This window comes from Panthera pardus, unplaced genomic scaffold, assembly GCF_024362965.1.
Source record: "Panthera pardus isolate Hobbes unplaced genomic scaffold, ASM2436296v1 HiC_scaffold_2, whole genome shotgun sequence".
Taxonomy (NCBI): Eukaryota; Metazoa; Chordata; class Mammalia; order Carnivora; family Felidae; genus Panthera; species Panthera pardus.
Genome location: NW_026526765.1, coordinates 50564926 through 50637014, shown reverse-complemented (window position 1 = coordinate 50637014; position 72089 = coordinate 50564926). Strand labels below are relative to the sequence as shown.

Below are 72089 nucleotides of genomic sequence, written 5' to 3'. Positions count from 1 at the left end.
ACAAGCCTGTAGGTAGAGGTGTTCCCACTGCCAAGAAAACACAAATGCAGCCACAGGGTGTGAAAAGGGCCAGAAAGGCAGCCACCTCCTACTTTTTCTCACTCTCTTTTTTTTGGTCCTTTGTCTCTGTTGCACTCTACTTCTGGGGAGGCAATGTCATATAGTATAAGAATGTCAAAGAGACAGCATGTGTGCCACTGGACATCCTCCCTCACCCCTCACAGATGTGACATTACTGCCACATTGCAGCACTCTCTCCACCCAGTCGGGAGACCGCCCGATATTCTTCTAAGGCCTTCTGGCAGCAACTCCCGACCAATGCATGCAGGCACAGTACACACGGCATATTTCATTCCTGGTGTTGTGACTAACAGCATGTACTTTCGACTCAGTCAAACCTAGATTACAGTCCCAGCTCTGACTCTGTGGCCATGACCATGTTACTTTTTTTTTTAAGTTTATTTATTTTGAGAGAAAGGGAGAGAAAGAGAGAGAGAGAGGAGAGAGAGAGGATCCCAAGCTGGCTCCACACTGTCAGCACAGAGCCCAAAGCCTGATGTGGGGCTCGAACCCATGACCTGTGAGATTATGACCTGAGCTGAAACCAAGAGTCAGACACAATAGACTGAGCCACCCAGGCACCTCCATGACCATGTTATTTAACCAGTCTGAGCTTTAGCTTACTTTTCAGCAAAATGAAGATTATCATCTTTCTTTCCCAGGATGATCATTAATTGAGGATAAGAAATGACTGCACAGCTCTGGGCTCCTCACCTGGCACACTGAGGGCCCTTCCTAAAAGGTATCCATCCCTCCCATGTCCCTAACATTTTTTGAGGATAACTAGCATTACTCTGTATCACTCTGCTAAGAGCTGGGACCCCGGGAGTGGGCAAGTAAGGTAAGCTTCCTGATCTCACGGCACATTCTAGGGGAGAGAGCCATTTTTGGTAAATAATTATTTATCAAATAATTTCAGTTTGTGGTAAGTGGCCTGAAAAAAAAGGGCTTTGTGATGAGATAAAAAGCACCAGGATGGGGTGGGGAGCAACATGGGGGCGTCTCAGACACTACAGAAAGTTTCATCCCTCTCAAGTGCCGGCCCTTGAATCTCTGGCAGAGGAAAAAACAAATGGAAATGGGCCAGAGTGGTGTTTTGAAGCACTGTGATGGTAAAGGAGGCAGGTTATTCATAGTACTTCTGCCCTCTGACCCTCTCCGGTTTGATTGGCTCTGTCCCCAGGATGAGAGAAGTAGAACACTCAGAGCTGTATTCATGTGTTCTGATGAGGCCCCTTTTAAGTCCCGACTAATCTGCTACAATCAGCCTGCAATCTGCAGCACAGACCCAACCACCCCAGCAAATCAGCCCTGGACCCCTGGGAACCCATGCTGGCACACTGGCCCCTTCCTGTCTCATCCTCCCCCTTCCTCTGCTCCCAGTCCCACAACTTCTTCTCTCCACTTCCTCCTCCCCTCCTCCCTCCACCTCCCCATGCCTGGGGTACAGAGCCCATGGAAGCCTGGGGTGGGGGCCAAAGAATTACCTGCTGAGTGACCAGATTGCATTCCCTGGGTATGGGCTCAGCAGCCAGAGACAGAAACAAAAATCAATGGCCGGGGAAGGGACATTTCTAGAGAGGTGTAAGTCTGGGCTCCTCCAAAGGGCGACCCTAAGAATATATGTGCATTCAAAGGGAGACAGACCCAGATAATTCTCATCTGCTTGTACATGATACTTGACAAACCATTTTCATAACATTTATCTTTCCAGCAACCTTCCAAGGTATTAGGCAGGGGGAGGAAACAAGCTCAGGGGTCCTAAGAGTTTTGCCCAGGGCTGCTCAGCTGGGGAATGGAAGAACCAGGGCTAAGATCTGGGTTTTTTTTTTAACACTCCCTCCCAACTCTCTACCCCCCCATATCCAGAGTGTGCCCCCTCTGCATCAGTCAGAGCTCTGCAGAGAAACAGAAGCAATAGGATATATATACAGTGAGAGAGAGAGATTTATTTTAAGGAACAGTTCACACAGTTGTGGGGGCTGGCAAGTCTGAAATTTGCAGGGCAGGCCAGCAGGCTGAAAAATCCAGGTAGGAGTTGATGTCGCAGACTTGAGTCTGAAAACCACAAGGCAGCCCAGTACAGCTTGGAAACTGGGACAGGATCTCTGTGTTACAGTCTTGAGACAGAATTCCTTCTTTTCTGGAAAACTTCAGTGTTTGCTCTTAAAACTTCGGTGGATTATGTGAGGCCCAACTACATTATGGAGAGTAAGTAGTCTGCTTTACGTAAAGTCACCTGATTATAAATGTTAATCACATCTACAAAGTACCTTCACTGCAGCAACATCTAGGCTAGTGTTTGACCAGATAATTAAGCGCTTCTGTCTAGCCATGTTGAAAATTAACCATCACACCATCTTTGGTACATTTTCATGCATCATCCCACTTAATCTTCACAATAACCCATGAGGAGGCTGCTGACATGATGCCCATTTTACAGATGAGGAAACTGAGGCTCAAAGAGCTAAAGTAACTTTTCCAGTCTCTCCTGTGGCTCAGGTGGCTGAGCCAGGAGGCAGCCTCTCACTACAGAGACTTCTCCAGGTCCAAATTCTATGGCTGGAAGGCAGCAATTTATCCCTAAAATTCAGGTAACTATAAAGTCATGAGACTGGTGTTTAGCATAAACATACCAGAATTTGCACAAAATCTAGTGATCTTAAAAGGCATTTTAAGCATTGATTGAATATATACAGATGATTCCTTTTTTATTTTATTTTTTAAAATTTACATGCAAATTAGTTAGCATATAGTGCCACAATGATTTCAGGAGTAGATTCCTTAGTGCCCCTTACCCATTTAGCCCATCCCCCCTCCCACAACCCCTCCGGTAACCCTCAGTTTGTTCTCCATTATTTATGAGTCTCTTCTGTTTTGTCCCCCTCCCTGTTTTATATTATTTTTGTTTCCCTTCCCTTATGTCCATCTATTTTATCTCTTAAAGTCCTCAGATAAGTGAAGTCATATGATTTTTGTCTTTCTCTGACTGACTGATTTCACTCAGCATAATACCCTCCAGTTCCATCCACAGAGTTGCAAATGGCAAGATTTCATTCTTTTTGATTGCCAAGTAATACTCCATTATATATATATATATATATATATATATATATATATATATATGGCACATCTTCTTTATCCATTCATCCATTGATGGACATTTGGGCTCTTTCCGTACTTTGGCTATCGTTGATAGTGCCACTATAAACATGGGGGTGCATGTGTCCCTTCGAAACAGCACACCTGTATCCCATGGATAAATGCCTAGTAGTGCAATTGCTGGGTCATAGGGTAGTTCTGTTTTTAGTTTTTTGAGGAACCTCCATACTGTTTTCCAGAGTGGCTGCACCAGCTTACATTCCCACCAACGATGCAAAAGAGATCCTCTTTCTTCGCATCCTCACCAACATCTGTTGCTGCCTGAGTTGTTAATGTTCGCCATTCTGACAGGGGTGAGGTGGTATCTCATTGTGGTTTTGATTTGTATTTCCCTGATGATGAGTGATGTTGAGCATTTTTTCATGTGTCGGTTGGCCAACAGATGATTCTTTGAGCCTTCTTCAAAACATTTAAGGCCCTCCAGACTCTCCAGAAGGAAAACTGGGTGAATGGGGGATTCAAAAGGGGCTTTTAACTATTTATCCTATTATATAATATATATTACATATTATTATATATTAAATTTGGAATTTTATTTGAATTATATATATCTTTGAAATTTGACCAATGTGAACGTGTTGGTTATGAAATTAATGAAAGTAGAAACAGATAACTAAGACAAAACATTTAAAAAGATCTTACAAGGATCTCAGTCTCATGATTGCACTTTGCTCTGGACACAGAAAAAAGATGAGGCAGACAGTCATGCTAGCCAACCTGTTCATCAACACTTGGCACTCAGGGACTCTAGCTTCTTCCAAAATCAGAACCACTCTCAAAGAATGAGGATTTGCCACCAGTGAGGATGTTCAAAGAATTTGCTTTAGGCTCTGAAAACAATTCCAAGAGGAGTCTGAAAATCCTTTTGAGAAAAAGCAGTATCATTGAGGAGAGTATACATCACCCCCAAGGTGAGACTTTGAAGGAGAAGAATTCACTGGACTATGTAAGTTCAAGGTCCATTTTTTTCCCCTTCCCTTCCTTTCCTTTTTTTTCCCCCCCTAATTTGTCACAGTACAGTCTTCAAGTACCTAATCAACTATCACATGAAAAGATTAGACCAGACCAGGCATTGCAAAATCAAAACGCTTCCCAGTGCAGGCAGGTAGCATAAACATAGGAAGCTCCCAGGAAGTATATCAGGAGTTGTGGGGACCACAGGAAAAAGACCCTGCCTGATCACCTGAAGCACCCGCACAACTTTATTCAAAACATCGTGTTGGGCAATGATCTTGTCTCAGGTCAGATATGGCTATAGTCTAACATTTTGCCTCTGCTGAATTAAGCTTTCTCTTTATGGATAAAAGAGAACTGAAGCCAGCACAGAGTTAGGAGGAAGACTTCAGGTCACTGGAAGGACTGATAAGCTTAATAATGGAAGTCCATCAACAATGAAATGGTTAGTTACAGGAGGAATGAGTTTCCTGTTGCTGGAAGGTATTCGAGGATACTAGTTGATTTTATGCTGGGTAGGTGGTTGACAGAGTTTCAAGCATTCAGTGATCACTGCGGAATTGATGATCTGGAAATTTCTTTCCTACCTAGAGATTTGATGGGTATGTGACTGATGAATGACAGATTCAGGGGAATATTCACATCTAACCAATGTTATGTTCACAGCCCTCTCTCTCTGCTCCCTACTTCCCCCTCAGTTTCCAATGACCAGAAGTGCTTCTTGACATAGATTTTTTTATATATTTGTAAAAGGGAAACAAAAGACCTTTCTTCTCTCTTTTTCTTGTCTTCCCTAATCCTTCCTTCCTTCCTTCCTTCCTTCCTTCCTTCCTTCCTTCCTTTCTCTCTTATCTTTCTTTCTTTCTTTCTTTCTTTCTTTCTTTCCTTCCTCCTTTCCTCCCTCCTTTCTTTCTTTCTTTCTTTCTTTCTTTCTTTCTTTCTTTCTCCCTTCCTTCTTCCCTCCCTTCTTTCTTTCTTTCTTTCTTTCTTTCTTTCTTTCTTTCTTTCTCTCAGTCCTCTTCTTCTGCTAATATCCCCCCCAATTTCTCTAGGACACTATTCTGTCAGGTGGTTCTGATGAATCTCTACTTCCTACCCCAATATTGGACCATGTGACCCAGGCCTGTTCAATTGCTGGAATTTTATCCCTAGGCTACAGTGATTGATTCAGGCATATGATGGCCCAATCAGAGTGAATACAGGGACATGTAGCTTCAGGAAGACAACCCCTTTTTCCACTAGACATCAACGTGGAGGACACAGAAATGGAGATGCTGCAGCCATTTTGCCACAATGTTTGGCCTGAGAATGAAGATTACCTGGAGGCCAGAGGAACTAAGAAATGGAGAGAGGCTGGGTCTGAAGCCTCTAGATCAACCTTTCTCTGGCTTTTTCTGTTATGTAAGATAATTCCTTATTTTGCTAAAGTCTTGAGTTGGGTTTTCTGTCATTTATCACCAAAATAGTTCTAATGAATACATTTGCCAGTAACAATATGTTCCTTTGGGTTTGAGAATAGAGAGAATTCTCAATCTGCCAAAATTCCCCATGAAAATGCAAATATTTTTGGGAAGGAGACTGATATAATGGGCAGAATCTAGGCCTTATAAAGATGGCAGGAATCTCAGAAATCTCCTTTCAGAAGTCCCCAATGATTTTCAAGTTTTCTTTCAGCAACAGAACACTTTTCAAAGAAAATCATACACAGAATCCTAATATTATAAATATATCTTTTCTTGCCCATTCTACACTGGTTGTACAACAGGGGTGCCACTAGGCCTTTGCACATGCTATTTCCACTACCTAAAGCTGTTTCTACTTCCCATTTCCCCCTCCTCACCCTCAGCCAGTTTACTAAACAAACTCAACTTCTGGATAATTCCCTTTAAATAAATGGTACTTGCGTTGAGATGCCGTCTCTGAAGTTCGGGGTTTAGTGCCCTGCTAATATACTCCCACATGACCTTATACTCCTCACCAGAGCACCTATAACACACTGAGCTACAATCCCTCACATCTTTAACTGCCTGCCCACCTGGAAGTTGGCTCTGAAGGTAGAGATCAGATCTTAAGCACTTCTCTATATAATGTATATCATGCACATGAGAATTTGTTGAATGAATGCGTGCATGGATGAATGGATGAATGAGATCTTGTGCCCCCACAGTTTAACCTCCATGCAGAGATTGGGTTATAGAAGACAGAATTAATAGCAGTCTTCCCTACTTGCCTACAAACTATTCTTCCCCACCAGGCTTTCTCTGTTTCTAAAAATTCTACTTCAGCATTTTGTTTCTTTGTGTTAAAGGACAGCAGTCGCTTCTCTGAGGGCAAGCATGACATCTTGGGTCATCTTTGGGTGCATGACATCAAATCCCACTGAGATATAAGCCTCATGAAAGCAGGCCTTTGTTTCCTCTGTTTTGTACGGTGAACAGTGCCTGGTAGGTAACAGGTCTCCAGGAACATTCGTCAAATAAATAAATGGATCAGACGGCACTCCTGCTGCAACAGAATTTAGAAGGTAGACCATTCAGTGATTTCCAAAGGACTGTATTCTGAGGGACTAATATTTTGAGAAAAGAAGAGTCTGTGTCCAAATAAGTATGCGATCCTCTGTGTGCGATCTCCCAGTTTTAATGACTCACAATGCATGTTAAAGATTAAATAATCCCAGTGGTGAAGATGCCCATTTAAGTTTCTTCAACCCAGAGGTTTCTAAATTTATTTGACCAGAACAATTGATGTTTATTTTGATGTCTTTAGTGTAATGCCCCTTGACCTCCCACGGAACTGGTGTTTTAAGGAGCGCACTTTGGGAAACGTTACCCTAGAACAATTTGCAAATTTTTCAGTGGAATTATAATGGTTTACATCTGTACAAAAGTTTTCTATTTCAAGTGCTGGCTTTGCCACTATCTCCTTTAAGCCTCCGAAAACGCCAAGAGATCAATAAGATAGTCTTCCTATTTTGGAGATAAGAAAATCGAGGTCCAGACGGGTTAAGGGATTTACTCAAGGCCACACAGCTAGTTAGTGACAGAGATGAGAAGCGAATCCAAGTCTCATATTTATCCAGTTATCATTAATTAACACCTTAGCAGGCATCTGTCCAATCTTTTTCCATAACCAGGAAAGCAAGTTGAAAGCAGCATCTTTCTCAAAGAAATCTGAAATAGATCATTTTGGCTTGGGGGAGACAGAAATATTGAAGATGAGAATTATTGCTAAGAATTTGGATGGATCTTCCTCCTTGTTAAAAACTTCAAAAGATTAAGGGTGACCCCAGGTCTCCTGCTTGTCTTTACTGTCTGTCACATGCATTCTTCAAGCCCAGAGGTGGCACATTCATGGCACAATTGTCATCACGGCCCCTCCCTTGACCAAGACAGACATGGCTCAATCACTACCAACCACCGAGGCCCGGCATGGCCTGAGATTTCCTGAATCAAGGACTTCAGGCAGCCACTATTGACAGAGCAGAGCCGGCCCAAAGTTGAAGTCTGTTTGAGGGTTTTGCTTCTTCCTTCTACATAGTTCCCTTGGGCTAATGGGGTTTATAAATGTACTCCTTAAGTGTCGACTAAGGTTTCCTTTTTACTTGCCTGGAGGAGACATCTTTCAGACTTCAAAGAATTGGTGCTTATTTTTATAAGAATTCAGTGATACATATATATAAGTGAAAGAGCTTTGGAAACAAAGAATTAGACTACTAAAAGCATTATTATTGTGATTATTGCTCTTTTTCATCTGTCTAGACTAGAGACAGCATGCTTTATCTTCCTACTTTCTCTTTCTAATTTTGGCCCATTTGTTCTAACTATTGGTTGCTCCGTCCCAAATGACCTAAATAATTTTTAAAAATCAACACTAAATTGAGCTTTACTTTAAATCGGCCATAGATACTCTAATAATTATAAACATTTTATTTAGAGTAAAGTGTAACTTAAGACACAAGTTGAGAGCAAGCAGCACCCAGTTTAATTCCAACTATCATTGGATTTGGTACCTCCTTTAGACCCGGGCAAGAGGGCCCCTGCCCAGGTACCCACACTTCAGAAAGACCCATCTGGTCTCTTCTCCGACTATACCTCTCTCCGTGGAGTGAGGGCTCCTGGGGGCCAAGGACTCCTATCCAGCACCTGCAGTCACCTCTTTCACACTAACTACCAAGCAGCCCAGGATTTCCTTTCTACGTGACCCTGAGCTCACTTCTGGGACCATGCAGCTCTCTTCCCTGGAACCTACTCTTCTGAGAGGGTAGACATAGAGCTTGGGGGTGGTGCTGGGTGTGCCCCCACCTGCACTCAAGGCCCCTTGTTGTGTGAAATGGAGCTGAGACTGGAAGACAAGGAGGGGTGGCCAGGTCAGACTCTCCCTGCCCTGCAGTGGTCTATGGGAGACTCTAAACCTGGTCTTCCAGAACATCATAAAGATCTATTTATTAAGGTAGGAGGACAGAATATATTTTATTTCATAGTTTTCTGGCTTGGTTTATATATTTTCAATATTCGTACATATGTAAGTGGGCCTCCATTTGTAACTACTCTTACTTTGAGCCCCGCAGATCTTAGATGTGGACCTGATTGGATCCTGTTGGCTCTTTTAGTTCTCAAAACAGCCTTACCTGATGTTTTTGTATGTGGTCTGTCATTCAAGGTCAATCTGACATATAATCCTAACTCTGGAGGAAACATGCAGCGATGGCTCTGTCTCTACACTGCATTTAAAAAGGCATTCATTTATTTACTGAACACCCAGAAGGTTCTTCAGCTTTTATGAGGGAGTTAAAATCTACCAGATGGTTTATCTTCTTTTCAATCAGATTATATAACATAGGTAGCAATGCTTGTAAACTGTAAAGTGTTATTCAAATATAAGCCATTTTTATCTCTGTTTTTCAGGGGGGAAAAAAAGCATCTTACAGAGAGGATGGGCTGTGATTTCCTTCATCACGGTATGACTGAGGTTGTCAGAGATCTCATTTGTGATTCTAATGAGAAGCAGGGAAATGAATGACTTTTCAAATGCCCTAGTTTTCCCATGGCCTTTTCATAAATGTGTATTTGGGGTCCCTATCACTGAAAATACATACCTGCATAAGGTAAATTATTTTCATTTCACATCCCTCAGGAGGACGTGTAGAAAGCCACAAGCAATACCAGCAAATGCATGGCCTTTGTATATTTCCACCTTTCCAGATTGTCTCCAAACATCTGAGCAGGTGCTCAATTTTCCCTGAAGCCTGGAAGCATATCAAGGCTGAGGAGCCCTCATCACGGCCAAGCAAATCAATCAAAACTGACTGAGAGCCCACATGACTGTCCAGGAGGCAGCAGACATAGTGGCTTAGGAGAGCCCAGGGTGAAAGGATAGAACTTCACTCAAGAGCTGTTTCCCAGTTATCCAGGCAGTGAGGCATAGGAACAATAGAAACCCAGAGAGCTCCCAAAGTTTATTCCAGTCTACAGCTCCTGCCCCTTTCTTCCTCTATACCCTTTTAACTCAGGCATTGACAAGTAGGCCGTGGACTTGAGAAATTGCGATTCTCAGAACCAATTGATGTCTATTTATCTCTTAGGGCTCTTGGTTGGCAGAGATTTACTGTTCTGTATATTTTGGCTTAGCAGCTACTATGTGCCAGGTTCTGTCCTGAGTCCTGAGAATAGTGATGAGTAAGATGAATAAGGTCCCTGCTTTCCTGGAATATATTTAATAAGTTTTTTACTCTTTAAAGTGTGGCCTTTTTGAGATGTCTTTCCTAAACCTTCACTTCACTCCTAACTTACCCGCCACCACCAAAAAAATTTTTTGACATGCACCAGGCAATAAAGTAAAAATGAAAACAAAATAAGTCACGTTATAAGTACTATCAAAGAATTAGACCAGGTGGTATAATAAGACTGGAGGGGGCACATGATTAGTCTAGCTGGCCAGAGAAGGCTTACCTGTTACACTGAGTTCAATGTAACATTGAGCTGACACCCTCTGGGTGGGGGCCCTTGCAGAGTGGCCAAGTCCTGGCTACCCTCCACTGTGACTACTCAGCTTATGGGAAACACTTTTCTCCTGTCCCACAAATGACACAAGGATCATTGCTCGCACTGCTACTGTGTCTCCTGGCACCACTGTGATGAGCAGTTCCAGCCAGCCCTTGGCCTTCAGAGTCTTCTGGGCAGAGTCTTCTATGCACCCCCAATACTGCCACATATTCATTCTTGGGGTTCTCTTGTATGCTTGGAAGTAGTAGAGGCTGTTGGGGGTAGTTTTTAGTACTTCCTACTCCTAAGACATCCCTTCATTAAATCCCACGTTCTTAAATTGCTGATCTTCCTCCTACAGACACTGGGGTAAATGGCAGGCAGGAGGGAACCATTTTGCTGACTCTCAGTAGCTCTCCATGAATGGGTCTGGTGTCTAGCACCTTTTTCTCCCCCAGAAGCCATGGGTACTTATCACTCATTGCCCTCAACTCTGGGGACTCAGTTAAGCCTCTGAGAATACAATGAAAGTCAATATAACCTCCTGGTACATTCGTTTATAAGCTTAAAAGCACTCAACTTCAGGGGCACCTGTGTGGCTAAAGTTGGCTGAGCACCCTACCCTTGAATTTGGCTCAGGTCATGAGCCCAGCATCATGGGATCAAACCCCACGTTGGGCTCCGCTCAGAGTGAACCTGCTTGAGATTCTCTCTCTCTCTCTCTCTCTCTCTCTCTCTCCCTCTGCCCCCTCCCCTACTTGTGCACTCTCTCTCTTTCTCAAATAAATAAACTTAAAAAAATAAATAAAAGCATTCAATTTTATTCCATCAATTGTATTTAAGAAGTAATAGGATCTCTTATCTTTTGTGGGAGAGGTGACTTCTCATAAAGACAAGCTGGTAGTCACCTTTCAGCAGGAAGTGATTCAGTCCTTCCTCGGGTCTCTGACTGGCCATCTCAGCAGGAAAGAAAGCCATCTTCCATTAGTGCTATCTGTTCCGGGCTTGGGAGGGGGAGTTGAGGCAAAAGTACCATGTATTTCCAATCCCTGGACTAGGGTCTTATATTTGTAAAGGTCTTATATAGAAAGAGCCTCAGTAAATGCTAACCTCCCGTGGACTATAATGAACTCCCTTCCAGACTAGCATGAGAACATGAACCACTCCATCACTGTATATTTTTCTGCATCATTCACATTAATGAGATTTGCTTAAATTAGACGAATATAAATGTGCATATATTTTCAGCCTTTCTCCAGAGGAAATGTGTTTGGGGGCACTTTATCTGCAGAATTGGATATAATCCAACTGGATTATATCCAATTCTGGGCCTTGCCAGATATTTACTTAAGGAAAATTGAAAACGATTCTGTGTTATATAAACTTTTCAATGAGCTTGACATTCCTTTACAACTAGGAAGGTTACCACTGCCTACTGTCCCGTGAATATACACCATCGCCTGGACCTGGGGCCACATGGCCAATGAGAGCATCCAACCAATCCGAGTTTGGCACCAACCTGGCTACCTGCCAAGCACAGACACCTAGTGATGGTTATTCACACCAGCGCTCCAAAATGAGGACTTATCTCTGGTCCTTGTGAGTGGAATACTTAATAAGGCACATAAACTCATTTAAAAAGGTGACTCACCCTGGTTAATGACCAACAATAAAATAATACAGTTATAACCCATTGTGGAAATGTCTACAAGAGGAAAGAACTTGACAAGGGCAGAACGTTATAATCATATTATGCAAATAGAAAAAAAAATGGCTTTCTTTGACAGAATTAAGCTTGTCTTATGCCTGTCTTTTGTCTAGGTCTAGCTAGCCCCAGAGAGGTCTGTGAGCCCTAGGGTGAGGGGAAAGATGTGTGTATTCATTCAGTTATTTCCTACCTGGCAACAAAGTGAAAGTGTCATTTGAAGTTGAGACAATGTTGAAAAATCCTAAGTAATCGTAGGATATCCTGCTCACTGTCAGAAGGGGAAGTCCCCTTAAGATCCTGTGGGCTATCCCCCACACACATTGAAATCCAAAAAGGTGAAGTGACTTCTTCAAGGCCACATGACTAGTTGATGACAAAGTAGGACCAGCATTCTGGGTCCCAGACTCCTCGTCAAGTGCTCCTTCCCAGACCCCAGTCAACACTCTTTTGATGGAAGCCCAGGTCCTAACATTTTCCACTTCTTTCAATTTCTTGCTAAAAAAAAAAGATGTTCTTCTAAGTTAGTACAAGAGTCCTGAAATATCTCATCACCTCTCTGGTGATAGGTTACTGGATTTGTACCACGGCTACGGCTTTCCAAAAGGATCTGCTTCTGGACATGTGCTCTGCCACTGCTTCTGGGAGGTCTGCCGCTGCTTCTGAGAGACGCTCAAGACAGCATCACCAAGAGCCATATGCTGAAGGAGGGTGAGGCCTCCTCTCAGGACTTCACTCCCAGAATTCCAGCCTCTGTTATTTCAGACCCACTTACTGTTTTGTAAATACTTCTTTTCCAGAATGGAAAAAGAAACAGCTTCTCTACAGCATAATAAAAGAAGCAACCCCTGAATTAATCAAATTAATGGGGAAGAAAATCAATAAAGGTAATTATCACAAATAAACTCAAGGAAATAAACAACTTATTTACTGAATTATTCACTTTGCCACTAGGTGCTTTGACTTCAAAGAAGTGTAATTTAAAGGAGATACGGGCTGTTCAAATGAGACCAGACTAGACAGGAATGGACATAAAGATGTATAAAAACAAGAGAGCCCAATGTGGGGCATTGAAAACAGGCACACTCATACATACTCCAAGAGTAGTCTTAAACTAACCCAACTTTTCAGAAAAGTAATTCGGCAATATGTATCAAGAGACTTAAAAATGCTCAGGGTCTTTCAAGTGGAAATTCCATTTCTAGGGAATTTCTCTTATGAACATAATCAGAGAGAAGCTCAGAGATTTTGTAGAATAAAGTTCAATAGTTTTATATTACAAAGAAAAAAGGTGGGGGGAAAGGAAAGAACATACATATCTAATAATAGGAGGGTAGTGGATATTGCTGGGGCTTTTCTACCAGCCAAATCCTAGTGGCCTTCCTGTTTGGGGGAAGGCCCCAGCAGGTAAGTCTTGATGGAGTCAGGGCTCCACTTCTCACTACAAAATGTGTCTCCTTGTAGGTAGGGTGGGACACATTTCCTGGCCTTGGCCAACAAGAGGCTTCTTCTCAGAACCCTGAAACCTAAGTAAGTACAAAAATGCTAAGGACAGATTGTTTCTGTGGTCAATCCTAAATAGAGTGCACACTGCTGAGTCTATCTTGATTTCTGCCCTTTTTCTTAGCCTATTTTTCTAGCTCTTCCATAGATTCTATGGCTACCAAGTATTGTTCCAGTAAATTCTTCTTCCATTTAATTTAGCCAGGGTTGGCTTTGTGGCTTGGAAACGAAAACTGTGCCAGACACAAGGAGAGTGATCAAATACATTATGAAACATCTTTTCAATATATTACTATTCATCTATCAAAATCCATGTTTTCAAAACATATTTAAAAGCATGGAAAAGCCAACATTGAATGATACATAGACATTATGATCACAGTTCTATAAATCTACAGACATCTATATAATCATTATTATGATATTTATATATCTACCTCTCTGTATGTGTATGGGAAAAAATACTGGAAGAAAATACACATAAATGCTAACAGTTCTTTTATCTGAGAAGAAAAATTACAGGTGATATAGGATGCTTCCTCAACCACCCAAGCTATTTTATCTTCAGAACTGGCTTGTCACCTCCTCCAGAAAGACTTCACCAGTGTGCTTTAGGCCCCCTCCTTTGAGCTTTGAGAGTGCGTAATACATCCTTGTATCATAACACCGAATTGTAATTGCCTCTTTAATCTACCTGTCTTCCTGACCATTTTTTATTGCCTACTCTCTATCCCTTATGCTCACATGGTGCCTGATCGTGGTAAAAATTCAATAAAATTTGCAAGTAGATGCATGCAAGAATTATTGTTATAAGGAAAAATGATGTGTTTTTTTTTTTTAAAGGCTAGAAACAGAAGATATTCGGGTGAGAAGTAAAGAGAGACAGAAAACTATTACTTTCTAATGAGTAAATTACATGTGACAGCGAATTGACTATTTTGGACCCAGTGAAACAGACAGATGTTGTGTTGTCTAGTGTATTAGATTGGTGTAGACAGATAAACCATGGCTTTTTCTTGGTCTAAATCACTGTGATAACTGCCTCCCCTCTCCATTGTCACTTTGCTCCCAGAGATATTGCCTGTTTATCTAGCGGCTTCTGTCCTCTGAGTGTATCTTCTGAGATTACCATCAGCTAAATATTGCATTGTCTTTGGCCGATTTTCCTACATTGTAACTCCCCACCACATTTTCACTGCTTTTCTAGTTCCAGACAAGCTACAGACTGTTAATTTACCCTTGCCTCTGCCTTGCCCAAGGAAATTGAAAATAACTTTAATTTCCTAGTTGAGGGTTATGATGCTTTGTGTGGTTCAGAGAAAAAGAATAATTATTGTTTGATGGAATTAGGGAATATGAGGAGAGTTTCTGAAGTTAGTGAAGTTACACAGTAATTGGTCACTTGTCCACATATTTAGAAGTTGCTCCAGAAAACAGAGGTTTTGTCAACATCTGAGGTCTGTTTGAGACCTGGCCTCAATCTGTCAATTACTCCAGTAACCATATGCATAGACATCAGCTCTGAATTTTGAATTCCATCAAAAGCTCTCAGATGGCCTCGGAGACGCTATTGAGACCATTCTTGTAGTTACCTGTCTGACCACACAAAATGAAAGAAAAACTTCCTTTGGGGCCAATCAACCATCTCTGGAAGGACAATAAACAAGGCTACTGTCAGAATTTCAGAGACCTGAGCCTGAGAATCCAGAAGAAAAGGAGGAGCAGAGAAGTCTTTGTTGGTAGGTGAGACCACCTGTAGGAATTTAATGGAAGTTTGGGCATTTGGACTTGCTCAGTGCAGTCCTAGGATGAGCCTATGTGATGGGACTGGAGGAGGCAGAACAAATTGTTATTTCTCAGGGAGGAAAAAACAAACAGTAATTTTTGGCAGCTTGGATTTTTTGTTGTTGTCGTTGCTGTTCTGTCTTTGAGAGTTGTTTTTATTGTAAACATACATAAAGCTAGCAATAGAATAGTCAACAAGAATTTATTGTATACGTACTGTGTGATACAAACTGGGCTCCACATGTCAGTGAACATAAAAGAAATAGCCTACATGCACACAAATGTCTGTGTATCTTGTCTTTTATTTTTACCTCGTTGTAATCATTACACACATATAAATGTTTTCTTTTGACTCCACATTATTATGTCTCACACTTTCCCACGTTTCTGCATGGTCTTCTTGGTAAAAAGTTAATTCTGACAGAGGTGGCTGGGTGGCTCAGTCGGTAAGCATCCGACTTCGGCTCAGGCCATGATCTCATGGTTTGTGAGTTCAAGCCCCACATCGGGCTCTGTGTGGGCAGCTCAGAGCCTGGAGCCCGTTTCTGATTCTGTGTCTCCCTCTGTCTCTGCTCCTCCCCCACTCATACTCTGTCTCTCTCTCAAAAATAAACATTAAAAAAAAATTTTTTTTAATTTAATTCTGACAAGGGACCATTCCCCTTCTGTAGGATAAATTGCTGAGCTAGCAAACAGGATCAAGGAAAACACTTGTGTGACATGTAACTTTTTTTCCTCCCGTTGTAATTGTTTCCTGGGATAAATCCTCAGTGTGAGATTCTTCAGTCCCTGAAGAAGGCAAATGCAGTGGGTGTATACACCATGCTTCATTTCTAGGACACTGGAATGCTTCACTGTATCACATGTACCACTGTTTCTGGGTGCCATCACTGCCTCAGAATCCTTCTTAACACAATACTCCAAGCAGCCTCTACCATTCAGCCTTGGAGATACAATGGGGGGTGGGGGGGGGGGGGAATGCCACTTTCATTAGCTTCCCCTTCCTAAGAAATTAGCAGATTTTCCTTTTAGCTGACCCAATCTTCCCTGTGGTTTCTTACTCACTTTGTGTTTCTAAATATTCAATCCTCCCCCTTCCTATCCATGGTGTTCCATCAGAGCTCACTGTACCATGATGCAACCTGCCTGGATGCAATGAATTTCACCAGAGCTTAAACAAAAGCACTAAATTTCCTTTAGCTAAACTGTCAGCCTTCCTGACAGTTCAATGACCACCAGCAAGGGGAAAGAAACTTCCCAAAGCAATGAGGAAGAGGTCCTGATATCTTTGTTATTTTAGTTAGAGAAAATAAGTTTAAAGCAAGAGGCCACCAAGGGTCAGTATCCTGGTCCCGCCCCAACCAGGCACCATCTGCTGACCTCCACAAAGGAAAAGATGTGACTGGCCCTTGCAGTCATTTTTCCAGGAGTGTCAAGGTCTGGCCGATGCCTTTAACAGCTTCCTCTCCATCCACACCGAAAGCCCCCAGCACTCTAAAAAATTTTTCTCCAGAGTTTCTCCAAGTTCTGCTTCTTTTCACTCCAAACCCTATTGCTCATTTTTTCTGATTTGTCCAGTGTAGGGGACATCTGCTACTTTGCTTTATCTAGTATCTCTCTCTCCTCTGGTTCACCGGATAACAGCCTCCATCTAGGGCATTGATGTCCCTCATTATGCTTCTCATGTGAGGGTGGTAGGACTGCCAATTCCAGTTGCCTGCCCATCCCTCTGAAACAATTAGTATATGGCCCATCCTCTGTCCCCTGGCTAGAGAAATTGGTTCCAAGTTGACCGAGGGACCCAAGATAGAGTGATCACAGTCTTTTCCAGAGTCCTAAGTCTTCTGAAATAGGTTGGGAGGGTTCTGCTTTCCTCCCAAAGTGGCTAGGCGGGATTACAATGAGCTTGGATTGACCGTGGCCACGCCCCCTTTGCCTTCTGCCCCAGGGTAGAACAGCCACAACAGAAGAGAAGGAAGCCTTCCTAAACAGATGGGGGGGCTAGAGTGGGTGGGTCCTACTGGCAAATCGGAGGCTCTGAACTTAGTATGGGCAAGGGCAGGGGAAATAGTCTAAAGAATCTTTTGATTCTTCTAAAAGAAGAATCTTTTATTCTTTCATTTATTTTTTTAAGATTTTTCTTTAAGTTTATTTATTTATTTTGAGAGACAGGGAGAGAGAGCAGGGGAGGAGCAGAGAGAGAGGGAGAGAAAATCTCTCGCAGGATCCGAGCTGTCAAGCGCAGAGCCCGACGTGGGGCTCGAACTCACGAACGTGAGATCATGACCTGAGCCGAAACCAAGAGTCGGATGCTTAACTGACTGCACCACCCAGGCACCCCATGAAGAATCCTTTCTTCATTTAGAAGAATCTAAAGATTCCTTCATCCCAAAGTACCCAGAGCCTGTCTTCACCCCGCTAACAAAAGTGGGGCTGGTATGACCATTCTCAGAAAGAACTGGGTCACTGATATAGGTTTATTAACCAGATGGTCTGAGGTACAGCCAGCTGGTCTACTCAATGCTTGAAAGGCTGGCTTCTTAACAGAGGCCTGGACTGAGTGAGTGGGTCAGCTCCAACCTTGTTTTTCACAGGTACACAAGGGCACACTTGTTAGGAGTTCACAAATGTGATCATCCCAAATTTTAGGAATATCCCCTAAGGACCCCTAAATTCTTGTCAATAAACCTCCTTCCCTTAAGAAGGCAGTCTCTCTGGGATACTCGAGTTTTGACGGAGAGGAAACGTGATTGATGAGGACATTAACTGATCAGCCAAAAACTGTGTGCTCACTGCCCCCGAACGTCTCAAGCACAGCTCTCTGCAAATACAGTTCCCACACCTCAGTGTCTTTCCTCCTTTCCCCCACGGATTCTAGGGACATCTGAGTTTTTTCAATTGTGCCACCTGCACCCAAAATCCATGCGTGGGTGCAGGCCGGCTGCAGGGTGATTTATTGACAAGGATGGTAGGTTGAGGGTCTCCCCATTTGGTGTAGGACTTTTGGGTATGATTCAGTTGCTATTCAAGTGTACCTGGAAGCTTTATTGAGATTTATTTTTTCCTTTTGTCAGTAATCCCTCAGAAGGCCCACGTTTTATGAGGTAGTTTTAGTTAAGGAATGAAACTGAAAGGCTTCTGAATCATACCATTTATTTATATTCAACTTCACTGACAATTACTAATTCATCCCAAAGTTCCAGCCAACACGCAACCAGAGTGATGACAGTAACTGTGCTCCATGGCTGTGCCACGCCATGTGTGTTAGCCACGTCAGGAAATGTTTTAATTACAAATCTCAGATGGGCTCTGCCCTGGACCCAGGCCATAGATGGAGGTAGGTGGCTCTAAGAACCCCGTCCTCTGTGAAGCATTCTCTGAGCTTCTCTTCCTTCTGAGCTTCTCATTAGCTTCTGATCATTTGTTGCATCTCATTAATAAGCATTTACTGAGGGCCAGACACCAACCAAGTACCAGACATTCTTTTTTTTTAAGTTTTTATTTTGATTCCAGTTAGTTAACATACAATGTTATATTAGTTTTAGGCATCTGATTAATTCATTCCTACACCCACCTCCCCTCTATAACCATCAGTTTGTTCTCTATGGTTAAGGGTCTGATTCTTCATTTTCCCTCTCTCTTTTTACCCTTTTTCTGGTTTGTTTCTGAAAGTCCACATATGAATAAAATCATACGGTATTTGTTTTTCTTGGACTGACTTAATTCATTTAGCATTATGCTCTCTAGCTCCATCCACGTCATTGCAAACGGCCATATTTCATTCTTTCTTTAAACTTTTGTTAGTGTTTTTATTTATTTTTGAGACAGAGAGAGACAGAGCATGAGCAGGGGTAGAGGCAGAGAGAGAGGGAGACACAGAATCCGAAGCAGGTTCCAAGCTCAGAGCTGTCAGCACAGAGCCCCACACGGGGCTCGAACTCACAGACTGTGAGGTCATGACCTGACCTGAAGTCCGATGCTTAACTGACTGAGCCACCCAGGTGCCCCATGATTTCATTCTTTTTGATGGCTGAGTAATATTCCATCATGTATAAATACCACATCTTCTTTATCCATTCATCATTTTATGGACATTTCAACTCTTTCCATAATTTGGCCATTGTAAATAATGTTGCTATAAACATTGGAGGTGCATGTATCCCTTTGAATTAGTAGTTTTGTATTCCCTGGGTAAATACCTAGTAGTGCAATTGCTGAATCATAAGGTAGTTCTATTTTTAACTTTTTCGGGAAACTCCATACGGTTTTCCAGAATGGCTGCATCAGTTTGCATTCCCACTGACAGTGCAAGAGCGTTCCCCTTTCTCCACATCCTCACTAACACCTGTTATTTCTTGTGTTGTTGATTTTAACCATTCTAACAGGTGTGAAGTGATATCTCATTGTAGGTTTGATCTGTATTTCTCAGATGATCAGCAATGTTGAACATCTTTCCTTTGGTCTATTGGCCATCATATGTCATCTTTGGGGGAAAAAAATCTGTTCATGTCTTATGCCCATTTTTATTTGGATTATTCATTTTTGGGGTGTTGAGTTTTATAAGTTCTTTATATATTTTGGATACTAACCCTTTATCAGATGTGTCATTTGCAATTGCAAGTGCCAGTCTGTTAGGTATTGTAGGGAATCCTTTTTCCTTTCTCTTCCTGGAAGTACATACTTTTATCCCTCTCTCCACCTCTTGCCCACCACCCACATGGGAAGAGGAGAGGCTAATATGACTGATGACCCGTTGACTTTTTACTGTTAACAGTGTTACCCCTAATGGTCCCGCTGGCTCATCGCTGCCTGGATGGGTAAGGCAAGCCTGCCATCCTTGCCCATGTCTCTGGTTGGGCAAAAGCCCATGAACTTGGGTTCTGCTGCCTGTCTCCCTCTCCCTGTAGGCACATCTGAGAATGTGGGTCCCAAGACAGGGAGAAGTTCTACAGTGCAGGACAGAGCACACAATGAGGAATTCCCTCTGGTCAAATAGGAAGCAGAGTTAAGAAATTGTGTGTGTGTGTGTGTGTATATATATATATATATATATATATATATATAATGTCTAATATATTATATATGTTGTATAATATATATAGCTATTAGAAATTCTCTCTCTACACACACACACACACACACACACACACACACACACACAAACCCTTCTACCTACTTTCTGTGAAATTTCTGTGAATTTTCCTATCAGTATCTCACTCTCTTTTTTCCTGGTTTTATGGAGATATCTTTGCCGTGGCACTATATAAGTTAAGGTGTACAGCATAATGATTTGGCTTTGCATATATTGTGAAACAATAACAACAATCAGTTTAGTTAACATCCTGCATTCCACCTAAAAGTAAAAAGTAAGGCGGTGGGGGGGGGGGGGGGCGGCAGACATTTTTTCCTTGTGATGAAAACTCTTAGGATCTACTCTCTTAACAACATTCTTATCACCATAGAGGAGGGTCGACTATAGTCATCAAGTACATCGTATCCCTAGTACTTATTTATCATATAACTGGAAGTTTGTACCTTTGGACCCCCTTCCTCCTGTTCCCCTCCCTTCACCCCCTACTCTGGTAACCACATGTCTAATCTCTTTTTCTAGGAGTAGCTCATTCTTTTTTTTTTTTTTTTTTTTTTTTTTGAGAAAGAGCGAGCACAAGTGCATGTGCACGTGCATGAGTGGGGGAGGGCCAGCGGGAGAGAGAGAGAATCTTAGGCAGGTTCCACATGGAGCCTGACCCCACCACCCTGGGATCATGACCTGAGCCAAAATCAAGTCAGTCGCTTACCCAACAGAGTCACCCAGGGACCCCAGGAGTAGCTCACTCTTAATGTTACATTGTTGCTATTTAATCTTCAGAAATCATCTCTTAAATTGCAAATATGTCTGGGAGAAGTCATAATTTATTAAGCCTTCATCTATCAATAACTGAGTAGGAGACTGGACAAATGATAGCCAATGGTGAACCAGCTGAAGAGAAAGCTCAGAGCCAGTGGAACCCCACGCACTCTCCCACATACAGGTAATGCTGTTTCTCTCATACAGAGTTGCAGTTATGACTAATAAAACATAAATGCATTTAGAAGTATCACCACACCCTCTCTAATGTGGAAAAAATATCCGAGACACAAGTGAAAAAGAGAGAGTGGAAGACAATTTGCATAAGGGAAGATAACTATCCAATCATGGGAAAATAAAAAATATACATTTGTGTTAGAGTACACATAGAAAATGAAGACCAAAAGAATATTCACCAAGCTATTTACAATTAATATGCAGAAGGCGAAATATGAAAATGCCCTTTTTTTCCCTTTGTTAAATTTAAGTTTAATTTTATCAGAATAATTTGTATAAAAAATTTAAAAGTCAAATAGTTCCACAGGGCTTATACCAGGAAAACAAGCACTCTCTTTATCACACTCTTTGTAGCCCTCATTGCCTCCCTGGGGCCAATGACGTTCAGCTCTTCAGGCTGTTTCTCCTGGTATTTACTTCGATATATTAAAATAATGTTCATAAGCCAGTACTTCCTGAATGTTCCTTTTTATACATTATCTATTGACTTCCCACTGTGGCCTTGACCTTCTCACACAGTTCCCCATATACTCTTTCTCTCCCTCCGCTCTCCTAACATATTTATATCATTATCTAGCACTTACAATACTGTACCTGAGTAGGTGTTGCTCACAGAGGTGGCCACACCCTGACCACACCATATCATTTTCTTTCCTGTACAACTCTTTGGTCTTCCCGGAGTTGTCTTGTCTTGTTTTTATTATGGTTGTGACTAACATTATTGTCTTAGTTTTCTATGTGCCTGTCACTAATTTATCCCCAAGTGTCCCCATGGAACTCTAAGAATTTCTCTCAGTATACCCACATCCATTAGCCATCTCTCAGCGACATTTTTGTTTAGGGACATCCATCACGGAGACTTCCATCCTTTTGTGCCAACCTGTACTGTATACTCTTGAGACCTGCTAAGCAGCTGTCATTTGCAAACGTCTTCCACCATCTGCCTGGGAATTCCCTTCAGTCCTCTCCTGTGTTGGATCCTCTATTTCTTATATCATGAATTTTCTTTCTTGTTTTACTCTTTCAATATGGCAGAACACAAACTAAAAATGATTACTATGGGATATAACATTCTCAAGATCTTATATATCTGAAAGTGCCATTTTTAAATTCTCACACTTGGTTCATAGTTTGTCTGTGAAGCCAAATGTAGAATGGATTTCATTTTCCTTCAGCAACATAAAGGCACTTCTTTACTGACTTCCGGTTTCCAGTGTAGCTGTTAAGGAGCCCCATGCCATTCTGATTTCCCTTCTTTGTTTTGTTTTGTTTTGTTTTGTTTTGTTTTCTTTTCTTTTCTTTTCTTTTCTTTTTTAATTTGAGGGAGAGAGAGAGAGAGAGAGAGAGAGAGAAAGCAAATGGGGGAGAAGGGCAGAGGAAGAGAGAGAAAAATTTAAGTAGGCTAAGCGTGGAGCCTGACTTGGGTCTTGATCCCATGACCCTGGGATCATGACGTGAGCCGAAATCAAGAGTCAGGCCCTTAACGGACTGAGCCATCCATGCGCCCCTGATTTCTCTTCTTTGTATATGACCTGTTCTCCCTGGAAGCTTTCAGATTTGTCTCTGGCATTCTGGAATTTAACAATGATGTGCTTTGTGAGGGTCCTTTTAATGTCATTGTTGTGAGCACTTGGGTGGTCACTTTGCATCTAGACACTCGGGTCCTTCAATTACAGGAAGTATTATTACCTTGATATTCTCTTCTTCTTTAGTTTATTCCCTTTTTCTGAACTCCTATTAACTGAAGGTTGGACCTCCTGGATAAATCTTCTATTTTTCTCTCTACTTTCTCTCTTTTCTCTCTTCTTTCTACCCACTGGCAGGGCGATTTCCTCTATTTTAACAGAGTCTTTTACTGAAACTTTTATTCCTGTTACCCTATTTGTAACTATCAAAACCATGAGTGCTTTTTTACAATGTTCTGTTCTTATCTCTTAGATATAATGTCTTAGTTCTCTGGAGCTAATACTAATCTATTTTTTAAACCTTCCTTTTTACCACTGCACTGTCTTTGTTTCCTCCATTTTTGTTTCCCTTGCTAATTTACTTTGGTATCTATTTCAAGTTAGAAGCTATCTTCAGTGTTTAGCTATACTGAGGGGAGGCTCTTATGGCATGTTTGCATCCCCTTTAGAATTCATATGTTGAAACTCTAATGCCTGGTATGATACTATTAGGAGATGGGGCTTTGGAGGGTGATCATGAAGGTGGAGCCCTCATGCATAAGGTTAATGCTCTTCTGAAAGAGACCCACAGAACTCCCTGGCTCCTTCCACCATATGAAGACACAAAGAAAAGGCACTGCAATGAACCCAGAAGACAGCCTTCACCCAACCATGCTAAAACCTTGATCTTGGAATTCCCAGCCTCCAGAACTTCAAAAATAAATTTGTTAGGAGCACCTGGGTGGCTCAGTTGGTTGAGCATCTGGCTTCAGCTCAGGGCATGACTTTGAGGTTTGTGAGTTCGAGCCCCACATCTGGCTCTCTGCTATCAGCCAGAACCTGCTTTGGATCCTCTCTCTCTCTGGCCCTCCCCCAGTCTCTCTCTCTCTCTCAAGAATAAATAAACATTTGGGGCACCTGGGTGGCTCAGTCGGTTAAGCGTCCAACCTCAGCTCAGGTCATGATCTGGCAGTAAGTTTGAGCCCCACGTCGGGCTCTGTGCTGACCGCTCAGAGCCTGGAGCCTGCTTTGGATTCTGTGTCTCCCTCTCTCTCTGCCCTTCCCCTGCTCATGCTCTGTCTCTCTCTGTCTCAAAAAAAAAAAAAATAAAATAAAATAAAATTAAAAAAATAAAATCAATCTATCCATCAATTAATTAATTAAATAATAAAAATAAATTTGTTGTTTATAAGTCACCCAGTCTATGATATTTTGTTATACCGACCAGAACAGACTAAGATATAGGTTTGGCTATTCCCCCACTTATAAGGGAAGCACTCACCAAGACTGACTCACACACTCCTCTGGGGATTTCCAAAGCACAGTACTTATAGGATTTTCTCTTGTGTTGATCCAGTTCCCCTGAGAACAACCATCCAATCTACCTGTATAGAAGTGTGAGGCCGACTGCTGCATTCTGGGAACTGAGCGGTGGAAAGAAGCAGGGGCCCCGCACATTTGACATAGAACCTTTTTCTTAATCCCTGGCTCACCACCCCCGTGCTCATCTGTGTCTCAAACCCGGAACCTCTCAGGTTCAACCTCTCCAGAGAAGACACATTCTATCCTCAGCTGGGATGTGGAAGGCAGAATGGCCCAGATGTTCTGCCTGGGGAAGGAGCCCTGAGGATCTAACTGTTCCTTAATTAGACTTAAAACCTACCCTGTGTTGGGCCCACCTGCACCCTGGCTTGCCAGAGAGCCCGCTGCTCCAATCCCTGAGCCCCGGGGGCTCCATGGGCTAAATCAACTTGCTCTTCTGCTTACAGGCTCTTGGGTTGCAACTGCCCTCACTCTTGAAAAAGGCCCTTATTATCACTCCTACCTCTCATCTTCCATTCTCTTGACTTCTCTCATTTTCCCTTTGTTTTTATGGATTTTATCATCATCATTTAATTAGTATCATTTTAGCTGACTTTGGGGCAGAAATCCAGATTAACAAAGCTGTTCACTCTGCCTTTTTTAAAATTTTTATTTATTTTCGAGAGGCGGGGGAGGGGCAGAGAGAGAAGCAGACACAGAATCTGAAGCAGGCCCCAGGCTCTGAGCTGTCAGCACAGAGCCCGAGGCGAGGCTTGAACTTACATGACCTGAGCCAAAGTCAGACACTCAAGGGACTGAGCCCCCCAGGCGCCTCCATTCTGTCACATTTAAATGGTTGTTCTCAGGGCATCTTTATTTTTATGTTTCAGCAGCTTTTGTGTTATTTGTTTTATGTCCAAATAAATATATTTTTATTCCGTATTATAATTAGGAAAATATTAACATTTTAAAGAGCTTTTCTGAAATCTTATTAGCTATGACCATGTTTTTTCTCAAAAACAAAAACAAACAACAAACCTCCCCTAAAAACAAGCAATCAAGCAGAGGGTTCACTGAAAGCACCATCTCAGCCCATAACAACTTTTTTTCAAAAAAGCTCAGCCCAGGCCCCTGAAAGGGCTCAAGTTTTCTGGTCTGTGCGGCCCACTCAGGTTGGAGAAAGAGGAAAGGAAGAGCAAGAGTGGGAGCAGCCACAGCAGGAAACCGCAAAGGAAAGAGGGGCTTGGAGAGGAGAAAGAGTGTGAGGAGGGACCCAAACAGGTGCTTCACCCCCACAGCCCTTCCTAGATCGGGCCCTACCCAGCAGAACAAACAGCATCGCGGTCAAACTCTCTCCTACACAAAATGAGTTCGGAAGCCCAGATGACATCGAACCCAATAGAAATCAATACCACAAAATCTCAACAGAACTCAGGAATCAGGGCAGCCCCTGGAAGTGGGCTGTGATGGGCTCCCACCTGCTGGTGTGGCTGTGTGGCTGAGGGAAGGAGGGGGGCCCGGGACCCAGGCCAAGGGAGGCATGGCCGGCTCATCCCCTCCCACACTCTGTGTTTCTCTGAGGAAATCTAATTTTCTTTTTTGGGTTCTCTTCTCTGACAGCATCCATTCTTCTTGGTGAGGCCATGAAAACCTCCACCTCATTTTCTTTTGATCGGGTTCCCTGCTTTTATGGGCTTTGGCAGAGGGCGACTGAAATCCAGTTACCGTTATTCACGTGGCTATTGTTTTAAAAGGCAAACAGATAGGCTCCGAACCCTATTATGTGCCATCAATGTCCCCTCCAGCCTCGGGTCTGCTGGAATGTGCTCCGTCACCCCTATGGGATGGCTTCCTATTAATATTTTACCAGCTGCCGCTCTGAGTCTAATCCTCTTACCCCAGGACTCCGTCTAGCCACTAGCTGCAGCTCGAAAACACGGCGTGGTAACTGTGTACTTAAGAGCCTGTGTTCTTGGCCCTTGATTGCAAACCCGGAAAGAAACCAAATAACGATCAACTCATAAAATGAAATGCACAAATTAGATTTTGTTCTTCCCAAGGCCCAGCCCCCAGGATTACAGTGACAGCTGCCGCAGGTGGAGGGAAGCACGGAGATTTCAGGCCCTGGGGGACAGCTCGGGCTTGGCCACAAGTGCGATGGTCAGGAACCCGGGAAGGAGGTCTGCTTGGAGGGGTCCTGCCCTGAGCTAAAGCCACATGGGGGTGTTTGGAGAGCTCTAAAGTGTCTCTCTTGTCCAATTCTCTCCAAACACCCCTGGAGGAAAACTCCAATGTGTGGTTTTCTACCCTGTACTTGTTTCTGGAAACTGTGGTTCAATTCCCATGTGCCCATGTGAGGCAGCCCACCTTCCTATCTCAGCAGTCAGAAACCAAAGTAGTGGACACTGTGGCCAGGAGGCACAGGCAACATGGTGGGATGGGCTTGAGAGACAGCTTCCGGAGTACTGGCAGGATTCTGGGTTTTGATCTGGGCGCTGATAACTTAGGGATATTCAGTTTGTGCAAATCCAGCAAGCTGTACATTTATAATAAGAACACTTTTCTTTATGTATATATTCTATGTATGTTTATTACTTACTCTTCAATAAAGTGTATTAAAAATTGACATCAGTTATATTGTCTCTCTGGAGTCACAGAGCCCTTTGGGAATCTGATAAATGACGTGAACCTTCTCCCCAGGAAAACTCACAAACACCGCAAATTTTGCATCTACAGTCCCCGCCTTCCAGGGGTCTCTGCTTCCTCCCTCTTGTCTCCGCAATTTCTGAATCACAGCCACTGCTCCTGCAGACAGGCTGGCCCACCTCTGGCCTCTGTTGTCCCTAATCCATCTCAGGCACCACTGTTTCATCATGAAAAGGTTTTTGCTCAAAAACTTACACTGCCTTCTCCTGACTAACTGGAACAAATAGAAACATCTTATCCCGGATTTGTAGAATCTCCATCAGCTGCCCTTTCTTACCTACCTAACCCCACCTCATACTCTCCTCCAACTGTACCCTTGCAATTTCAGTGACTGCAACATGTCAATTCATTCCTGCCTTTGAACATTCTACTTTTCTCAGCCAGAAATCTCCTTTTGTTAGGCTTGTAAAATACAACCACAATCCTGCCTTCCCCAAGAACCCTTTCTCGACTACATCTGCAAAGATGTCTCCCTCCTTTGAATTCTAAGCACTTTTCTCTCTCTGATTTCATTACATCGTTCTGTATCATTCATTCATGTGTTCTGTAGAGAGTACCTGTTATTCTGTTTCAACTCCATTAGTTTTCTATTGCTGCCATGACCAATAACCACAAACTCAGTGACTTAAAATAACACAAATTTATTATAGTTCCGTAGGTCAGAAGTTCAAAATGAGTGCCAGTGGGCTAAAGTCAAGGTGTTGGGATGGCTGTGTTCCTTTCTGGTGGCTGTAGAGGAGAATCTACTTCCTTACCATTTCCAGCTTCTAGAAGATGTCTATGTTCCACAGTGCAAAGCCCCTTCCTCTGTCTTCAAGCCAGCAACACAACAGTGAGTTGAGCTGTTCTCACATGTCGTCACTCTGACTTCCTCTTCTGCCCTTCTGTCTTCCCCTTTCAAGAAACCTCATGATTACATTAGGCATTCCCAAATAATCCAGGATAATCTCCTTATTCTGAGGTCAGGTGATTAGCAAACTTAATTCCATCCACAACCTAAATTCTTATTTGTCACGTAAAGTAACATATTCATAGGTTCCAGGAATTATAATGTGGACATTCAGGGTGGGTGGGGGGGGATTATCTTGCTCTACCACGAATTCCATGGCATTTTTTTCTCTATACCTGATTTTATTACTTGGCTCTGTATAATTTATTCATTTTATTCACCCACTCCATTCATTCATTTTATAGTGAACATGTATTGTTTTGTGGTCCAGTATCCATTGCCCCACTTCTAATACAGTATCCCAAATTTTCCCTTGGGAATCACTGCCTGTCACTGTTGGTCCACCACCTCCAGGACAGGAAACCTCTACCCAACTCCACTCCTGGCCATAGTCGTTCTTTTTACTATTTTATTTTATTTTATTTTTAATATGAAATTTATTGTCAAATTGGTTTCCATACAACACCCAGTGCTCATCCCAACAGATGCCCTCCTCAATGCCCATCACCCACTCTTCCCTCCCTCCCACCCCCATCAACCCTCATTGGTTTTTTTTTACTATTTTATTTTATTTTATTTTTTATATGAAATTTATTGTCAAATTCTTTCAGAAACATGTGACCCAGTAAGAATCAGCGAAACGATTAGTGCAACTAGTGGGAAAGAAGAACATGTTCTTTGCCACTAACTTAATAGGAAAAATGAGAATCTGGAGGTACCTGGGAATGCCATAGAAAGCCTGAAAATGAAATGGATGCCTGAAAACAGAGCCAACTTTTAAGAAGGCAGAGCTGAGAGATGAAAAGAAACTGAATATTACAGCCATCATTTAAGCCCCTGGATCAAGCCACACCTGAAGTCAAACCAACTTCTGGGCTTTTCAGTTATGAGGTCTGTAAGTTTCTTTTTTGGATTAAACCTGGTTAGATTGGGGGGTTCTGTCACTTATAACCGAAAGAGTTCTAAGTGAAACACAGTCCTTCACTTCTTTATTCAGCAAGTTCCCACTGCACACCTACTTTGTGTTATGCACTAGAAATTGCAACATAATATTGCTATCATGATGAAGACTATGGAAGTGTTCAGCATAGACAGGTGATCTAAAGAATGGGGACAGGCGGGGTGACCTGTGGCTCAGTTGGTTAAGTGTCCAACTTCAGCTCAGGCCATGATCTCAGAGTTCACGAGTTTGAGTCCCGTGTCAAGCTCTCTGCTGTCAGTGCAGAGCCTGCTTCAGATCCTTTGTCTCCCTCTCTCTCTGCCCCTGCCCTGCATGCTCTCTCTCTCTTCTCAAAAATAAATAAACATAAAAGAAATAATTAAATAAAGAATGGGGACAGGGAAGCAACTAAGCTGATATAGTGTAATGAATAGGAATTTTCCAGGCTGAGGTTGGGAGAGGTGATAATAAATTGTGTTTCAGACAGAAGGAAGAGTATGTGCAAAGGCTAGGAAGCAAGGGACTCTCTTCTTGTTTTCCAAGTGTAAGTCTTGCCTCTACAACCAGATCGTAACTCCTCAGTGTCTGTCTAGATTCAAGGTGACATTATAATTGTAGTCATAACAACAACTGTAATATCATCATAATAACAACAAAGAATAAGAATAGTATCAATAAATGCCAACACTTTCTGAGCTCTTACCATATATCAGCCATTATTCAAAGTATTTATATGTATTATTTAATCTTCAAAGCCAGACTTTGAGGTGTTTCTTATTATCGCCATTTTACACACGGGGACGCTGAGGCAAAGAAAATCTAAGCAACTTGCTGAGCATGGCAGATACTTCTGGTTGACTGACGAACAGTCGTGACTTTGTTTTTCCCTGGCTAGCAAAACCTCAGTTTTTGTTCAAAAGATCATGTCCAGTTTTTTTATACCACATATCATTTTTGTACATTCATAAAAATATTAAGGGAAGTAAATTGGTCAAGGTATTCCGAAATCTGCTTTTTTAAAAAAAAATGCTTATTTACTTTTGAGAGGGTGAGGGGAGAGAGAAAGAACATGAGTGGGTGAGGGGCACAGAGAGAGGGAGATACGCTGTCAGTGCAGAGCTTGATGTGGGACTCGAACTCATGAACCGCGAGATCATGACCTGAGCTGAAGTTAGATGCTTAACTGAATGAGCCACCCAGGTGCCCCCCTAAATCTGCTTTACGTTGAGAATCTGCACACTTTTCCATCCAGAGTCCTCAGTGCTCAAGTTTTTCCATATATGATTGTCCTCTGTACCACCAAGAACTTTGATGATGTAGTGTTTCTCAAAAGGGTGCCCTTCTGTCATCTCTGGGCTGTGTTCCCAGGAAGCCATCAGCATTCTGCAGGGTTGCTGCATGAGGACAGGCAATGCTTAGCACCAACAACTGCATGACCTACCCAATATGAGAGACGTTAAAAATATATAATGTGTGTGTGTGCACATGTATGTACACACACATCTTAGGTTTAAAAAAAAAAGAAGAATTGGGGCACCTGAGTGGCTCGGTGGGTTAAGGTCTGACTCTAGCTCAGGTCATGATCTCGCAGTTCATAAGTTCGAGCCCCACATCGGGCTCTGTGCTAGAGCTCAGAGCCTGGAACCTGCTTCAAATTCCTTGTCTCCCTCTCTAACTGCCCCTCTCCAGCCCACACTCTGTCTCTGTCTCTCTCAAAAATAAACAAACATTAAAAAAATCAAAAATTAAATAAAAATTAGAAAAAGAAGAAGAATAGTAACTTTCTCTTACTATTAAAACACTTTTAGTTTGGGGGCACCTGGTTGGCTCAGTCAGTAGACCATGCCACACTTGATCATGAGTCCAAGCCCCCCATTGGGTGTGGATCCTACTTTAAAAAAATTGTTAAAAAACACTTTTAGTTTGGTTTGTGTTATTTGCAGCCAAAAGCTTCTTTTCTGACTGACCAAGGTCACCAGTATAATATGTGGCAGAGCTCAGACTTGAACCCAGGCATTCTGACTCCAAAGAAAGCTACTGTGCTAAACAGCTTTTGTGTTTTAGCTGAAGTGACAGATCTGATGTATTGATAGCAATTCCCCAGAGTGTTGTGTTGAGAGGGATTCTGAAGCCATGGTGTGTTATCTATGACTGCCATGGAACCCTGACTGGTGACTCTTATTGTGCAAGCTACATGTTTACCCTTCTTAGATAATCACCTCAACTCTCAACTTATATTCAAAGCCATGGATTCCTACAGCTGGAACAGGACCAGCTTCCACCTAAACACTTCAGAACAAATAGGCAGGACTGCCACAAATGGCCATGACTCCAAAGAGTCCTATTCACATAGATTATGGTGTAAATGTCAGCCCCTGGTTTTGTGCAGTACACAACCTACACAATTGTACCTGGAAGCTCTTCAAAGAGTAATTCTTTATTTAAATACCACAAATACAACCTTCATAGCTAATTGCAGTCATTTATTCTGGGATTTTATAACCACTATGAAGGTCAAGTCATTTTAATGTCTAATTAAATTTCTCCTGTTTAAATTAAATTCTCTTCCTGGATGACACAGACTTAAGAATAATACAAAGCATTTAGTCTGACTCTATAGGGGCTCAATATTCATGAAACATAAGTGAATCCTAAAAAGTCCTTCATACATTTGAAGACAATAATTAAGTCTCTTATTCCCATTAGCTTCTGTAAGCTAAACAAACACAGTTTATTTTACTAGCCATTACCACGGGCCAGGAATGATGCTAACCACTTTAATTCAGCATATCACTTCATCCTCACTGTAACCCTATGAAGAAGCCTTGTCACTATTCCCATTTTACAGATGAAGACCGGAGTAGTTGGGAATACAGGTCCTGCAGTTAGTCAGCCTGGGTCTGTGTGACTTGGGATATGTTCCCTCTGTGCTCCAGGCCCCTCAGCTGTGACATAGAGATAACCACAGACCTGTTTCTCAGGATTGCCCCAGAATTTAGAGTATTTCACATCATGTCATTGCGTAGTAAATAATCAACATTCTTGTGCTGCCACTGTTAGTGTAACTCCAGCATCCCAGCCTGGGAAGGGACTGAGCAGGGAGCTGAGCTCCAGATGTCTTTCTCCTACTCCACCCTTCTCACTCTATCACAGGTTTGAAAAAGACCTGAGAGACTGTGTCATCACCTCATCATTCTATAGACCAGGGACCTGAGGCCCACTGTGGATCATCATCACCCACTTAGCTATCAGGGAGAATCTGGTACTCAGAATAGTCACTCTTCTCTGCCTACCCTACTGCTTTGAACCTGATCTCATGGGCCCAGTCTTCACCCATCCATTGGGATCAATGGAGAAATCTTAAAAAAAAAAAAAAAAATAGCAGCTCATACGGGACAACTTGGAGCCATGTTGTTTCATGGAGCAGTGAGAGATCGTCCCCCAACCATGCCAAGCTGATCAAGGTTCCAAGGGTCCCCAGGCGTGGCAGGAGCCTGCTCATGCCTGGACACCCCAGGGACCCACAACAACTACAGGGCACCATTTGCTGGCCCTGGGGACTCCTTGTGTGAATTAGTGTGTCCTATTAAAAATGAAATCCAAGATAACAAATTGTCCTAAAAGGCTCAGATGTCTTTAACTGTGGCTTTATCTTCTCCCCCAGGCCCGGTGACTTCTAATGAGTTCCAGCTCACATCCTGGATGAATTATCGTTGGAGGAGTGTGTGCACTCAGTGAAAATAAACGAACAGCGAGACTCATGTTTACTCCTTAATTTACTCTATCCCGAAATAGTTTCCTTTAAAAAAAAAAAAAAAAGAACATTTTCAAATAGAGGAATGAACATTGATTAACCCCTTGTGCTTCATACAGAAAAAAAAACAAACAAACCCAAAACCACCACCACCACCACCACCACACACACACACACACACACACACACACAGAGTTGAATTTATGACTATTGACTTACAGAGTAATGTGAACTTGAAACATCTGTGACCTTTGACAAGTGTTTTCCCATCCTGAGCCTCAGTCTACTCATCTACAGGTAAGGATAAAAACATCTATTTTTACGGCTATCGTGAGGATTCATGTAAATAAACTGGTTCAGCACATAGTAGTAAATGTTAGGTTTTTGCAAAAAGCTAATATTTTATAATGTTATGCAAAGTTGCATGTAAATTTAATTTGGGAAATCCATCCTGTTTTCCCCATTGATTTACATAATGTCAGAGATCCTTCGTCTTCTTCCTTCATTCCTCCTGGATGTCCAGCAGGCTACAGCTCCTGTTTTTCTGCCTCCCTATGCCTTCCATCAAAAACTCATGATCTACAAGCTAATTCTTAAATGCCCTAGGGAACTACTCCTTAAAGGAATCCTGTGCAGAGGCAAAGCCGTTGCCTGTAAAGTGAATAATCACCTTTTAATTGATCTGGTTTATGAGGTAGTATTTTGAGTTTCTGTAAGTTGAACCCACACTGTGGGGGTCACTCCACGTCGGCTCCCTTGGCAACCTCATGTGGTGAGACAGAAATTAGGTAGAATTGCTTATACTCCAAGGAAGGGAGACACGAAGCTGCTCCCAGTCCCTTCTCTCTACAGAGCAGTTTTAGTTTTGTTTTTGTTTTTGTTTTTATTTTTCCATAATTCCTTCCTCATCCTGCCTGTGGAAGAAGAAACAGCCTCGGGGCAGGGTCACTTGTCACCATGGTGGTGAGGGACAGTTCCGCATGTGAGTGTGTGGATCTGAGAGTGGGTGTTTGAGGCAGGAACGGCACTTCAGAACTGAAGTCTGGGTCTGGGTAGAGATAGAGCCTCTGACAGGAAGAGCCCCTTGTCCCAAACAGCCACCACCTCTCTTCCCAGCACCTCCTGCCTCTCTTCCCTCTTGCCTTCCTCACGGGGCTGCCTTGACCTCAACCTAGAAAAAAAACAGAAGCTGGAGGGACTCTAGTCAAGGGCATCATGACTTCCCCCTCAGCTCTGAGGGGTGAGTCATCTTCTGGTTTCTCCATTGATTAAAAGAGGAAAATGAATATGCATTCCCTCAGGGAAACCGTGAAGTCTACTGATGAAGTCTCAGCCATTATTCATGGGTTTAATATCTACCTTGGTCCTGGCAAGCACTTCAGATTATGAGAAGGCTCTCTGAGGGGGAAGCCAAGAGAAGACTAGAAAAGAAAATATTGGAGGATGTTTTTACCTAAACCCCTCTTGTGGGTATAAAGTTCACTGTCACAATTCTGGTACCACTGTTCCTGCAAGGGGCAAAAAAACTCTTAGCTCTTTCCACAGCAAGATAATGGCATCACTTCTCTGGTGAAAGCCCATCTCTTTGGGGTAATTTATTCAATTGAATTGAAAATTCTTTCTCTTCCCCTTCATCTTGTCTCCTCCAGGGGGAAGCTAAATTCCCAGAAGGCTTTTTCTTAGCCTTCTAGCCTAACGGGAGGGTCCCCTGTTCCAGATATGTCTGTCGTCCTGGCAGGTTTAGGTACCACCCAATGTCCAGGCTGGCCTTCACTGAGGTATATGCCATCCCTCTAGGCCTGGGTGGGGGCTTCTCCCCTTGTCCCACCCGCTTCCAAAGTGTCCACCACTGATGTAACAGTGGTACAGTAAATACAAGTTGTTTTCCCAATGGCTGAGTGTCTTCTTGGGTCTGTGGATCCTGAGAACTGTCCTCTCTGAGCCCCAGCTTTGGCCCATTACCAGTGACTCTGCCAGGATGTCCCCTCAAGCTATATCCCAGTGACCCCATAGCAGGCACTAGATTCTGACTTCTTAACTGCATTTCTCTCCCCAATCAAATAGGGTGTAGGGGCATTTTGAGATCTCATCCACATTGGCTAGACCTGAGGGAGACTCAGAGGCAGGGCACGGGGAAGACAGCACAAGACCCTCTCCACCTAAAAATGCAGCCACTTCTGCTCTATTGAAGTCGCCCCATACTGGCGTGGGGCACCTCAACCAAAGGTGGTCTCGTCCCAGAATATTGGATCCTGTTTTTAGATCTCCAACCTGCCCTCCTCCTTCGTGGATTCAACAGAAAGCAGGAGGTGGGGGAAGTAAAGAATAATTATTCTACTTTCCACCTGTCTCAGAGTGTGGATATAAACCCTCAGAGGATCCAAGGAGCAAACATACGTAAAGCAGTAAGCGCATAGACACAGAAAGTGCTCTATCAGTCTTAAAAAGATAAAGCTATCCCCATTAGCTAGCACAGCCTAATCAACTGTTTAATCAGTCACTTAATTGATTTAATATCTGTGTTCTTGTTATCCATGCCAACACAGTACCTTATACACAACAAGGGCTCAGAAAGTGTTTGCTGAATTCACTCACTTTAAGGGAAAAAATGCAACCGGCTTGAAGACAAATCCTATCCTTTCCACTGGATTGGGAGAGAGGGTAGCTCATGTGGGAACCCCACAGGAACCAGGACATGAGCTGGCTAAGGGCAGTACTTCTGGGGCTTTCCAACCCATGATAGTCCCTTCTTGTACTTCTGCCTTAATTATTTGTCAAGAGTCCCTCTGAAAGCAAGAGGACAGGTCTACTTTAGGAAATGGTTTTGAAATTGATAGGCTCCAGGAAGTCCCCTTGATTCAAAACCTGAAGAAAGTGAGTATTGCTGAACAACGAGCTCATCCTACCTCAAGGTAGAAAGAAAGACCTTAGGGGAAATGACATGGGACCAAGCAGTCCTTATTCAGCACTATTCCTAGCACACAGCAGGGGTTCAATTGACGGAATGAATGATTTCTTGATTTCAGATAGCATTCAAAGCCTCACCTTCCCCCCCCGCCCCCCCCCCCCCCCCCCCCGTCTTGTTCAGAGAGTGACCACAGTGCACATTTATTAGACCACAGCCTGGCTATCTTAGCTACATAGACAGAACAGCAAATGCCCAAAAGGGCTTGATTTATTATTGCACACATGTGAATAAATCCCTGGCCTACCACATCCCAGCCCTCCTAGCAACTGGAACCAAAGCTGGCTACTTCAGAACGCCCCATAATCTATTCAGTGTAGGCACCTACGATGTGTAAGAACAGTAATGAGAGCTTTGAGGCAGTGATGTAGGAATAAAATATAATTTCTGCCTTATAAGTTGGGAGGAAAAAATAAACACACAAATGCAGACTTAGTTACACCAGGAAATTTATGTTAAATTACAACTGAGTGATATAATCATTTTGTGCTACAGGTTTGCAAAAGAGCAGATGATATCTGAGAGGTGATCAGAAGAGGTGAGGGAAGACTTTCTGGAGAAGCTGAGATTGCATGAGTCATGAGGCATGAGCACTATGGTCGGGGGAGCACTAGGACAGTGAGGAGACTGAGTGTCCATTGGCCAGGACATCACCAGGGGATCCTCAGAGAAGACATTGGGGAGAGCGTCGACTGATAACAATAGTTACCACATGTCAGGCATTGGACTGAGCTTGACATGAATAAGCTCAGGGAATCTTCTTAACAATTCTGAGACAGTGTGTTAGAAACTGCTGGGGTCTCCCCTTCTTCCTTCACAGAACCTCGGTTTTGTTTCAGGCAACACTGTGTTCAGTTAAAATACTCAGGATCCCAGCTTCCTTTGCAGGTGTCGTTGGTCATCCTGGCATAGTTGTGGCCAATGAGGCGTAAGATGGAGTCACTTAGTGGGACTCTCCAGAAAGCTCTTCAAAGGGAGACAAATGCAACATGCTCATGTCTTAGCCACCTTGTGGCCCTGGGTGCTTGGGTAGCAAGACAGAGGGAGCCTGGGTCCCTGATGAGTCCCATGAACAATGGCACCAATACAGGATTACCCACCCCTGAACTGCTTGTTAACGTGAGAAAAACACACTCTTCCTTGGTTAAGCCACTACCATTCGATCTCTGTTTTTGCAGCAGAACACTATCTTACACACAGGTAATATTAATACCCTGTAGACTAAGAAACCAGGTTCAAAAGTGTCACTGCTTTGAAGTAGTAAATGTAACATTCAAATCCAGACCAATGCAGAACGAGGCTGGTTGACTCCAAAACTGCACTGAGAATGTATGAAACTCCAGAATCCCATTAAAAAACAAGGTAAAGAAAGGAAGCAATCTTTAGCAATTTCTTAGTTTCTCGTGTAGCCCTTATCGCAGTGTACCTTTTATTGGCTGCTGGGAAGTGTCTCTGTCTCCCAGTACATTGCTTTGAAATCTCCTGGAAGGCAGGACCAGGACATAATCATGCCGGTAGCAAGCCCTTCCCCCTGCCTCCCTCAATGCTTAGCTCCGGCTGAGTAAACACCCCCACCAAAATGTGGGTTGGGTTGAGTTTGTTGAAAAACACTCAGGATAATAACTGCTCATGAGAAAGTGCATCTTTTTGTGAACAGATGCATGTGGTTGTGCTGGTACGTACTTGAGGGAGTGTTTCACATTGTGTATTATATGTGTGTGCGTGCGCATAACCCCGTGTCTGCATGTCTGAGAAAGGGAGCCAGGAATATTTCCTCATCACTGTCACATCCATCCTCCACCCCCTTCCCGCTCCTACAGCCCTACAGTGACAGCACCAATGATTATATTAGTGATAACTAAACTTTTGTGCAGGACCTGAAAATTTAATTTCCTTGTGGGAAGACGTAGAGAACCAAGCTTATTCAGGGCGAAGAACTCATGAACTTTCTCAGAAAGGAAGAGACAATACCAGATACGGTCATTGGTCTTTAGATTTTCTTGAAAAATATAAAAGCACCAGCTCATTTTTGAACGGCCCCTTTGGACGCAGCTTCAGATCCTTTTTTCTCTATCCCCACCCCGCATCAGAGTGGAAAGGAAGAGATGAGTGGCCCTTGAGAAACAGCTAATTCATTCCAATTTATTCCATGAGTGTGAATTTCTTTTTTCCACTATTTAAGAAAGTACAATTCCATCAATTTTTCTTTTCCTTCTCAAATTGCTTGGATGGTCAGGATCCTGGTGATATTTAATGAGTGTTCATCATGTAGCAGGCGCTGGAGTTAAGTGTTTGCATGCTTTAACTCTTTTAACCCTCCCATTTTGAGGATTAAGAAACTGAAACACAGAGAAGGTAAGTAACTTGCCTAAGGTCACACAGCTAAGAAGTGACAGCCCTGGGATTCAAACCCCAAAAGTGCAGCTGTAAAGCCCAAGACGGTTTATGGCCTCATCACGGTACAGCCTGGTCAGTCTGGAATTCTCCTCTGGGTATCTGAGTGCATCAGTTCTTTGACTATGAACAACAATTATCTCTGAGACACTTAAGCAAAAACAAAAACAAAAACAAAAAAAAGTGGAAAAATAAGAAGCAACATATTATTCAACATTGGGGGATTTGCAGCCAATTCCCATTCCCATGGACAGTCTGATCATCTCAGCCTCCATCACAGCTCACCCCTAGACCAGGGTTGAACAGGTGATCTAAGGTGACCATCCCTGGTCTGCTTCAGAAGAAATGGAGGAGAAGCTATCAGAACGGGATGGTGTGGGCACAGGGTGAGAGACAATGACAGATGCATATGCTGCCGTGCCTCTAAGGAAGGAACAAGTCTTGCTGAATTTAATGAATTTGGGGTCAAATTGTGACACAGACTTGGCAGCATGGGATTTTGAAGGTGTTCCACCCATATAATTCATCTGTTCACTCAGTTGTGCACCTGTTTATCCCCCCAACCCCCCGAACAGTCCCTTTCATGTGCAAGCAGGGTTCTGGGTGATTCACTGCTCCCAGTCATGTATGGCCCATGTGGTGACCCCAGACGTATATCCCCCCAGTCATTTTCCAAGCTCTATTGCACACCACAGCAAACCAGGCCCAGTGTCGAGCACTGGGAATAGAGCAATGAACAACTCAGACGCAGTCCTCACCACATACCTAATCTCCTGGTAACTGCAGTGAATTAGAAACAGCGGTGATCTGGGGAGCAAAGAGCAGGGACCCCGTTTAAGATGAGCTGCATATTTTCCATTCCACCCCACCCCCGCGCCCCACCCTGCCACCAGATCCACTTTCCACCTATTTCCATCCTTCTTGGTGCCCGCAGTAGGCTAGCATGTAAGGACTGTTTTCACAGGATCTCTTGCCCTCTGACTCCCAGTTAGATTCAGCCAATTGAGACACTGCCAGGAGATTGAGGGAGAGGAGAAAATGAGGTTGAGGTATTTATTTTCTCAGCTCCTCCCTGCTGGGTGACTACCTGTGGGCCGCCTCCCTCTACATAAGGCAGATCCTGCCAGGTGCCCTTTCCTACAATCCCTGCAACTATGACCACTTCCTTCTGGCCTCAAGGACTGCGCCCTCCCCTGCCTATTCCAGTCCAGCAGGGGTAAGCCTTGCAGCTCTCGCTAGCTCCAGGAAGGCATCACCTTCCTTGGCTGGATTCCTTTAATTCTGCCCACACCTTCGGAAAAGTCCCCTCCGTTAGCTTGGAGTGAAGGTAACACTGTTTCCTATAGGGAGCTCAAGTAAAGTTTCCCAAGAAGGGACGCTGAGGCTGATCTAGACCATCTTAAGCAAGAATGTCAGACAATAATGCACGAGATGCCCAGCAGAGCATTACTCCCAAAAGGAACTACCAGCTTGGTCCTGCTAAAGTAATTCTAGCCTTAGCTTCACTGATACAGAATTTTAAATGGTACAAATTAAATTAACTGTAAGTTAAATTGGGGGGATTTACCAAAGAAATATCCTAACATGAATGTGATTAACCCCCTATACACGAGCATTTTGGGGTGCCTGTCCAACTTCCACAGCCACTTCTCTGAGGACAGGTTTGAACTGAAGAGTCTGCCCTTTGCAACAGCCGATCAGAGCACAGGCAGGCAGACACCTGGCCCAAACTAGGCCAGTTTGTAGTTCAGCCAGAAATGAGACATGACGAAAATATCATTGCATCCTTGTGGGCACTGGAAAAACATGGGTTAGATGACAGCACATTGAGGGCGGTTGGGAGCCATCTGAACAACCAATATGCTAGAAGCCTGATTCATTATGCCAGTGAGTGTCCTCCCAGAACACAGCCTCTGTCTTCAGCTCTGTCCTATTCAGGTGGCAACTTATCAGAGTTGGGCCTTGGACCTAGCACATGGCACAAGCTTCCAGGCCATGCCTCCTGTCTTCCTACACAGGGACCAGTCAGAAGCCAGTCCGTGACTTGCTTTTCCCGCTGCAAGTAACAGCAAGGCACTCAAATTAACTAAAGAACAAAAGAGAGGGTATATTCAAGACGTATGGGGTGTGTCCAGGAACCCAAGGAGGAGGAGCTCACCTGGGTTCTTTCTCAGACTGGCTACAGCGCTGAGCATAAGCTAACAAGCTACGCAATTCTGTAGTCAGATTTTTAAATTCTCCAACTGCACCGATCATAGCTGGGAAGGAATGCAGCTTGATGCTGGCACAGGTGGAAGGAACACTTAGGATTTTGACTGTCGGCTCAGGATGAGTCAACAGTATGATGTGACTGCCAAAATAGCAGTGTAATCTTGGGCTGCATTAATAAAAGAGGAGGGAATGGTGCTTCCTTCAATTTAGGGCATCATGTATTCAAGGCACAGTGCACACAGAAGAGTGCCCAGGGAGAACTCAAATCATGCCCTGTGGGGAACAGTGGGATACCTGGGATATTGCTGTCTAGCTTTTGGGGGGATTGATGAGAATTACCAGGATGTGGGCTCACCAGTCTGGAGTCTGGAATTAGACCACCTAATCTAAAACCCCAATTCAGCCGCTTCCTAGCCATTTCTTATACGCCAGGAGCATCCTAAACACTTCACATGACATATCTCATTTAATCCTCACCACAACCCTCTGAAGGAGTACCAGTTTTATCCTTATTTGACAGATGAGAAAATTTAGGCACAGAGAGGCTAATTAGCTTGCCTAAGGTCACACAGCTAACAGGTTGAAGAGCTAGACTCTAACGGCAAGGAGAGTATACTTTCTTTGCTCTGCCCCTAACTGGCCGTATGTGCTTGAATTTTGTCACCTCTCTTCACTATGTCTCAGTTTGCCCAACTGGAATGTGGGGTGAAGAACCCCTGTCGTACACCAACTAGGAAGTATATGTTGTGGCTGAAGTGATATTGTTGACAGGAAAATATTAGAGAATGGTTAATATGAATATGCCAAAGGATGTATTGCCTTAGCTTATGGAGGCTTACAGAGAAGAACCCTCTCCCTGCACTGCCACATACAGGGATTTCATCCTGGCTGTCTTTCATTTGCATAGTATAAACCCTTGGATCTCAGATGATCCAATCAGCTTTTTTTTTTTTTTTTTTGAAAGAGAGAGAGAGAGCAAGTGGGGTGGGAGAAGCAGAGGGAGAGAGAGGGGCAGGGAGAGAGAGAGAGAGAGAGAGAGAGAGAGAGAACCTCAAGCAGATTCCACAACGCTAAGCGTAGGGTCCGATGTGGGGCTCAATCCCACAACTTTGGGATCATGACCTGAGCCAACATCAAGAGTCAGACACTCAACCGACCGAGCCACCCAGGCGCTCCAATCCGATCAACTTTTATAGCCACTTATTAACTCCCAAACAGCCAATAGGAGTTGACACAGTTTGGAGCAAAATTTACCCCACCTCAGGACATTATCTTTCTGATGTATAGTGACAGTGCACTAATTCAGGCAGAAGTAATAACATCAAAAGCCATTTATTGGGCATTGTTCTCATTATCTAATCTGCATAAGAAACCACCCCCAAACATAGGGGCTTAAAAGAAAAACATTTATTTTGCTCACAAATCTGCAACGGGGCAGGGCTTGGTTGAGACAGTTCGTCTCTGCTCTACTCGGCATCAGCTACACTGGGCTCAGAGGTGGGGCCCTTCACCTCATTCACTCTGGCTGGTGCCCAGGGAGAGAAGACTCACACAGCGGGAAGCTGGAAGAGCTGGGGCTCCCGGGTATCACTCTGTCTCTGTGAGGGTCTCCCTACTACATGCCCTCTCCAACACAATGGCAGCCGGTTAACCAGCCCACTTACCTGTTGACACAAGGCTCCCCGGGGCACATGACTCAAGATTGAGTGAAAGAGGCAGGCGGACACTTTCATGATCTAGTCTCAGAAGTCACATAGTATTACTTCCATTGTACTCTGTTGGCCAAGGCATTTACCACGATGCATCCTGGTCCAAAAGGAGGGACTCTAAACCTAATGGTCAGTGAAGCAGTGTCGCCATCACACGGGTAAAAGAGCCTGTGGGATGGTGTCGATATTGAGATGGACAGCTGTGGGCAATACATGTGCCACAGGCACTTGCTATGTTCTCAGCATGGAGATAAGTGCTTCATAACCATTATGTATTGCCATTATACCCACCCCCAAATCCTGTTCTAGTAGGCACTATTATTTCGTCTTACGGGAGATAGAAGACCGAGATACAGAAAGGTGAGCAAATTACCCCAGTCACACACCAGCGTGTGGAGGAGCTGGGGATGACCCCCAGGTGTTTTGACTATGAGGCCAGGGAAACACATGAGGTTCATGAAGGTCTCACTTCCACGAAGGAACACACTTGATGGCAGCCATGTGGCACAATGACTAGCTGTGGGAGGGCTTGACATCAGCCTGCTAGGGCTCCCTTCCAGGCCCCTCCGTTCACAAACTGCACAACCTAGCTTCTTCACCTCTCCAAGCTTCGCTGTCTTCACCAGCAAAACGGGAATCACCACAGTGCCCACCTGTGAGGACGAATCGAGACGACACAGGTCAAAGGCCCCACATGTTGTCTGGAATCTAGTGAGGACTCTATAAATGTCAGCTGTTATTATTTTAAAAGTGGCTCAGGAAAGACATCTTAAAAGGACAAATCTATTGCTATTAGCAAAAACATGTGTCACACATCCTCAAGCCCGGCAAACATATTTAGTTCATTGGCGTCATTATTCTTGTCTATCCCTGTGTAGACAGGACGCTGCAGTGTGCTGGCCGGGAAAGACACTCCACCCCCTCCCTCCCTCCCCTCTGATCAACAAGGCAGGTGGTGCAGCCTGTAAGAGTTCCTAGCGTGTCCTTCCCGGGAGGGGTACCTGGGCTGACTCAGCTGGGAGGGTGTCCAGTGACTCATTAAGTGTCAAAAGCTGATTAAATGCCCTCAGGCCTCAGGAAGGGAGCTAACACCCAGGAGACCCTAGATTCTCTCCTCACCCCAGGCTCCCGGTAGCTCTCAGATAGGAGAACATGGGCAGGACGATGACCTGGGTCTCTGTATCAGCAGGGAGGCTAGTCATTCTACACACACACCTCTCCAGCTTTAATAAGAGGAGTTTCACCTCGCTTCTGCATATTCAAACTCATGGCTCAGCACCCCTCCCTCATCCGTTCCCATGGCTTCAATTACCATCCAGAGCTAATGAGTCCCAAATTCACATCTCCAAACCAGACTTTCAGACGTCTTTCCAGAGCTGGAAACCTGCCTCCGCTCAGATGTCCCACAGGCCCCTCAAACCAGCCTGCCCCCCACCTTGGACTTGTCTCCTTCCCCTCACCTGGACCAGGCTCTCCTCCAGGACGCTCGGTGACGATTTCCACGGCCCACCCAGGGGCCCAAACCAGAAATCCAGCTCACCCTGACACTCCCCTGCCCTGCTCCCACAGGTGGCCCATCACAAATCCTATTGTTTCTGCCTCCTGAGTCTCTCCTTCTTCTGCCAGATTCTCTTAGAGGGTCACCCAACCACTTGCAAACCCATCTCCATCCTTCTCCAACTCTTTCCCCTTGCTGCTGTAAGAATCTATAAAATGCAAACACGGGCACTGTCACCCTGCCTCAGTCTCTGCTGTGACTCCTCCTCGTCTTCAGATAAAGTCCTTAACACGGTTCCCAGGCCTTGTGTGATCTAGGCACTGCCCATGTGTTATGATCTGAATCATGTCCCCCAAATTCACATGTTGAAGCCCCAACCTCCAGTACCTTAGAATGGGACTGTATTTGGACACAGAGCCTTTAAAGAGGTGATTAAGTCAAAATGGCATCGTTATAGTAGACTCGAATCCAATGTGACTAGTGTCCTTATAAGTTGCTTCCCAGGGCTCCTGGGTGGCTCAGTCGGTTGAGTGTCCAATTCTTGGTTTCGCCTTAGGTCATGACCTCACAGTTAGTGAGTTCGAGCCCCACATCACGCTCTGCACTGAAAGTGTGGAGCCTGCTTGGAATTCTCTTTCTCCCTCTCTCTCTGCCCCTCCTCCATTCTCTCTCTCAATAAATGAAAACTTAAAAAAAAAAAAAAAAAAGATGCCTCCCAGTGGATGCCTCCCAGTTTGGTCCTTTGTTACCCTAGCTGTCTAATGCACCATCGCTCACCTCTACCTCACCACCCCCCCCACCCCATACAGCTACAGCTGTACACATTCCTGCTCTCCACTCCGGGCTTGGCCCTGCTCTTTCTTAAGGATCTAATGGTCTTCCCAAGCCTCTTTATCCAGTCACCTCCTTCCAGTTCTGGCATTATTTCCTCCAGGAAGCCATCCCTGACCTCCATGTTTAAGTATCTCCCAAAACAACCCTCAAGTTCCTCCCTCATAGCCCCATATTACAACCACTGATTTATTTATCTGTGTGTGTCACTAGACTGTTAGCAGCATGGGCACAAAGACCACGACATCTAGGACAGCATCTGATCCCTAGAAGGTGCTCTATAAATCCTTTTCAATGACTGGCACTTCATGAGTGGATGAAAAGTCACAAAAAATTCAAAATAATTTAAAAATACAAAATTACTTTTAGCATTCAAAAAAGTTCATAAATATCTTAGTACAGATCCCAACACAGCTCCTTTTGGACTACCTAAGTTTCCAAGCAAAAGAGAGCCATTGTCTCATAAATCTGATTCTTGGGCCTCCAGATGGTCTGTAAAAGAAGGGGGTGTCTGTGGACCTTAAACTGAAGGTGCTGATGAAGATTTGGTTCAGCTCCTGAACCCACGTTTAACATGTAACATGATGAGCTTATATCTCACTTCAGGTTTATGGCCTCATGATGGGGAAAGCCCATCCCAGAATTCCCGGCCATCTCCATAACGGCCAGCAAGATGGAGCACCTGGGTGGCTTGGTCGGTTAAGTGTCTGACTCTTGGTTTGGGCTCAGGTCATGATCTCGCGGTTTGTGAGATCGAGCCCTGCATCAGGCTCTGCACTGACAGCACAGAGCCTGTTTAGTATTCTCTCTCTGTCTTTCTGCTCCTCTCCTGCCCTCTCTTTCTCCCTATTAATAAATACATACATACCCTCTGTCTCTTCAGGGCAGCCTGTGGCAGCAGAACACACATCCATACTGGTCTTGACCACCCGGGTCAGTGCTGTTCCCTACCCACCAGTCAAGGGTGGGCCTGGGGTCCCCGGCTCTGCGTGAACTGGCCCTGTATGGAGCAGAGAATAATTTCACCCTTAAGTCCCTCCTTGGCTCTAAGAGTCCCCTGCCAGGTGTTGGACTTACCTGCATTTTACCCATATAGGGTGAATCTGGGTTTTCTGAATAATGACCTGCTTGTTTAGAAAAACAAAAACAAAAACAAAAACAACCTGATTCTAACTCCACCTGGAACTAGAATGAAGGTCCGTATGCAGACAGATTCAACTCCACCAGCCCTCCCCTCCTCCCTTCCCTGATTTGTTAAGTCACTGTCACCATCACCTAATTTACTATGTATTCATTGTATTTGCTCACCCCACCCCACCGCACCGCTATCAGCAATAGAATAAGGGCACTGTGAGGGCGAGCATTTTGTCTGTTTTCTTCCCTGCTGTTCCTCTCATGCCTTGAACACAGCCTGGCACAGAATAGAACACAGCTTGCTCAGGGTGTGTGTGCTGAGCAAAGAGATGAAAAACTGAATGAGGGAATGAATGTACACACTCCCTTCTGTCCTCTCCCCACTCTCACTGCCACCTTGGAAATCCCCCTAAATTCGCAGGGGGAATCCCCTCTGGTGCCCCTCATACCTTACCTTCCTCTAAATGAGATTTCAATATGGGCATTAAAATCATTCCCTGGTCCATCTGTGAATATTGCCCCAGTTCTACAAATGTCCCTCCAGGGCCAAGGTGGGTTCTGTTCACAGACATGAAATGAGCCAGGATTCCATTGATCCTAAAACCCACATGAACAGATCCACCAGTGACCTGGGTTTCCTGCCCTCTCTGGGCAGAGCTCCCAGGGGACAAAAATGTGAGGCCAAGACCTTGACTGTGGAGGTACAGTGGACACTTGGGGTCCATCAGCACCTGCTGCCTCAGGACAGACTTGGGAGGTGGGGGCAGCAGAGAGGGCACTGGACCAGGAGTCAGGATCTGGCCTCTGGGCTAGCTGACCAACCTCAAGTCATGGCAAGCAGGTCAGATTTACTGAGCCCAAAGACCTGTCTTGGGCCATTGTGAGAAGCAAAAGAAGCATGGCGAGGGGGTGTGGGGGGGGGGGGGGTGGTGGTGCAGCAAAGCCATGGTGAATGGCTCAGGCTGGGATTGAAACCCCCATCCACCACTCGATGCTACGTGACCTCCAGCAGGCTTCCAAACCAACTCCAGACCTCATTGTCATCTCAGGATCCAGCATGTGGTTAACAAGCCATTATTATGAAATGTAAAAGAATGCAAGAGAGTAACCTGATCCCAGGAAGGAGGGAGGAAAAATGTAGGTGCTCTGCAAATGTACAGCCTCACTGCAGTTATCTGAGAATCTGAAAATTGTCCTGTTCCCACTATTCTCTCCCTCCTGGCCCCCACAAATTTTGGGGGTGGGGGGAGGAGCACTGGTATGCTGCTTTGGGCATGGGTGGCTGCTGGGCCTAGAATCTTCCCAGAAGCTGCAAATACTAAAGCCTTCCCTTAGTTGCTGACTGATTTGAGACCCATATGTGATCTCCACCCTGAAAAGGCTCTGGAGTCAGACAGATGGTAGTTCAAATCCCAGCTCTACCGCTTAGCTGTGTGACCTCAGCCAAATTAATCACCCTCTCTGTACCTCATTTTCCTCCTCTGTAAAATGCAAATAATGATAGGTAGCACCTACCTCATACGGTGATGCATTACCGACAAGTCCGTGTCGCCAAAACAAACCCCATGCCTCTCTGCCGTGGCTCCTGGTGGTTCCTTCCAGCCTCTAATGCTTTCTTCCCTCCTCATCTCTGCCTGTTGAGACCCGAACTAATCCAGAAGGCCATGTTCAAATGACTCCTCCACCATAATGTTTTCCCAGGTCTCTCTGTCATGTGCCCTTGCCTTCCTTTCAACCTTGCTGACACGCTTACATACACCCTTCTATGAAGTCGCCTTGGAATCACATGAATGAAGGACACGTTTTATTCCTGGCCTCCTTCTCAACAGATCCTCAGTTTCCTCACCCGTAAAAAGAACATGCTGAAACACCTAGCTTATAAGATTGTGGTAAGAATTAAAGGGGATAATGCGTACAAAACATGGGGCACAGAGCATATCACATCATATATGCCAGGAAATGTTACTATAATTGTAACGATTGTTAGCACTAAGTAGACGTGAGTCTGAAAGGCTGCCATTTGGAATTCATTCCTCTGGGTCTCTCTCCAGTTCAGTTTCTTCTCAACTGTGATCTTGGGTCAGTAGTGGTGGCCCCAGGGAGGAACAATTGGCTCTGAACTCTCCCTAAAGACTTAGCTATTCTTTTGACAACAGAACTTTTGGTGCCTGAGGCAAAAGGAGAGAAGAGAAGGGGCAGGGAGAAGCTGGAAGGAGCATCTTCCAAGTAAAAGGGGGCATAATAAGGAAGGTGGCCACCATGCGTTGAGGGCTCCGCATGCGACCCTTTTCCACAAGTTCTCTCTTTGGACCTCATGACAAACCTTCAGTGCCCCCCCCCCCCCTGCTATTTTCTAGTTGACAACTCTGACCTCAAAGCAGTAAAGTGATGAACCCAAGGTCACACAACCAGTGGCAACACAGCTCAGATACAAACCCAGGTCTCTCTTACCCCGAGGCTCATGGAGAGGAGAGAGGTCAGAAGAAAGAAGGGAGAGAACTTTTATCCACGGACAGCACACACCTCCATGATAGGGAAGAAAAAACAATCTGTAAAAATGTATGGTTTTATTTATGGAAAATTAATTCAGCATACAACTTCATCATAATACCATTTCTCGAAACATTAACTCCCATCAATGTTGTAAAAGTCTGGGAAGCTATAAAATGTCTTTTTTTTTTTTTAATCTGCTATTATCTATAAACATCCTTGATGGCCAAGATGGCCAAGATTTCCCCTCCTCCCCTCTTAATCTGTTGATTTTCAATCTAGAAAGGTCAGGGATGGCCCCATGTGTTACTGTGGCTTGAGAAAGGTTCCCATCAGCCTATAAACTCAGGGTAAAGCAATGCTCACTTTAATTGCTCTGTGAATTAGAGCCTCCTTTTGATTTAAATCCACAGCCACAAATGTATTATTTTCTCCAGTCCTAGAAACAACGGTGAAGCAGTTCTTTTGTTTCTCTTGTCCGATATCGCCCTCTAGTGGTCGCAACTCTACTTGAAAATAGAGTGTAAACCCACCAAAGAGATGTGTGCCACTCAGACCCTTTCACAGCCTCCCCTATCTATCCATCCATCCAGTCAGCCATACCTCTGGCCATCATTGCTTGAGAGCCTACTGTGTGCCAAGCACAAGCAGCGAGGATTCTGGGATGCCCTAAGAGCTTACCAATTTGCTTACTAATGTGGAACTTGAGGGAGGGTCTAAGGAAAATGGCCTAGATCCTAGGCCTCGAGAACTGGGTTGGAATCCTAGCTCTTCCAACCCAAGTGATCCTTGGGATGGAGGTCAGTTCCCCGCCAGACTTGTTTCATCACCACAGAGCTGGTAACCAACTTGTCCATCTTCAAAATAGACAATAATAGATGCATCCTATCTTTATTTAATCTTACCTTTGTTTTTCACAACCAAATCACCCCACTACTCTTGGAGCACACCTAGTTTTTGTGACAGAGAAAAGGCAGGGGAGCTAGTGGGTAAGCTCAGATCATGGTTTCAGAAGCCCTGGGTTTGAATCCCTGTTCTGCCAGTTACCATGGACAAACTACACAGCCTCTCTCAGTCTATTCTTTCTTGTCTATAAAATGGGCACAATCAGAGAATCCAAGATAATTCAGGTTCTCGGACTTCGGTGTAAGCAAAATCCCCTGGGGATCTTGTTAACAGGACAGCCCCTTCTCAAACTTACTCGTCCAAATCTCTGAAAACGGTCCCAGGTATCTGATCAGTAACCAAGGTGGCCAGGTGATTTGGATGTCCAACAGCCTTTGACAGCAAGGGGGACACAGCAGCCCCCTGGCCCTCAAGCTTGGCCAGACATTAGAATCTTTGAAAATTCTGATTCCCACCCCACTAGATTCTGACAGAACTGGTCCCGGGGAGTCTGGCATTGGGATTTTCGAGAATTCCTGCAGTGATACTCAGGTGCAGCCAGGGTTGACAACCGCTGCTGTAGACCAGTGCTTAATGCGCAGTAATACTTCCTAAAAGTTAAAAGAAGCCCTCCCAACACATCCACATCATGACTCAAACACCTTCACTCAACAATAATACATAATGAGCTTCTGTCGGGTGCCAGGCGTTGGCAACAGAATGGCCATCAAACTAAAACCAAAAGATAAGAATCTCTACCCTCAGGGAGCTCACGATAATGTAGCAGGGCCAATTTGCCCTTTTGTACTGGGTCCCCTCCCCCAAATTATAAAGCCAGCCCCCAAAAGCAGGCACAGCATATCATGTAGTTCCTTGTGGGTCACAGTAAGAGTTTTCTCTTTGAGATGGAAAGTCATCACATGCCCTGCCATTATCTGTCTTAGAAAAAAAAAAGAGATTTTGAGATGCCCTTGTACCTTCCAGAAAAGTGACTATCTCATGGTAAGATTTCAGTCAGAGACTGGGTGTGGGGCAGGTGCATATTTGGGGCAGTGAGACCTACCCTGACTTACTGCATCCCATGTGTCTGTCTATTCCCCTCTGAGTAAGGCTGTCGGAGCAGGAGACAGACGACTGTAGCCTGCAGCTTCCCTCCTGCGCCCCCTCCACCCACTGGCCTGCAGCCTGCAGCCTCCTTCTCGGCTGACTCAGAGGGCCAGCTGTTTCCAGCTGTGCAGACACATGGGAATACTTACTCTTAATCAGGATTTGAGCCTTGCACCTGCTACCCTTGGCTGGGGCTGAGCCTACTTCAGAGGCCAGGGATACAGAGGATGCAGGGAAACCCTTTTTTATCACTGTAGCCACGCCAACCCCTAGCTGCTCATTAGCACCTATGAACGAGGCCAGGAAACCCTGTGAAATCTGGTTAAATCACTGAGAGTGTGGGAGGAGGGAGGATAGAGAGGCCTCTCCTGGTCCCCCAACTTAAAATAACTGCCTCCCTCACTCTCTCTTCTCCCTGCATTATCTTTATTCATAGCACCCATCGCAAGCTGACACTTTACTCTGTGTTTGTTTACTTCTCGTAGTCGGCCTCCCCTACTGGAATGTAAATGCTCTATCTTCAGCACCAAGCAGTGCGTGACACCTAGAGAGATGTTTAATTAATATTATTTGTTGAATGAGTGAGTGAATGAATGAATGAATGAATGACACCGGTCTCCGGGAGTTTCCAGGGGCTGCCTACTCCTCACATTTGCTGCTTTCCTGCCCAGCCCTGGAGGCTTCGGATTGCTCACCCCTCCTCTCCCTGCCTTGCTGGCTTAGCTCCCACTCCAGGGCTTGGGGGCTTCCATGCCGGCTCCTGGGGACTGAACTCAGGCTGCACTGGGCAGCAGAATTCGCCTGGACAGCCTCCCAGACCTGTCCGCAGAGTCACGGCCCTAAGAGGCCAAGGTCACCTGGGGGACACCCGGCATCTCTCCTGTGCAACCACATGGCAAGCCTAAGGGTGAGGGTTATTCTTTCCTTCCTTCATGTGGCTTCCAAGAATTCAGCCACCAGGGTGATTTTATTCAGGTCACCTTCCCCAGCTTTAGACACCAACACGCCCCCTTTTTTTGCTTAGCCTGGTAGACATAACCCCCCCAGCCTTCATGATCTCTGATCCCCCACCCCTCTATCCCCATCTTAAATTTCCTAACCAAGCTCATTCCTTTCCGTGTTTCTCTGTGGCCGCCATCCCCCAGCCCCGCAAACCTACTCAACCATCTCTGGCACGCAGCCTGTCCTGCTTGTTATTCATATTCTTGAGAATAATGGATAATAAATAAGACCTTGCTTGCAAAGAGCTTTCACACCACCAACCCAGAGCCTCACACGAACCCTATGAGGTAAATGGTGACTCGCAGAGCTTAAGTGACTTGTCGATGATCAGTAGCTAGTTAGTGGCCGAGCCAAGTCGGGAACCTATTTTAAGTGCCATTATTTATGTCTTATCAGGAGATTATCATTGTAGAAAGGAAACGAGTGGAAATGACAGTCCAGGTTTTAATGTATGGCTTTATTATATTTCAAGGGCAAGATTTATTCCCACTCCTTAGTATTGTAATTAAAGTAAATGGAATAAGATTTGGTTTTATATTTGCCTTTCAAACAACCTTTCAGAGACACCTGCATTGCTCTGCAAAAGGAAAGCCATCTGTTCACGTATTCACTGTGTTAAACAACTACTCATTCACTCAGTCAACAATTCTGTATTTTATTTTCCCTGTGTGCTGGACCCTGGGCTTGACACAAGACAAGCACTGGTGAGCAGAGCAGGCCTGGCCTTACCCTCATGCACTTTGAGTCTAGTGAAGTCAGGTATTACACCAAGGTTCATGCCAAGAATGGAGGGTCAGAAATAGGGTAAGGGCCATGAAGGAGGCACAGGAGCTCTGGCAACTTCTAGCAAAGAAATTGACTCGGCCCAGGAGCTCAGGGAGGGCTTCCCAAGGGAGTAACCATTGGCCCGGGGGGAGAAAGATGAGAATTTAACACAGGGAAGAGGGAAGAGAAGGAATTTGTGGAAGAGGGAACAGCATGAGCAATGCCCTGTTGCTGGAGAGAGAACAGCACTCTCAGGAAACTATGAGGAGTTGGAGAAGTGACCTGGTGTGAGACAAGGTGGGGGGCCTGGACTACTCAGGCCTTGTGGGTCCAGGAAGCAGTCTTGGTCTCTTCCCAGAGAGCACAACAAACTGCTCAAAGCAGAGATTGATATAATCAGATTAGGTCTAATTCTCTGCTGAGCATTTGGGGTGGCACAGGGAGAAGAATGTCTGAAACTGCAAAGAACTTTCCATCACCTTCTTTAGCATTAATGAAGCCCCATTCAAAATTAGGACATTGATTTTCTCAGAAATATAGGTACCACTCTGAAGCTGACAATATTAATAAAACCAATAATTATAATAATTATAATAATTATAATAATAAGTACCTACTAGGCATTTGATGTTTTGTATATATGATTTCATGTAATCCATGCTTCACCATAATTTATAAGACAGGCATTATCTTTGCCCATCTACAGATGAAGAAAGTGAAGTTCAGAGGGGGTTAGCAACTTACCCAAGGTCACACAGCTACTGGCAGATCCAGGGTCCAAACTTAGAAGACTGTCTAAATACATGGTGGCTCTGTCATCTCTACACTCCATAATCTTGGGATCCTTACCCAGAAATTCAAGGGCAGCCACCATGATAGGTCTAAAGAGTTTGTCATCACTAGGGTATCAGGGTCAATAAAGGGCTACGCTTTGCCAAAGCCAATGGCCAAATCTCTCCTTATCTTATTTGACCTTCAGCAGCAATAACCTGATGATCACCTCTCCTTATTGAAACATGTTCTTCTTTTTTCAGTTTTAATTTTTTGAGACAGAGAGAAAGAGAGAGTATGCACACGTGTGTGTGCACAGGGTAAGGACAGAGGACAAGGGAGAGAGAGAGAATCCCAAGCAGGCTCCACACCCATCACAGAATCCAGCTGAATCTCAGGACCAACTGGGAGACCATGACCTAAGCCGAAATCAAGGGTTGTACACTTAACCAACTGAAACACCCAAGCACCCCAAAACATGTTTTTCTTTAACCCTCACCTGGGTGTCCTCCTACCCACTGCTTTTTCCTGCTCAGTCTCCTCTGCTAGCTACCCCTCCCCCCCCCACACACACACACAGCTCACCCTTTAATTGCTAGACTCTCTAAAGCTCCGCCCTTGGCCATTTTCTTATTTATAGTCCTTTACTTGACGATCTCATCGAGCCCAGGACTTTAAACTGCATCTATACACTGATGACAACCAAATGTACACCCCTTCTCCCTACCTCTCCCCTGATGGTGTTTCCATTCAGTTGTTGCATTGACCCTCCAGGTTAGTTTTCGATCTTCGAAACTAGGTCCCATGAGCCTAGTTGAGGGCTGCCCTGCCCTTGAGGTCCCCATCTTAGCAAATGACACTTCCTTGCGCTTTGTTGCTCAGATCAAAAATCTAGGTCTTGTCTTTTGATTAATATCTTTCTCACGTTTCACATCCAACCGTCAACATGGCTTCAATATACACCTTGAATCCAAGCATCCCGTACCACTTCTCCAACACCACCTTAGTCTGAGCTATCATTTTTTCCCACCTGGATTATTGTGTCTACCTCCTCACTGGCCCTGCTGCTTCTGCCTTCGCTCCCCCACAGCAGTCAGGGTGCAGGTGTTTAATTTGCACACATGGAGTCTGACCTGGATTCAAATGTCAGCTCAGCCCTGGGGCAGGACACTTAAACTCAGTTTCCCATCTTTCAACCAAGGCTTAGGTCATAGCATTGTTTGAGTAGTCAGTGAGATGTTTAGCCTGGTTCCTGGTTCATATTGAGTGCTCAATAAATGGGAGTTCTTGTTAAAGGCTCCTTGGATTTCCTCGAAGTTGGCCCCCAAAGTTGATGCTGATGCTGCTCAGTAAACCGGCTAACTCCTAATTCATCATGTGCCAGCTTCTTGGGGCTTCCCCAGGTTGTGATGGGCACCGGGCACCTCTCCAGGCTCCACCACTTGGTGTGTGTTAACTATCAGGGATGTACACCAAGGCCTATGGGCAGAGTTTCAAAATGCAAAGTGACATGGGGTTTGGACAGCAGTTTTCTTCACTCCCAGTGAAACCACTCCCCGAAACACCTATCCTCTAAGACCCAGAGGGAAGCCCTGACATTTGCATCCTCCAACTCTGAGGCAAGATTTTGTTGTCACATCCTGGAAGAACCAAAGTCTTGGCCAAGAGAGGAGGTGGGTGTGGTGGGAAAAGAGCCATTGTGGGTGATGTTTGTGTCCTCCTATGGGATTTCCAAACTATGAAGACAAAAATTCTCATCCTTTTGAAAGCACCGGACCCAAACCTCACAGGCTGGGGCACTCTTGCCCTCTGGGGCTCATCTTTACCTTCTCTCATCTTGTCTCCCTCCTTCCTGGAAGGCGGGACTCAGGCTGCAGGGTTTGAGGGCCAGCTCTGCTGCTCACTGGCCCGGGACAACCGTGAAATCTCCTTGAACCTCAGCTTCTCTACGTACAAAATGGAAAATAAAAGTAGGAGCTGTGGCCATTGCAAAAATAAGAACCATTGTATCTGAAAACAGAGAGGCAGCATAGGATGGCAGTAAAGAGGATGGTCTCTAGGGTTGGAGTCCAGCTCTTCTGTGCACTGGCTGGCCCTCGCACAAGTTGCCTAATCTCTGTTTCATTTGTAAGATGGGGATGACAACTGTTCCTCCCCCAATGGCATGCTGGGGAATCAAAGGCATTAACACACGTAAAGAGCCTTGAACAGTCTACAATTAGAAAGTGCCCACACTTGCTATTATTTCCACCCACTTCCTATGGCCTTCCCGGGACTGTGCATGGAGCCTGGGTCCCAAGGGAAGGAGGTCCCAAGGTCAGATGGACGACAACCCCCTTACACGCTCCCTTACAAGGAGGACTCACTGCAATTTTCTTGTTTCCCAGAAAGCTTTGCAATTGGCAGTGAACTAACCCCCCAAAAAGAGGCTCATGGGACCTCCATGGGACAAGTCTTCCCACAGAGCTGTATGGGAATATCCATAGGCAGGCACTGTCTGTATCATCTACTCCTAACCCTCACCATAAGCATGCAAAGTGAACTGGTTCCAAACAGTGCCTGACCTCCCATCTCCGATGCATTCTCCACACGACAACCAGAATAGGCTTGCTAACATGCAGTGTTCAGCAATGCCTTGACCTACCCCTGCTCCACAACCTGCCATGGCTCCCGAGGACCCCAGGAGAGAGTCCAAGCCCCTTACCTGGTCTTGAGGTTCTCACACAATCTGCCTCCAGCCTGTCTCTGCTGTTCTCTTTCCATACAACGTGCCTTCCCCCTCCTCCTCCCCTCCACACACCATTGCCACCCTGCAGTACTTAATAACCCTAAAGGGAAATTTCATACCTTTGTGCTTTTCCTCACTTGGTTTGCTCAGTCTGGGATGCCTTCTCACCTTTGGCAAGTGCCTACTGATGTCTCAGGACCCAGTTTAAATGCCAGGTCTTCTGGGAAGCCTGTCCTGACTTAGTAAGTTAACACCTTACTTGCACTTCATACAAACCTTTGTCAAAGCCACTGGCGTGCTGGTAAATACTTAACAACAGCTCTCTGGGGAGGCAGGGTGGGAGGGGAGCCATGATTTGTAGTGCTTGCCAACTTCCATGGTGTAAATGCTCTCTCTCACCTGTTTTTGAATTTCAAGCTACCGTGATTTAATACTCAGCTTGCGAATCTCCTAAAAATTTAACAACTGGCCCTGGTGAGCAAGTACAAGCTCCGGCACATCACATTACGTGACTTTTTTTCCATGCTCCTTAGTGGATTCCTCATTCCCTTCAGATAATGTCCAAACTCATGGACATTAACGGAGCTCATGGCCCTGAGAAAATCAGGGCTGGTTGGGCTGAGGACATGAAAGCAAACCAGCAAGCATAGAGACCCTGAGGCAGGAGTGGGCTTGCGGTGTTTAAGGCCAACGTAGCTAGAGCAGAATGGTGAGGATTTGGCTTTTACTCCGAGCCCACGAGAAGCCACTGGAGGGTCTGAGCAGAGCAGGGACACAATCTGATGTGTTTTAAGAGGATCACTGTTGGCAGCACCAATCAGGAGCCAGATGGCCACCCCAGCCCTGCCACTGACTAGATAGATGACTTCAGTTAAGTACTGTCTTCCTGGGGCTGTTGTAAGGATCCAGGTGAGTTGAAATCTGTAAAGCACTCAGACTTGTGCCTGGCACCTAGGGAGCACCATTTAAGTATTTGCTTAAAAAAATAAAAACGATCTACAAACAAGCTAATCCCACCAAAGGATCATGCTGTGGAGTCAAGGATGGAAACAGGGAGACCAGGTAGGAGTTGAGATGCAGATAGGAGATGCTGGCGACTTTGACCAGGGTCAGCAGAGGGGTGGAGCAGGTGAAGGCGGGACAACCCGCCAACAGTATTTCACGGCTGTTTGAGAGAGAACGGAGTCAACGATGATGCCAAGTTTTTTGGCTTCAGCAAAGGGAAAGCTGAGTTGCATTCATGGAGATGGGCTGGTCATCATGGGAAGAGCAGGTGTCAGGTAGAGTGTGGATGGACAAGGACATGAACACGCCCCTCTTGAAGTCATGACCGCATTTTACATGCGTTTTCCAGGACTGTTCCACGTGGCCCCACCACAACCTTTCAAGAGGGGTATTACTATCGCCCTTAGAGATAAGGAAACCGAGGTTCAGAGAGGTAGAGTAACCTCACCAAGGCCACATAGGGAGTAAGAAGGAGCAGGCTCAGGACCTGAACCGGGCAGTAGTGCTAGCTCATGTGCTAAGCATTTTCTCTTTGAAGACCATGGGAACCATACCTGCCAGATGCATGCACACCACCAGGTGACATTACAAATGAATGGGTGTTAATCCATGCAGGAGTCAGGACTGCGGTATGAGTTTAGAGGACAGGGGGTCAAGACTTTGAGCTACGCCTTGACAGGAAACAATAGCAACATAAGTGGTTTCTTACTGACCTCATTTCACTGAAGAGGAGGCTGAGCCTTAGACAGAAAGAATGAGCTCTCCAACAATACGGCTAGAGGTGATGTTCTGAACTGAAGGGCACGGTGCCTGATCCCAGCACCTGGGTTCATGACCTGCTGGCCCACCACCTGACCTGAAGGGACAATGGACTAACACAAACACATGGAAGATCAGCACACATTCTTCAGCGGCACTGGAACAAGTGGTTTGGGGCCTCTCTGCGAGTTTCTGCTCTCCAGGAATCGGTAGAAGCCAAGGTCCCAAAGGACAAGAAGGGATGGCTTTTCAGAAGGCATGGGTGGGGGCTATCCCCTGCCCCAGATGCTCACTCACCTGCTGGCTCATGGCCACGTCACAGGTACAGAAGGTGGGGGAGCCAGCCCACAAACAGCCCAGCCATCTGGTGAAGAAGATACATGACAAGATATGGCTGGATGTACTGGCAGAATGAGGCTAGATGCCCAGAAAATGTGGTAATACACCACACAGATGATAGGTTCCCCAGAACCCAGGAGAGCCAGGACGTCTGCTGTCTAGGGCTGCTCTGGGGCCCCAGCACAAAGGGGACCTGGTGAAGGGTCACTCTGTGGGGGAGGGGGAATCCCAGTCCCATTTTCCCTATGCTCTGTGGGAGTGGTTGAGAACCCAAGTGTCATTATCAAACAGACCTGGTTACAAATCCAGCCCTGTAATCCCAGGGGTGTGACTTAGTCTATCTGAGCTTTAATTTCCCCCATCTATCAAATGGAGCTGATGGCGAGATGGATGTCATAGGGTCGTTAGAATTAAATGGCTCACTCCGTACGAAGTGTTGAGAATGATGCCAGGCACAGAATTTGCATCCAGTCAGTGATAGCTGCCATTGTGGCTGGAAATACCCTGACCCTTTTTATTTTCCAAATTCCACCACATATCCAGCCTCTCCATTTCTTGGCATGAAGCAGCCTCCGTTTTCTGTTTAAGCCTCAGAATAACTGAGGGATTTCCCGGAGAGACAAAGCAAGGTACAAGTGAGGTCTGACCTTGTGTTCACAGGGAACAGATGAGCAGGCAAAGGTGCGTGGGATTTGGTCATTTATTCAATTATCCAACAACTCTATTGAGGGACCATTGTGTACTGGCCCTGTTCTGTCTCCTGGGACCCACAGTGAACAATACAGAGACGGCCCCTGCCTTCAAGGACTTCACATTCTAGAGCAACGCCATCCAACAGAAATAGCATGTGAACGCCCACATGACTTTAGTTTTCTGGTGGCCACTTTTTTTTCTTAAAGGTACAATAAACCTTAATGATATAGTTTATATCCAAAACACAGTCACTTCAACATGCAGTCAATATTAAAAATTATTAATGGTATATTTTGCATTCTTTTTGTATTAGGTCTTCTAAACCTGGTGTGTATTCTACACATATAGCACATGAGCTCAGACCAGCCACATTTCAGAGCAGTTCTTGAGTTAAGTGTGGGAGAGTGCCAACTGGATTGGATTAGAAAGACGGTGAGGGCTGTGGGGTTGGGGGAACCAAAGTGTTCAGCTCTGCACCCCGCCCCCTAGCACAGAGGGGGCACTGTGTCAGCCTTGGGTGAATGAATGCAGGGTGAACGAAAAGACCATACGCTTGGGGGTGCCAGGGTTTCAATGCCATTGACTGTGACATTAAGCGAGTTGCTTAAGTGCTCTGTGCCTCAAGTCCTTCTTTGGAAAATGGGCATATACAGGTTGTTCCTCACGGGGTTTTGTGAGGATTAAATGGGAGGATAGAGGAAGAGCACTCAGAGCACCGCTCACCACGTAGAATGTTCTCAGTAACTGTCCGCTCTGGCCAGCCTCCACACCGTGGGCCTCACCCTGCTTCATTCTTCAGGTTTGAGCCACAGTTATCTGCGCATCATGCCTCTGTTCAGCTCGACCTTACATCTCGGGCTTCTGTAAAAAGCACCACGAACAGGTGGCTTAAAGCAACAGAAATGTATGCACTTGCATCATTCTTCTGGAGGCTGCAAGTCCAAGATCAAGCAGTCTTCAGGACTGTGCTCTCTCTCTTAATGTTTATTAATTTTGAGAGAGAGACAGACAGACAGAATGTGAATGGGGAAGGGCAGAGAGAGAGGGAAACACAGAATCCGAAACAGGCTCTAGGCCCTGAGCTGTCAGCACAGAGCCTGACGTGGGGCTCAAACTCACAAACCATGAGATCATGACCTGAGCAGAAGTCGGATGCTCACTGACTGAGCCACCGAGGCACCCCAGGACTGCGCTCTCTCTAGAGCCTGGAGGGGAGAATCTGTTCTGTGCCTTTTTCTCTGCCTCTGGTGTTGTCAGCACTCCTGGTGCTCTTTGGCTCCTGGATGCCTCCCTGCTTCGTCACACGGCATCTCCCTGCCTGTCTAGGTCGGCACCTGCCATCCTTCTCTCGGTATGTGGCTGTCTCTACGCCTCTCCTTTTCTTCTAAGGACGACAGTCATATTGGGTTAAGGGCCACCCTTCTCCATTTTGACCTCCTCTTCATTTATATCTTGATGACATCTGCAAAGACCTTATTTCCCAATAGGGTCACATTCACAGGTAACAGGGATTAGGATTTCAACACGTCTTTTGGGGGCACACAATGCAACCCATCACACAGGGTTATCGTGAGGATTAGACAATCCAGTGTGTGTAAACGCCCTGCTAGCTCCCCCGTGCTCCCCCCTCTAGGCTACCTCAGATCTCCTCTGTCAGCACCCGGGCCACAGCGTTTGCCCCTACAGCTGCCACCAGTGACCTCTTGCACCTCTCAACACTCCCAGACTTGGACTCAGATAAATTGCCAGCCACAGGGCATGCGACTTGAACTGGAAATGCATGAGAGTTAACTCTCCCTGGGGTGAGCTTGAGCCACTGGGGGATCAGAAATGGGAGAGAACCAGAAAATACATTTCCTCTCCATCCCCTGACCCCCGACAGGACACTGCATCGACCACCTTCCATGCAGCCTCTCTGAGGCTGTCTAGTGAGAGGCAGCAATCATCCAGGCTTGCTACAGAGCTGTGGCCCATGCAATAATGCACTCCATCATATTACTCTCCACTCTGCACACTCACTACCCTTTCCTTCATGCCTGCTTTCCCTAGGGTTACACTCTTCCCTAGTATCAGCATATAATCCCTCAGATTTGCTCTTCTACACAACTCGGACTAAGATATTCAAGAGATGGCAGTTTCATTTGCCTGTCCAGACTCAACCCAACTGATGTTACCAGACTCAGCCCAACTGATGTTACCTTTCCCAAAAAGCTCTGATATGTCCTGCTTCTTACCCTGGTTCCTTCATGCTTTGATAGCACCCTAAACACTTACATCTGTGATAACACTTACAATATATTACAGTTACTTGCATCCTTGCCTGTCTCCCCCACCAGACTGTGACTTTTTCCATGGACCACACTCTACTCATTATTGTGTCCCCAGCACCCACCACTCAGATATTTGATAACTGAAGTTTTGTGACTGAAGTAATTAGCATCTGCTGACATGATGCTATGGGGTTGGGGGGAGTCTATAAAATCTCTCCCACTAGCTTTCTCCCCTTGCCCCTGGGAAAATGACTCTTCTACCTGCTTACTGATGCTGGGAATGCCTTTTCCAAGGGTCAATCATCACAGCGAGATAAGATGTAAAACACAAATATCTCTGTTAGAGGAAACATAAGTCCTTATATTCTCACTAAAATGTAAATGACTGATATGGTGGTTCTTTTCTGACAGAGGCAGGAAAGTCATCAGGGGACACAGGGGCATTTTATCCCACATAGAGTCAGTATTATGCATATAGAAAAGAGCTTTGGGGCAATCAAAGGGGTGAAGAGTACCCCCGCCTCAAGTTAGCTCTGCCATTGGTCTGCTATGGTACCCAAAACTCCTGCTCCCGCATGGATCAAATCTACCATGCAGTAAAGGAAATTTTCTCAGAAGCCAGAAGACCCAATTCTTTCACTGGCATTTCTGCTTGCTAGCTGTGTGATCTTGGGCAAAGCCCTTACCCTTTCAGTTCTTTTAAATATAAAATGAAGAAGAAGAAGAAGAAGAAGAAGAAGAAGAAGAAGAAGAGAAAGAAGAAGAAGAAGAAGAAGAGGAAGAAGAAGGAGAAGAAGAAGGAGAAGGGGGAGGAGAAGGAGGAGGAGAAAGAGAAAAAGAGGAGGAGGAGGCAGAAGGAGAAGAAGGAGGAGAAAGAGGGGAAGGAGGAGAAGCAGGAGGAGGAGAAGGAGGAGAGGAAGAAGAAGAAGGGGGAGGAAGAGGAGAAGAGGAAGGAGGAGGAAGGATGGTGATGATGGTGATGATACATTCTCCAGCTTCTTTACATGGCCTTTGGAAAAATCAAATAAGAAATGCATGTGAACCTGCTTTCCAATGTGGGAAGCAATTTACATATGTGAAGAATGTACTATTTTTACATTTGTAATACAAACCGTCTTGACAGAAGGACCTTTTTCACAGAAATCTGGACCTCTCAGGGGGCAAGTCGACAAGCAAGCTCTCTCTGTGTGACTCCCAGCCACCCATACTCATAGGTGTCATTCTGCCTTTAGGGCTTGGGTGCCAGGAGCCCATCTGCCTCTCAGGCTAAGGGGAGCTATTGTCCTCCCAGGAGAGCTCTTGCCCACAATCTTGTCCCTACCCACCCCCCATTCCCCCCACCCCCGCCAATCCGCCAATCCAAAGAGGAGGATGTGGCCTCCAGGCCTTTCTCCGGGAGTCATTAGGCTCCTTGCAAACGACTGCAATTCCATCTGAGTTGGAAGCTACTCAGAATTCAGTTCTTATCTCAGGTTTAACTCAAGGGGGTGTTTGCATGGAAAGTTTAAATGAAGACATGAGAAATGAAAAGGACCACAGTGTGAAATCAGAAAAGCAAAACCCAACGCAGTGTCTCCTCCTGGGGTTGTTTCTGTTCTCTCTAGGAAACACCCCAAAATGTAGACCTCTCCTTTCTAACTCTGGATTTGTCCTCATGTATCCTCATTTCTGCCAAGTTCCATTAGTTGAGGTAGTTACAAAGGTCCGCGCAGGTTTGAGGGGAGAGAACGTTGACCCTGTTAACTTCCATGGAGATGTGTCACATAAAAATGTTCCATCAGAGAGCAGCACATAGGATGGGGTATACTTTGGTGTGGCCATCTTTGGGAAATACTATCTGTCACACTAGCTTTTTAATGAAGGGGGGAAAGCTCTCATTAAAAACTATTAAGTCAGGCTGAAAAAAATGAAATGTGAAGTAGTGACTTATTATACGCATTATATTACAAGGAAACAGTATGCTTACCAAAGCATCCCCTTAGAATATATTTTGATGGTAATGATAATAATGATGTTAAGTGCTTCTCAACCAATGGAGTGTCTCTGCATCAAAGTGATCTCCTTTAATCCAGCAATGCTGGGAAGCAGGGGTATCCACTTTCCAGTTAGTTCACAGCAGCAAGTACCTTGCCATGCATCACACACTGGTAACAGTTGTGGGGCTTGAACCCAGGGCTTCTGACTCAGATTTTCCTTTCCACATCTGACCAGCAGCCAGGTTGAGTGATATATAGCACCCATTTCAGACAGCTCAGAAGTTCATAAGAAACTTCTATCTAGTAAGTGAGTTCCAGGCATGGCTTTGCTGTGGCTTAAGTCTGAGCAAATCACCGTCTTCTCTGAATCTCTGTCTGATCATCTGCAAATGCAGAGGATTGCACTCGTGGAAGTTAAACTTTTTCCTTTAAAAAGAAATCTTAAGCAGCCACACGTCCCAAGTGAAATCTTATGAGGACCCCTGCTTTATGAAATGTCTATTCAAAAACAGCTATTCTACCCACCAGAGCTCTATAAACCATCCCTGGGTATACACTCAACAGAAATGCACTCATTTGTCCATCACAAGGCTTGTGCAAGAATGTTCATAACAGCTATGTTCATAATACCAAAACCCAGAAACAACCCAACTGTGCATCAATAGTAGTACAAAAGATCAATAAACTGTAATATTGTCGTGCAATGTAATACTACATGGCAATGAAAAAACGAAGACCATTGCTACACTCCAAAACGTGGATGAATGTCTCCATATAATTTTGAGTGAAAGAAGCCAGACACAAAAAGAGCATGAACTTTATAATTCTATTTATATGAAGTTCAAAAACAGGAAAGATCAGAAGGTGGTTATCTTTGGTGAGGGCACTGACTAGGAGGGGACAGCAGAGAACTTGTCCCGGGGAGCAGAGAATGTTCTTTACCTTGATCTGGGTAATGGCTACCTGGATGTATACATATATAAAACCTCATCAAGCTTTCTCATGAGATTTGTGCACTTTGCTGTATGTAAGTTGTACCTAAAAAAAAAAAAAAAAAAAAAAAGTGAAAAGCAAAGTGAAATCGCTCTAGTTGAAGCAAGGAAGAGGGTCTTAAAGACCCATGTGCTGAGCCCCCACCTAAGACCCCATCTACCCACTCCTTGGAGGACTCTAAGGGTCCACAGGGCACAGTTTAAAAGAGCATGAGATGAGTCTAGACCATCTCTAAGGAAACAGAAGCTCTGACAGTGTGATTCACGTTAGAATTCAGTCTTCAAGATTCCACAGGTGACAGCTGTCTCAAACACCCAACTCCATGTCCATGGTCATCCTGTCTTGCCCTCTTTCCGAAGCCCAAAGCCCACATGCTGCCCCCAGGACCAAAGCCTCCTATTCACCCTCCCTAAGCATCACCCTCTGCTTCCAACTTCCCAAGAAGGCCCACACGAAGCTTACCTCCTGCTGGTGAGTGCAAGCGCTCAAGTTCAGCCACCTTGATTCAAATCCTGACTCCTCTACCTGTGGCTGGATGTGCTTCTTCTTTGTACACTGACGTTAATTGTACAGACCTCATTGATTGTGAAGAGAATTAATTTAGTACACGGAGAGATCTTTCAACAGTGTCTAATCCATCCTAGGCACTCAATAAATGTTAGCTATCATTCTGATCATTGTTTGTTCTCTTTCATTGCTTGTTCATGGCCAAAGAATATATAGCTTTAAAAAATTAACAGTAATCTAGTAAAATGCTTACCATGTGCTTTGTTGGACTTCTCATAGCCCAGCCTCCTTTTGAGTGAACTGAAGAGACTGAGTTTCCAAAGTCACACAACTGATTAATGATGGAGTCAAGACTCAAACTCAAGCCCTCCTGACCCCCAAACTCCACAGGCTGATCTCCTGGTTACCTTGGTCAGTAAACCACGTAACAGAGTTGACAGAGCAGGTCCCGATCCTATAAGAGTGAACATATAGTGGGGCCACTAGAGTGACAGAGTCTGGAATCAAACAAGCCTGAGCTTCAATCTTGAGATGTGTGGTTTACCAGCTCTATGAGTTTCCACTGTTTAATTTATCCAAGCCTCAATTAGCTCATCTATAAATTGAGACACCACTATGGAATGCATTAAATGAGCTTCATAAGTGTGGCCAGAAGGAAAGCAAAGTTAACCCCGGGGATTTCCAGTATTATGGGATGCTGATAGGGAGTGATTTGGGGAAGGGACCATAAACTCCATCCCTGTTTCACCGAAATCTTCCTCCAGTTCAGAACAGAACCTCTTATCCAGGGACAACCCCTCTGAAGATTGGGGACTTTTTGAAAGATCAAACGATGCTGAAGTGCAAAATGTTAACTTTGTCTGTGGTTCTGGTCTCTCTTCCTCTGTTGTCAATTTTAAAACAGTTGCTAAAAACTAACCTCCCCTGTCAGCCTCTCTTCCTCTTCTTGTTCTCAGAACAGAGGCTATGATAGAATCCAAGGCAGTTTTCATTTCCAAATAGCCCATCTTTCTGAGTCCCTCCTCCCTCTCAGCCCTCAATATTACTTTCTCTCTCTACTTCATTCTGCTCTACAGACACAACTGTGCCTTAAGTGATGGGAGTGAGGATGATATCCTAGACTCCATGATTTTAGAACTCCCAGGTGGCCACAAGGAGCAGGTGGCTGGAACGGTGACTCGGACTCAGAAGGGAAGGATTTGGCAGTAAATGTGGGTTAAAAAGGCCTGATATTCTTACACACCCGATCTGAACATAACATTTTCCTACCCCCAGAGGTAAGAGGGGACAATCACACCCTCTTGCTCACTCCCATACAAATTACTGAGCCTGCAAGGTTTTCTGGGGACATCCTCCTTTCTCTCCCCTGGATCATCACCTTCAATGGCCAATGTATTGAGATGGCACCCTCCAGGCCTGAAAAAAGTTGTCACATGAAGTGGGCAGATACAAGCAGCTGGGGAAAGGCATACTGGCTATGAAAATTGAATCTTTAAAAGGCCATTGCCCAATAACTACGATGGAATCCAGTTTATTAAGGAACAGAGTTTCAAACACAAAAGTGCCACCATGTGCTCTCAAACTCTCTTTAGCAATGCTTACCATCATCTTAGTCCAATACCACTTATTTCCAGTTATTAGGGGTTACTCCTTCACATTTTGAACTTATTTTCAAGCAATGACTCTCTTCTTCCCATCGTCCCCTGACAGTGTTTGCCCCCAACCCCAAACACATACACAAACACTGGACCTGTGTCTCTAAGGAGCTTGGCAGGGAGGGGAGTAGGGTCTGTTGTCACCACCCTGTCTCCTCCACACATGTCCTCTGGTGTGGAAGCAGGACAGAAGGATGGAAGGGCTGAGGTGTCCCCTTACTTAGCTGCCCCTGGTGAGGGACTGGTCCACTTCATTACATGGGTTGTTGTTTCCTTGAATGACATGGATTGGCCTTTGGCTCTCTCTGTGAGGCTTCGTCTCATGGGGAACACACATTGGTTTTGTTGTGGAGTGTTGTGAGGCCACCCCTGCATGTGTGGGCCATCCCCCTACATAGGTGTTGGTATGTAGCACCAGCTTGGGCTCTAGCTGCTTCCCTCCTTTCTCTCCCCAATCAGAGACAGTCCACCCCTCACTCCCCTTTTACTATGATCATCTCATCCACTCAGAACCCACTTAGGGATAATGGCAAGTGTAGTCCTGCTTCCCAGGGTGTTCTGTCAACCCAGGGGGGAACGGACGCATCCTGTCACACCTGAGAGGCTACAGGCCCCAATCTCCTGCCTCCTTCTCCAGGCCTCAACAGCATCAGGTACTCTGCTGGTTCATGGCTCAGAAATTGTGAAAGAAAAAATAATTTTAATCTGTTGGTGTTATTAGGAATTTTAAAAATCCTTCCCAAATCTGCACACCTTGATTTAAGTCTACCAAGCACACACTCCTCAGGAAAAGGGCCAGTGAAAACAAAAAGTAGAAGTCAAATTCCATGCCAGGCTCCATGCAGGGGGCAGGGTAGTGTGTGGTCCCTTCATGGGAGAAGTGAACCCAGAGCTCCTCATAGGCAGAAACCCAGAACCAGCACGAACCAAAACAATGTCAACTTCAGAGATGACAGAAATCTGGGGGAGGACATTAGACATCCCAGCAAGTAGGATAAGGTTTAAAGAAAATAGGATAAAGAGCTTAAGTCACTTTGATTTAAACCTCAAAGTACAGGGTGACTCAGCTCCAAAAAGTGGCATCTTGTACAGGGGTTGTTAGCCTGTCAGGTTTGTTCTCTGCATAGAAATATCAAAAGTTGATATACCCTTGAAACCCCTTAGCATGATACCATATGGGAGATGCACATTTCTCAGTACGTTTCATCAGCCAGTGCTTCCCTAAATGCTCAATGGATCTTTGACTCCTAGTGTGACCATCAGCGGAAGCAGGTGGTCCCAATGAGGTGCCATGTTGAACCCCAACACATCTCTTTAATAAACCTAGACCCACAGCCTATGTGGTGAGACACTCACATGATGAGAGGCCCAGGAGCTGAGGTCTAAGGAGGGAACAGCAGAATCCCCCTCTGTTCCCATCTCATGCTCACTCCAGTGCATCCACTAAAATTCTTTGGTTTCCTTCCCTCTTCTCTCTCAAAAGTGTATAGTTGAACATGTATAACTTTACTGCTACTTAAGCCAAGAAAGAATATGAGAAAGGAACACACCATGATCTTAGCCATGGCAGTCCTTAGGTGCTCTATTATTCAAAGTTTACGTAATAAGCACATACAACATTTACAATGGTAAGTATGCCATTGGGTAGTTGCAGGGAATGATGGTGCTTACAACAGGACACAAGCACATAGTAGGCCCTAAATATATATTATCTCATTATTATTATCAGGAAAAAATAAAATTTACCTCACTGCTGTATGACAGGAAAGAGGTGGCAGAGGAGATGGGCCCCCAGCAGGGAGGTCCCTCTCCACCCCTAAACCTACAGAAGTTTCATGGCCTTTGTTACCTCTGCCCACAGATGACTGGGATGTTTTCGCTGAGGTAGGATCACAGAAGATTATACTGCCCACATGTCAACCCCAGAAGGATCTAGAAACCTGGGAGAAAAAAGCAGGAAGGAGAGAGGGGGTGGTTAAGAGATGAAAATAATTTCCAGAAGGAATTTGATTAATGCTGTTGTCCTGGGCAAGGAGCAGTTCTGGGCGAGCATCCCTCCTAGGGCGGGAGAAGAGAGGAGGGCAAGGCTTAGGAGCTCGGGCTGTGCATTCCCGCTGACCTAAGATGTCAATCCCAGCCCTACCATTAGGACAAGTTACTTATTCCCTTGGCCTCAGTTTCCTTATGTAGAAAATGAGGGATAATAATAACACACACCATGGGGTGCCTGGTGGCTCAGTCGGTTAAGCGTACATGGCTCAGGCCATGATCTGACGGTTTGTGGGTTCGAGCCCCGTATCGGGCTCTGTGCTGACAGCTCAGAGCCTGGAGCCTGCTTTGGATTCTGTGTCTCCCTCCTTCAGTCCCTCCCCCATTCATGCTCACTCTCTCTCTGTCTCAAAAATGAATAAACTTAAAAAAATTTAAAAAAATAATAACACTGCATCAGGATGCCATGGGGGATAAAAGAGGTACCACAACTGCAGAGCCTGGGGTGGAGTGGCACTTCTCAGCTAGCACTGTTATCTGCAGCCTAAAATTCCTGCATGATTATGTGTGATTATGAGTGCTTGAATGATTTGGAGTGTTGAAATCTATAGACGTACATTATTGTTTAAAGCATATGTTTGCAATACAAATTGAAATGTGTCACCCTCCATCATCTATTAAGTTGGAAAGTGTGGGGTGCCTGGGTGACTCACTCAGTTTAGCATCCGTCTCTTGATTTCAGCTCAGGTCATGATCTCACAGTGTGTGGGATCGAGCCCTGCGTCTGGTTCCGTGCTGAGAGCATGGATTCTGCTTGGGATTCTCTCTCTCCCTCTCTCTCTGCCCCTCCCCGCTCATGTGCTTGCTCTCTCTCTCTCTCTCTCTCAAAATAAAATGAATAAACTTTAAAACATATATATATATATATATATATATATATATATATATATATATACACTAGTGAGAATGTGGGGAAATGGACACACCTTCTCTATTGATGGGAATATAAGTGGCACAATCTCTGGGAAGAGCTATTTGACAACATGTATCAGTTCCCTTAAACATGTCCAGTCTCGGGCAGAGAAGCCGTATGGTGTCACAAGGTTGAGCAGAGATGGGAACAGAATGCCTAGTGGCAGAAACCAGGATGGGTCCAGGGAATTAACAGATCTTCTTTAAGGAGCCCCAGAAATTCCGGGGAGGAGATACAAAATGTGTGGTCATGCAAATTGTCATAAACAATTGTTATTTGGGTGTTAGAGAGAATGCCAACCCTTTAACTGGAGACGCAGAACTAGTGTACCTCCAGTTGCCAACTGCATATCCCTTCCTGGAGGCCTCAAATGCATCTTCCACTCCAGCACACCCAGGATGGACCTATGGACTGACCACACTCCCCACTCAAACCATTCATCCCCGCTGTTCCAATCTTAACAACAACAAAAAACTACCACCATTTACTAGTTGTCCAAGTGCCAACCCCCATGAGTTATCCTTGATTTCTGCTTTTCACTTCGCCAATAGCACCAGCAGCACCATCCAAACCCCCACATCCAATCACTCAACGGGTCCTGTTTCTTCTGCTTCCAAAATACATCCTGAATCTAGTCACTGCTCTCAGTCACCACTGCTACTGTCTGATAGAGGCCACCATTATTTCCCACCTGGACTGGGCTTGTCAATTATCTTACTTCTACTCATAATCCCTCCAAATCATTCTCCAAGTAACAGCCTGGATGCTCTTTTAAAAATAGAAACCAGAATGTTAAGTGCAGCTGAAGAGAATTGATAAATGTGACTATATATCCGAAATTATTCTAACTTGAGCACAGAGTAACTAGACTAAAAGAGGTAAAATAGGAAAGGTATGTCAAGAATAATGGATGACAGACTTAGAAGGACTAACATGCATCTTGTTAAAGTACTGGAGAAAAGAATAGGAAGAGTGGAAGAGAGGAAATTTTCAATGAGTTAATAGGTTTGCATTTTCCAAAATTGGTGAAAGAAACTAAGCTTCAGACTGAGGATCCCCACCAAACCCCAAATAGAATGAATAAGATTAAATCCACACCTGAGCACATTTATAGATAAACTAAGGAGCACTAAAACAAAGATGTGATATTATCAAAGCGGCAGAGAAAGCAGAGGTCACCTACAAAAGACTGACAATTAGAGCTGAGATGGCAATGGCAGCTGGTGGAAGTCAGGCGACAGCCAAGAACGATATATTCAGAAATCACCTCTTAAAAACCAGGGCAGATATTGTTTCACACATTTCTCTCAATGGGTTTAAGAGAGTTCATTAAAAAAGAGAGAGAAAGAGAGAGAGAGAGAGACCAAGTTGAGTCACATAATCAACCAGATTAAAATTCATCCATTTCTTTACATTGTCTCTTTTTCCTTGTCTCCTATCCCTCTTTCCCCACCCACCACCCTGGAGACACTCAGGCCTTCTTTCTGTTCCTCCAACAGCACACTCTGGGTCTTTCTTCCTACTCTGCCCCCTGCCTGGAGTGCCCTGTGCTTACTCTCCTCTCAACCTTCAGGTCTCTCCTCAAAAAAATAGTCCCTCCAGCCATTAACGTGACACCCTGTTCAATTTTGCTGGAAGCACTTATCTACAACTGAAATTCTTTTGTTTGCTTTTTTGTTTACTTGTGTGTTGTTTATGTTCCCTTCCTCACACCATTAGAATGTGAGCCCCATGAGGGCAGAAGCCTGCCTGCTTACCTCTTTATTGCTTATCCTCAACACCCAGGGCATCTGAAGTGCTCAATAATTAGTAGGGAAAAATCAATGAACGAGTATCTGAGTCACACAAGGTTGTGGCACCTCCTACTCCAGTATCCTCTGGTTACTTATTACATCGAGTTCATGGTGGGAGAAGGGGCCAGAGCCACTGGTTCTGAGGATGAATGCTTCTTGTTTAACTATAGGAGAGCTCAGGATTCCGTCTGGGCTAGCAGAACAAGTTAACTGCAGGATGAGAAGCTAAAGCTTTTGGATCCTTGGCACTCGTCTAGGTGATTGCTTCAGATGTGTCTTGTCACCATCTCAGCAGTGCTATTTCACAATGGTATACAAAGGATGAGAATTAACTTCATCCCAAAGGAACTCTTCTTGGGACATCTGGTCACATGGCATGTAGGAAGTGGGTCAATGAATAAGCATTCAAATGAGGAAATGTTGAAACATCACTGGTCCGCATTGCAGAGCTGAGATCCCTTAGCTTAGTATTCAAGGCACTCCGCTCTCCAGCCTTGTTCCAGATCTGAGATCTCTCCTGACCTCAATTTCCCCATCTGTAAAATGAGAAGAAAATCATCAGAAAGGTCCCTTCCAGGCCTAATGGTTTAGCATGCTTCTCTTGGACATGAATTCCTTCCTGCAGCCAAACTGATCTAATTACTGTCTTCCCTGTCCCCCACCTATACATAAACCTAAAAATTTTGCCTTTGATTACACTGGTCTCCTGCCTATAATGTTATCATTTCCTCTCTGGTCTTTGAAATAACAGGTGGCCTTCAAGGGTCAATGGAATTTCTACTCCCATTCTTCTTTCTTATTTGTTCTAGCTGAAAATATTTCCTTTTTATAAACCCCTGGGCATGTACTGTCTCATCTAAGGCGTTAATAAACTATAACCCGCAAGCCAGATTTAGGCCATGGGCCAAATCTGTCTGTTTTTATAAAGTTTTATTGGGACATAGCCATGCCAGTTCATTTACATATTGTTTATGGCTGCTTTTACTAAAAGACTACAATGTCAGGGTTGAATAGTTGTTAACAGAAACAGCGTGGCCCACAAAGCCTAAAAATGTACTGTCTGGCTCTTTACAAAATCAGTTTCCAACTTCTGGCCAATCCATGCTTCTCAAACTTGATCTCTGTGTACAAAGATCCCTGCCAAGATCCAGGCAGAAGATATCCAAAGCCACAGATCACCACAGTGTATCTTCTTGCAGCATCAATTTGAAGAATGGGGAGGAGGAAAAACGGTTAATGAAATATAAATGTGTACCTTAAAGCAAACACATTTATCTTACAAAATGGAATCTAGCATTTGCATGAAATTGTGACTGAAAATCCCAAATGTGACCCAAATTCCAAGCTTAGGTAGGACCTCTCCACATTATTCCCACTCCTTCACTGCTAAAATGTTTTAGTATAAAATTCTGGGAAAAACCCATCTATGTTATTAGATTTGAAGTGAAACCACCTGAATTTTTGTATCCTTACCACTCGTGACCTAGTGCTTTACTAAGGAATGGGGTTATTTATCAAGGTAAATCCTGAAAGGTCCTCCCCTGTCAGGATGGTTAATGGGGTCCTGCATGATGGCAGGACCAGGGGACTTGACCTGCAGAGGTCTCATTCACTGTAGGGGATTTATGAGTGCCTTGACTGTTTCTATGGCAACAAAAAGACTAATAGCATTTTGTTACATTAACAATATTTGCGACAATGTTATTGCCAGTTCAAGCCACAAATTAGTTCCTTCCTGAGCTCAAGGCAGAACCAACCATACAAGTGAAAGAGTGATGACCTAGTTGTTCTGTTTTTTTCGCCTTTCTCTTTTTCTTTTCTTTTATTTATTTGCTTATTTATTTACAGAGAAGAAATGGGAAAAGAGATACTATAAAATTTATTCCAACCCTGGCTAACAACACCACGGCTATTCGTGTGCCCCCTTCCATTTCCCTCACCCCAAATAACCTCTATTGCATAAAACGGTGATCACTGTTTTGTGTTTGATGTGGTTGTTTATCTTTGTTTTGTTTTTAAAAGGCAAACATCCCTAGGAAAGGATAACACACAATATTACTAACTCTTAGTAAGAATCAGGAGGTGGTTTTGGCATTG

General features: G+C 44.7%; 3 long non-coding RNA genes across 6 annotated transcripts in view; all 3 read right to left on the bottom strand.

The window, feature by feature from the left end:
* The window catches only part of LOC109257585 (uncharacterized), an 11335-nt gene extending 11110 nt beyond the window's left edge, over window positions 1-225 (bottom strand). For both annotated transcript variants that reach the window (XR_002076041.2, XR_002076042.2), the window contains exon 1: window positions 1-225. This exon is cut by the window's left edge and continues 266 nt beyond it. This is a non-coding gene — a long non-coding RNA (uncharacterized LOC109257585).
* Window positions 226-37643: 37418 nt separating this feature from the next.
* On the bottom strand, window positions 37644-51615 carry LOC109257577 (uncharacterized). Of its 2 annotated transcripts, XR_002076031.2 has the most exons (5): window positions 47744-51615; window positions 45027-45158; window positions 42203-42482; window positions 41785-41997; window positions 37644-37854 (listed from the first exon to the last, which is right to left on the bottom strand). It is a non-coding gene; the product is annotated as an uncharacterized LOC109257577 (long non-coding RNA). The 2 variants fall into 2 exon arrangements; XR_002076030.2 differs by lacking the exon at window positions 47744-51615 and having other exon boundaries at window positions 45027-47614.
* Window positions 51616-57825: 6210 nt separating this feature from the next.
* On the bottom strand, window positions 57826-70069 carry LOC109257575 (uncharacterized). Of its 2 annotated transcripts, XR_008423725.1 has the most exons (5): window positions 69957-70069; window positions 63538-64036; window positions 63025-63120; window positions 62073-62465; window positions 57826-58697 (listed from the first exon to the last, which is right to left on the bottom strand). It is a non-coding gene; the product is annotated as an uncharacterized LOC109257575 (long non-coding RNA). The 2 variants fall into 2 exon arrangements; XR_002076028.2 differs by having other exon boundaries at window positions 62073-63120.
* Between the last annotated feature and the right edge of the window lie 2020 nt (window positions 70070-72089).